The sequence below is a fragment of the Chenopodium album genome, chromosome 24 (assembly GCF_948465745.1).
Source record: "Chenopodium album chromosome 24, dcCheAlbu1.1, whole genome shotgun sequence".
Taxonomy (NCBI): Eukaryota; Viridiplantae; Streptophyta; class Magnoliopsida; order Caryophyllales; family Amaranthaceae; genus Chenopodium; species Chenopodium album.
In genome coordinates, this window is record NC_137857.1 from 35431444 (window position 1) to 35495415 (window position 63972).

General features: G+C 34.9%; 4 protein-coding genes, 1 long non-coding RNA gene, 1 other non-coding gene and 6 pseudogenes across 10 annotated transcripts; 10 read left to right on the top strand and 2 right to left on the bottom strand.

Annotated features, from left to right (window-relative positions):
• Positions 1–8696: 8696 nt before the first annotated feature.
• Positions 8697–10969, top strand: LOC145610975 (flavonol synthase/flavanone 3-hydroxylase pseudogene; annotated as a pseudogene).
• A 4462-nt stretch (positions 10970–15431) lies between these two features.
• Positions 15432–18058, top strand: LOC145611375 (flavonol synthase/flavanone 3-hydroxylase-like). The gene is made up of 3 exons (XM_081666701.1): positions 15432–15968; positions 16900–17227; positions 17514–18058. Exons 1-3 carry the CDS (start codon positions 15490–15492, stop codon positions 17724–17726), a joined length of 1020 nt encoding a protein of 339 aa, XP_081522827.1. The 5' UTR covers positions 15432–15489; the 3' UTR covers positions 17727–18058.
• A 7448-nt stretch (positions 18059–25506) lies between these two features.
• Positions 25507–29053, top strand: LOC145611382 (G-type lectin S-receptor-like serine/threonine-protein kinase At1g11300; annotated as a pseudogene). Its single transcript, XR_014106370.1, has 6 exons — positions 25507–26919; positions 27060–27379; positions 27467–27677; positions 27865–28102; positions 28185–28335; positions 28427–29053. The product of XR_014106370.1 is annotated as a G-type lectin S-receptor-like serine/threonine-protein kinase At1g11300 (transcript).
• A 1114-nt stretch (positions 29054–30167) lies between these two features.
• On the top strand, positions 30168–33321 carry LOC145611367 (G-type lectin S-receptor-like serine/threonine-protein kinase At1g11330; annotated as a pseudogene). The gene is made up of 6 exons (XR_014106368.1): positions 30168–31457; positions 31675–31973; positions 32058–32268; positions 32405–32642; positions 32729–32879; positions 33013–33321. The product of XR_014106368.1 is annotated as a G-type lectin S-receptor-like serine/threonine-protein kinase At1g11330 (transcript).
• LOC145611384 (uncharacterized) lies at positions 31373–40648 on the bottom strand. Its single transcript, XR_014106371.1, has 3 exons — positions 40331–40648; positions 35158–35449; positions 31373–31610 (listed from the first exon to the last, which is right to left on the bottom strand). It is a non-coding gene; the product is annotated as an uncharacterized LOC145611384 (long non-coding RNA).
• On the top strand, positions 35467–39000 carry LOC145611369 (G-type lectin S-receptor-like serine/threonine-protein kinase At1g11300). Its single transcript, XM_081666695.1, has 7 exons — positions 35467–36718; positions 36944–37048; positions 37436–37605; positions 37697–37907; positions 38079–38316; positions 38425–38575; positions 38692–39000. The coding sequence occupies exons 1-7, from the start codon at positions 35467–35469 to the stop codon at positions 38998–39000; spliced, it is 2436 nt and encodes an 811-aa protein (XP_081522821.1).
• A 1074-nt stretch (positions 40649–41722) lies between the features above and the next one.
• Positions 41723–45286, top strand: LOC145611082 (G-type lectin S-receptor-like serine/threonine-protein kinase SD1-13). Its single transcript, XM_081666316.1, has 7 exons — positions 41723–43253; positions 43455–43568; positions 43669–43838; positions 43927–44137; positions 44232–44469; positions 44566–44716; positions 44806–45286. The coding sequence occupies exons 1-7, from the start codon at positions 41975–41977 to the stop codon at positions 45124–45126; spliced, it is 2484 nt and encodes an 827-aa protein (XP_081522442.1). The 5' UTR covers positions 41723–41974; the 3' UTR covers positions 45127–45286.
• Positions 45287–47029: 1743 nt separating this feature from the next.
• On the top strand, positions 47030–52397 carry LOC145611565 (G-type lectin S-receptor-like serine/threonine-protein kinase At1g11300; annotated as a pseudogene). Its single transcript, XR_014106406.1, has 8 exons — positions 47030–48533; positions 48615–48725; positions 49459–49613; positions 49699–49909; positions 49998–50229; positions 50322–50472; positions 50555–50844; positions 52235–52397. The product of XR_014106406.1 is annotated as a G-type lectin S-receptor-like serine/threonine-protein kinase At1g11300 (transcript).
• LOC145611566 (G-type lectin S-receptor-like serine/threonine-protein kinase At1g11300) lies at positions 52060–54464 on the top strand (annotated as a pseudogene). Its single transcript, XR_014106407.1, has 5 exons — positions 52060–53333; positions 53427–53534; positions 53642–53818; positions 53908–54118; positions 54226–54464. The product of XR_014106407.1 is annotated as a G-type lectin S-receptor-like serine/threonine-protein kinase At1g11300 (transcript).
• A 119-nt stretch (positions 54465–54583) lies between these two features.
• Positions 54584–55143, top strand: LOC145610976 (G-type lectin S-receptor-like serine/threonine-protein kinase At1g11330 pseudogene; annotated as a pseudogene).
• Positions 55144–56208: 1065 nt separating this feature from the next.
• On the top strand, positions 56209–59850 carry LOC145611568 (G-type lectin S-receptor-like serine/threonine-protein kinase At1g11300). Its single transcript, XM_081666908.1, has 8 exons — positions 56209–57503; positions 57580–57693; positions 57959–58125; positions 58248–58458; positions 58550–58787; positions 58875–59020; positions 59272–59276; positions 59379–59850. Exons 1-8 carry the CDS (start codon positions 56246–56248, stop codon positions 59679–59681), a joined length of 2442 nt encoding a protein of 813 aa, XP_081523034.1. The 5' UTR covers positions 56209–56245; the 3' UTR covers positions 59682–59850.
• A 2875-nt stretch (positions 59851–62725) lies between these two features.
• Positions 62726–62832, bottom strand: LOC145612836 (small nucleolar RNA R71). The gene has a single exon (XR_014106753.1). It is a non-coding gene; the product is annotated as a small nucleolar RNA R71 (small nucleolar RNA).
• Positions 62833–63972: the final 1140 nt, after the last annotated feature.

The window sequence follows — 63972 nt, forward strand, 5'->3', positions numbered from 1 at the left end:
GTATTTCTGTAATTTTGACAATTTCGTATTTAGAACATAGAAAAAAATTTAGAACATAAGCTGAAAAAATTTAGAACATAAGCAGAAAATTTTAGAACATAAGAAAAATAATTTAAAAGATAGCAAAAATTTAGAACATAAACAACTAAAATGTTAGAACATAAGAAAAATAATTTAGAACATAAGTTGAAAAAATAATTTAGAATATATGTTGAAAAATAATTTAGAACATAAGTTGAAAAAATAATTAATAACATAATCTGAAAAAAAATAATTTAGAACATAGGAAATATTTAGAACATAAGCTGAAAAAATAATTTAGAACATAAGAACAAATTTAGAACATTATTAAAAATAATTTGGAACATAAGTAGAAAAAACTTTGAAAATAGGAAAAACTTTAAAACATAAGCTGAAAAAATAATTTAGAACATAGAAAGAAAATTTAGAACATAAGCTGAAAAAAATAATTTAGAACATAATCTTAAAAAAAAAAAAAGAACATTATTGAAAAAAATTTGAAACATAAGTAAGAAAATTTTTAGAATATAGGAAAAAGTTTAGAACATAAGTTGAAAAAAATTTAGAATATAGGAAAAAGTTTAGAACATAATTAGTGTTCTTACATAAGAAAGGGTTCTTATATAAGGTGGGGTTCTTACTGGATCCCTCCCATATATATATATATATATATATATATATATATATATTTCCCTTTCACTCCCTCTTACCCCCCTTATAATTTGTGAATCTCTCATGTTGTAACAAGCTTACCACCCTACATCGCATAAAAATTGCATAGTGACATTTGTCACAAAAATAGCACTAGAAATTTTTTGGGAAATTAGAGAAAATTAAACTGCAAATTTGCAAATTATACTCCTAGACATAGCTGCTAGCTACTGCTTGTCCTGCTATTTTTTGGTACTTTGTTCATTTGTTCAACAAATATGGACATGTTACTATGGAAGACCTACAATACTACAACAAAATGATGAAAGCAAGAAATCATGAGGGATGCTTAATTTCTGTACTTCTATGGTTCTACCACTGTTTTTGAAGAGGAAGCCCCCATTCCTCATGGTGAGAAACAATTTCGTTTCTTGGGATAGCATTTTGGAAATTTTTGCAGCTTCAATTGTTGAGGAAGAGAATCTGGAATCATGATCCCAGGAATTGTCCACCAACCCATCCTTTGGAAGTCCGACGCCACATAAACCTACTTGACAGAGTCGAGTACTGTTGAGACTACTGGATCTCAGCCCAAGATAGATGAGTCCAAGACTGAAGCCAAAGCTCACAGCACGAAATAAGTCAGCAAAGTTGTTATAACAACTTATGCTGAGTCAGCACTAAGTTTGTTATGCTTTTCTATTTGTTATGTTTTTACATAAATAAGGTAGTTAGCTTTCTTTAATTCATTCAATTAGATAAAAACACTTTCTCTCTCTTCTGAAATGAGAGCTTTCTCTCTCTACTGTAATAATGGAGGTTTTCTCCTCAAACATGGAGTATTAGTTTCTAGTTAAGGCAAGAGCTCGAAATCTAAGGATAGAGCAGTGAAGCCAACAAAATCTCTGTGTCCTGTTCTTCGATTTCTGTTTTTTGTCATGGTATCAGAGCAAAACAACGATCGATTTTGATTTTTCCGCAATTTTTCGAGGTATTCTCTTCTGTATTTTCCAGTTCTTCTTCTTCCAGAATTTTTTAGTTGTTTAGATCTTCTGCGATTCTTGCGATTGATGCTACAATTGTCTCTCTTGAGGAATTTTGTTGATTGCGATTGATTTTTATTGGAGATCTATTTTCTGTGGATTTTTTTTTTGGAGTTATCTTGAGTTTTTTGTGTGATTTTCAAATGGAATCACAAGGTAATAGAATTGTTGAACCTACTCAAGATCCGAGTACAATCTATTATATACATCCTGCTGATAGTGCTAGTCTTAAGGTTTTCAATGAGGTTTTTGATGGCGAACATTATAGTTCATGGAAGAGGTCTATGATTCTGCATTTGTCAACTAAGAATAAAATGTGTTTTGTTGATGGTAGTTTGCCTAAGCCTGCAAGTACAGATTCTAAGTATAAGGCTTGGATTCGTTGTAATGATTTGGTTATAGGTTGGATTCTAGGTACTCTAGGTCCACTGATAACTAAGAGTGTTTTCTTTTATAAGAATGCTTCTGAAATTTGGAGAGATCTTGAGGAGAGGTATGGTCAGACCTCGAATGCTCAGTTGTATGCTATTCAGGAGGAAATTTTTGGTACACATCAAGGAAATGACAGTATACCAGAATATTATGCCAAGATCAAGAATCTTTGGGATCAGTTTGATGATGTTTGTCCTATGCCAATGTGCACTTGCACTGGTTGCACTTGCAATTTAACTGCAAAATATTTGAAGATTCAGCAGGATCAAAGGTTATTACAGTTTTTGATGAGGCTTAAGCTTGGATATCAACAGATAAGGAGTAATGTGTTGATGATGATGCCTTTGCCACCTCTTAATCAGGCATATAATTTGCTTTTACAAGAGGAAAGGCACAAGCAACTTAGTGAGATGACAGGTTCCACTGAGGTTCTTGCTTTTGCTACAGATAGGAGGAAATTCTATGATAATAAGACATACAAGCCACCTCACTTGTATAATCAGCATAGTCAAAATTCTGGAAATTTTGCTAAACATGATTTCTCTGGGGGAAGATTCCTTTCTGGAAATAATTCTGGAAGTCAAGGCACAGGATACAAGAGAAGAGAATTGTTTTGTGAATACTGTAAGATGAACAATCATACTGTGGTCAAATGTTACAGACTACATGGTTTTCCTTCTGACAAACCACCACAGCAGAAGAAATTTGCTCATTATGCTCACTGTGATGAAAGTGAGGGGAAATCTGAAGACTTAGAGATGAGTTCAACTTTCACTAAGGAACAGATTAATGCTATTATGCATTACATGCAGAAACAGAAGGATGTTAAGCAAAACACTATTCCTGCTGCTGAATCTCATGAAGCTGGTAACAGTTCAGCTCTCTTTGCAGGTAAATTCTGTCTCCTATCTCATTTTAAATCTGGCTGGATAATAGATAGTGGAGCTACAGACCATATATGCTATGATTTGAAAATGTTTGCTAGTCTATCTGAGTTGAATAGAAAAGATAATACTATCACTATTCCAGATGGTAGGAAAATTCTGGTAACTCACATAAGAAGTGTGAGAATTAACAGTCATATAATTCTAAAAGATGTTTTATATGTCCCAGAATTTCAGTTCAACTTGATCTCAGTGCATAAGTTGTGCTTGGATAATAAATGTTCTGTTAAGTTCACTAGTAATGCTTGCTTAATACAGGAGCATTCCCAGACTCAAGAGATTGCTCTTGGTAAATTGTGCTCAGGACTGTATTTTGCAGATCAAGATTTTGGTGCTAGAGTAATTTCTCAAACTGGTGATTCTTCCTTGATTGTAAATAGCAATAATCACATAGCATCTACTGTTTCTAATGATAGAGTTTCTTTGAGTTGTAATGTTACCGAGGCCAAATTATGGCACCTTAGGTTTGGTCATATACCATTCAATAAGCTTCAGTCTGTTTTTCCTGACTACAGCTGTAAGAATGCTAGTGATGTTGTTTGTCAAATATGTCCTAAGGCAAGACAACATAGGTCTTCTTTTCCTGTCAGTGAGATAAAGACTAGTTTACCTTTTCAGTTGATTCATGTGGATCTTTGGGGTCCCCTTATTCATCAGACTCATACTGGTTGTAAGATGTTTGTTACTATTGTTGATGATTTTACTAGGATGACATGGGTCAAATTCATCAAATTTAAGTCTGATGTTGTTCCAATTCTTAAAGCTTTTGATGTTTTTGTTAAAAATCAATTTGGTTTGTCTATTAAGTGCATTAGGAGTGATAATGCTAAAGAACTGACAGAAGGTCCTATCCTTAGTTTCTTTGAGAAAAATGGTATTGACCATCATAGGAGTTGTAGTGACACTCCACAGAAAAATGGAGTGGTTGAGAGGAAACACAAGCATTTGCTAGAAACAGCTAGGGCTTTGTTCTTTCAGGCTAAATTACCAATCAGATATTGGGGTGAATGTATTCTTTGTGCTACTCATCTGATTAATAGGATGCCCTTGTTTGTCCTTAATAATGTGTCACCTTATCATAAACTTTTCAGTATTCCACCTGATTTAAGCCATCTAAGGGTTTTTGGATGTTTGTGTTATGTGTCCACAAGTAATACTCACAGAACAAAAATGGACCCAAGAGCTGATGCATGTGTATTCTTGGGATATCCTGTTGGACAGAAAGCTTATAAAGTTTTACATCTCACTTCTAATACAATTACCATCTCTAGGGACATTGTTTTTCATGAAAAACATTTTCCTTTTCACCTTAGAGATGCTGAACATTCAAACCAACCTATTTTTCAATTTTTCATGCCCAATCCCACTTTTTCTCATTTCTTTGATGATCCTTTTTCTTTCTCTTCTTCTACCCCCGTCTCTGAGTCTATTCCTGATCTCACACCTATTTCTTCACCTATCCCTACTCCAGAAATTACTTCTACAACCCAAGACCCTCTCATTGATATTTCACTTCATACCCCTGCTGCACCCCAGTCATCTGTCAGAGTGTCTGCTAGACCTAAGAAAACACCCAAACATTTTGATGATTTTGTGATGCTGTCCTCTACTTCTCATTGGTGTAATCTGGTGTCCTTTACCAGTATTCCAGATTCTCATCTGGCTTTTGCTGCTAAGTCCCTTGATCTTACTGAACCAAAGTCATATAAACAAGCTTCTACTCATCCTGGTTGGGTTGAAGCTATGGCAAAGGAATTGCATGCCCTTGAGGTAAACAACACTTGGGACATAGTGGATCTTCCCAAAGGTAAGAAGCCAATTGGGTGTAAATGGGTGTATAAGATCAAACTCAAGGCTGATAGTACTATTGAGAGGTTCAAAGCAAGGTTAGTTGCCAAGGGTTACACACAAAAATATGGCATAGACTATCAGGAAACTTTTTCTCCTGTTGTAAGAATGTCTACTGTTAGAGCTCTTATTGCTTTGGCAGCTTCTAAGGGTTGGTCATTGTTCCAACTTGATGTGAACAATGCCTTCCTTCATGGTGATTTACATGAGGAGGTGTATATGCAGCTGCCAGAAGGGGTTACAGGACATGGTGACAAAGTTTGTAAGTTGAAAAAGTCACTATATGGACTCAAACAGGCATCCAGGCAGTGGTATGCCAAGTTACATACAGAGTTACAGCTTCAAGGTTTTAAACAATGCAAGAATGATTACTCTGTCTTCCTTAAACAAGAGGGTGATAACATGACAATAGCTGCTGTTTATGTGGATGACATTATTCTCACAGGGAATGATCCTTCTTCCATTGATTCATTAAAGTCACACCTGGACAAAGTGTTTAGTATTAAGGACTTGGGTAAACTGAACTATTTCTTGGGTTTGGAGATCACTTATATGCCTGATGGAGTGGTTCTCGCTCAGAATAAATTTACCAGGGAACTTTTGGCTGAATGTGGTCTAGACTTATCAAAGAAGGCTGTTACTCCTCTTCCTGTTAATTTGAATCTCAGCCAAGATGATGGTGTTCTTCTCTCAGATTCTACATATTACAGAAGTCTTGTTGGTAAGCTCAATTTCTTAACCAACACAAGATCTGACTTGTGTTTTACAGTCCAGAAATTGAGTCAGTTCATGCAAGCTCCAAGAGATTCTTATCTGAAGGCTCTTCAACATACTCTCAGATACATTAATGGCACTTCTGGTCAAGGTATCTTATTGAAAGCTTCTGAAAAGATCACTCTTCAGGCTTTCTCAGACTCTGATTGGGCAGCCTGCCCTGATTCAAGGAGATCTATCACTGGATATGTTCTTCAACTTGGAAGTTCTCTTATTTGTTGGAAATCTAAGAAGCAATCTACAGTCTCTAAATCTTCTTCTGAGGCTGAATATAGAGCCATGGCTCATGCTGCTTCTGACATCACTTGGATGGTCAGTTTACTTGGTGAACTTGGTGTTACAGGTCTTCCTCCAGTTTTGTTACATTGTGATAATCAGTCTGCTCTACACATTGCAAAGAACCCTGTATTCCATGAGAGGACTAAGCATATTGACATAGACTGCCATTTCACCAGAGAAAAGGTCTTGGAGGGTCTGATTCAGCTCACTTATCTTCCTACTTCTTCCCAGCTTGCTGATGTACTGACCAAGGTGTTACCTTCTGAGCAGTTTAATTCTCTGCTTTCCAAACTTGGCATGTTTTTCCCCCAGCCAAGTTTGAGGGGGGGGGGTGTTGAGACTACTGGATCTCAGCCCAAGATAGATGAGTCCAAGACTGAAGCCAAAGCTCACAGCACGAAATAAGTCAGCAAAGTTGTTATAACAACTTATGCTGAGTCAACACTAAGTTTGTTATGCTTTTCTATTTGTTATGTTTTTACATAAATAAGGTAGTTAGCTTTCTTTAATTCATTCAATTAGATAAAAACACTTTCTCTCTCTTCTGAAATGAGAGCTTTCTCTCTCTACTGTAATAATGGAGGTTTTCTCCTCAAACATTGAGTATTAGTTTCTAGTTAAGGCAAGAGCTCGAAATCTAAGGATAGAGCAGTAAAGCCAACAAAATCTCTGTGTCCTGTTCTTCGATTTCTGTTTTTTGTCAAGTACCAACTCATCTTCACATCGGAGTTCTCCCAAGATCCTTTTCATTTCCTTTTCAACTTTATCAATCGGTATCACCAGAGCAGCAGCAGCAGCAGCAGCATGAGCCTTCTTCAAGTTGAACTTCTTTGAATTGCCACCGTATTTGTTCGCTGCAATTCCCCACTCACTCCTATGATTCCTCAAAGAAGCCCTATTGCCTTCCTCAATTATCTCTTTCATCCGATACATTTCCACGTACGTAGAAAAAATCTTTTTGGAATCGGCCATTGAAAAGTATGGAGTAGTGAGCAGGAGAGAGAAAATGGTTTTTTTTAAGGAGGGAGAAAAACTTTTCTTGGGTAAGAGGAAATAAAATTGTTTAGACTTGCTGAATTTAATCCAAGTGGGTTCTCAAGTGAAAATTTGGTAAGGCTTCTATTTGAGCTAGACTCTTTGTTGGAAGTTAAAACATCGTTCTAATTCGATGAATTTCATGTCTATTTCAAGTACATGTGGACATGTGGTCGGTACCCTAAAGGGATGATGAAGTAGTTGTGTTGGTGTTGCTGCACTTGAATTTTTTTTATTTAGTTCAGGCAACTGAGGTAATAATTCTCATGTGATAAAAGAATTTCTAGTGTAAAATACTTATTTGTCTTAGAAACAATATTGACCTATGATGTAGAGATGATGTTAATTTGTGAAATGTGTGTTTGTCTCTTGGAGTTTGCCCCATAATCCTATGTATGCTAAAAATGGTTTGATGAAGAATCATTAAGCCTTTTAGAATATCTAGGTCGGCCTCAAACTCTCACATAAATTTCATTATTGTAATCTTCATGATATTTATTACATTATGATTAATATCTATATATATTACATATTAATGTATGAATAATGAATAGACTAGGAAATTACCGAGTGCAGGTAATATTTTTCCATTTATTGATCCCAAAATTGTTGATGATCAAGGTTCAGTAGTAGAGATATCAAAATGCATACAAGTAGGGCTTTTTTGCGTTCAAGAAGATGCATAAGATAGGCCTAACATTTCCAATGTTATCTCAATGCTTGTTGGAGACACTACAAGTCTATCAAATCCAAAGTCGCTGGGTTTTACTAAGTGCCATGTTTCGACGCATATTAATAGAGCCTTTTTCATTTGTTGGAAAGACATCATTCCAATTCGATGAACTTCATGTGTATTTCTAATATAAGATAGGTGGTCGATAGGGTAGAGGTTTTAATTTGATCGATGTAATTTCAGACGACTATAAGTTAATTTACGCCCTCTACGAATTTCGCTATTTTACTTTGTTGATGGAAAAATTATCATAATAATGTTGATAGTAGATATGTTACTAGCTAGAAACCTACTTAATTAATTGTTCGATTCTTCAGTATCAGAGCTATCAAAATGCATGCAAAAGTAGGACTTCTTTAAGTTAAAGAAGATGCTTAAACTATGACACTTGAGAAAAGACAAACTAAATTAAAGTGTTATATTTTAACTGAAACAGTACGGTGAAAATATAGTTTAATTTTATATATTGATAGTACATGTATATATATCATCATTTTGGAAGTTAGTATACTTGTGCTTTTGAGTTGTAATTGACTTTTTTTTAAAATTTTATTTTCTAAAGAAATGTAACTCAACATTGTTTAGAATTGTTGAAATGCATAGTCGCATAAAACAAAACATAGTAGTTGTTAAATTACGTATAACCGTGTTGCATATGCAAATTAGTTAAAACACATGTATCATCACGTTGTAACATAGTTCCAATCTAGATTACTATAGCTAAATTGGAACATAGTTAAATTACATGTATAAATAAGTTGCAATTTGAAGTTTTATAGAATTGTTGGAAAGTATAATCGCAATTAAAAAATAAATAAATAAATCATCACTTCCATTATTTGTGGTACAAATTATAAAATAAACATAGTGGATTACACAGTTTACAAACTCGAACCATAAAAAACACAAAAAAAATTATAGCCATTAGCTAAAGTTATGGAGGTGAACAAAGAGCATTTCATAGGATCAGAAACTACAATTCCCTCAGATTTCATATGGCCAGAGAATGAACTACCAGGGATCACAACCGTCCACGAGACCGACTTTCAAGTCCCGGTGATCGATCTCGAGGACTCGGACAAGGAAAGGGTGGTGAAGCTGATTGCCAAGGCAAGTAGTGAAGTTGGTTTGTTTCAAATAATAAACCATGGAATACCAAGTGAAGTGATAGAAAAAGTGCAAAGAGTTGGAAAGGAGTTTTTTGAGCTGCCAAATAATAAAAAAGAGTGTTATGCTAAGCTTCCAGGGTCAGTAGAAGGATATGGAACTAGCCTTTATAAGGAAGATGAGGGTAAATTTGGGGTGAAAAAAGGTTGGACTTCTCATATTTTTCATAAAATTTGGCCTCCTTCAGCTATTAATCTCAGATTTTGGCCCAAAATTCCTGTATCCTATAGGTAAGTCTTATTTATTTATGAAAATTTTGTCAGAAAAAACCATTTATAACACCTATTTTGTTGGAAAAAACCTTATAAAAATTTTTTGGCAAGGAGAAACCAAATTATGAAATAATTTTGTTGAAGACAACCTGAGACCTCTAATCACTCAATTACCCACTAATTTTCTCTTAATTCTTCTAATTACTCATAACTCTAACTTAATATCTTTAATAATTAAGTTGATTTATAAAAATAAAAAAAAAATAAAAAACCATCCTCACCACCACCATCCACCCTCTCCTTCTCCCCCTCCCATGGCAGCAGCTCAGCAGCCCCCTCCCCCAGCCCCAACCGCCGCCTGGATCCCCTCACCCTCGCTAACCAACCTCCACCACCAAACCGACTCCCTCCCTTTTCCCTTTACCGTCGTCGAACACCCTCCTTCGAAGAGTCTTTTTTTTTAATGTATAAATCAACTTAATTATTAAAGATATTAAGTTAAAATTATGAGTAATTAGAAGAATTAAGGGAAAATTAGTGGTTAATTGAGTTATTAGATATCTTTGATTGTATTCAACAAAAATATTTTACAATTTGGTTTCTCCTTGCCAAAAAATTTTTATAAGGTTTTTTCCAACAAAATAGTTGTTATAAATGGTTTTTTCTGACAAAATTTCCTTTATTTATTTATTTTTAAAATTATTTATTTTGATTTGTTGTTGAATTTTTTTTTTTTTTTTTTTTTTTTTTTGAAGACGATTTGTTGTTGAATTTTGCTAGATGGTCATTTTAAGGATGAATAATAGTATAATACACATATATAATCACTATTAAATTTATTTGCATGTTATTATAACTTACATACAAATTGCTAATATTTTGAATATACTCATCAAAACAAACCACTAAGTATACTATGCGATCAATGTTAGGACTATGTTTTGGTACGAATGTAACTAAGATGATCAGATATTCAGATTTTTAATAGATAATAACAATAAGATGAAGAGGAAGCCTAACTTTAACTGCCAAACAACAAAAATATACTCGTATCAATTACTTAAGATAACAGGGCGTGGTTTTTCTAATGCAACTCTTTGGGCTTATATGTGTCCAAAACATTACTTGGACTTTGATGGATTTGTTTTTGGGCCCACCCATATAAACTAAATTGTGCAGGGAAGTTAACAAGGAATATTCCAAGTATTTAAGAAATGTAGGAGACAAACTCTTCAAATATATCTCACTAAGCTTAGGACTTGAAGAACATGAGCTAAAGGAGGGTTTGGGAGGTGATGATATAGAGTACTTGTTGAAGATCAATTACTATCCTCCTTGCCCTCGTCCGGATTTAGCCTTTGGTGTTCCGGCTCACACCGACATGAGCGCCATCACATTGCTTGTCCCCAACAACGTACCAGGCCTTCAAATTTGTAGGGGTGGTCGTTGGTATAACGTTCACTATGTTCCTAATGCCTTAATAATCCACATTGGTGATCAAATTGAGGTAACAATCGCGCCTTATTTGGATTTTCTTGTATATGTAACATTATAATAATCTAGTTGTAAATACGTGCATTGTATATGTAACGTTAATATTCTAATTGTCACGTATAGATCATGAGCAATGGAAAGTACAAGGCTGTGTTGCATAGAACAACAGTGAGCAAGGATAGAACAAGAATTTCGTGGCCGGTGTTCTTGTCGCCGTCATCGGAGCATATCGTTGGGCCGCTTTCTAAGTTCGTCAGTGAAGAAAATCCAGCCAAATATAAGACTAAGAAGTTTCGTGATTACGGCTATTGCAAGCTTAATAAGATACCCCAATAATGTACATGCAAAGATCAGATTTGTAATACACTAGCGAATTTGCTATACAATTTAATTTTTGAACTTGTATAATGACTATAATCTATGGTCAATTAAGTTGTATATTTAATTTGTACTTGTTTTGATATATTATAACATTCGTTAAAATTGCTTGGACTTGTTTTGAACTTGTTTTGATATATATTTGAACTTGTTTTGAACTTGTTAAAAAATTTTGAACTTGTTTTGATATATTTTTGAACTAGTAAGTGTTAATTATAACATTCGTTAAAAATGTTAATGTCTTATATACAATAATACAACAATACCTCTTGACCACAATATTATCAATAATGAAAATATGTATGTATTATCAAATTATTTAAATGATTCAAATTATATGTACACTAGGGGCCTGTTCACATTTACTGAAATGAGCTGAACTGAACTGAACTGATTGGAGCTGAACTGAACCGAACTGAAGTGAGCTGAAATGAATATTTTATGAGAAAAGGAAATTAGGAGCTGAACTGAATAGATTTGATTAGAGCTGAACTGAACTGAACTGAATTGATTGGAGCTAAACTAAACTAAACTGAAATTAAGTAAATGTGAAAATGCCCTAAGTCACTAAGAGAAAACGAAAAGTACGTAGTGGATGAGTGGATGGATAGATTATATATAAATAATATATATTACAATTCAGAAAGTTACATTCTCTTAAGAGTAATATCTAATCTAATCCACTAGATACCTTAAGATGGATGGATTCACTTGATTGTAAGCATATCAAGAAAATTATTTACGTCTCCATTCCACAAATGACTGCACTTTTGGTGAACACACACTTTTTTTTCCTTTTCTTTTTTTCTTTTTTTTTTCCGACAAAGGTGAACACACTATAGAGTATATGTATAATTTTCAAATTGTTAGGAAAATATTAAGGAGAATTAATTATGATTTTTTACGTAGTATATTCTTAATTCTAGATTTGGAAAGTATGAAAATATAAATTTGGAAAAAACAAGTATAATATTATGGGACTCATAGCTACTTTAATTCAATACATAATTTATGGCTTTATGCAATCTGCAGATGTACAATATTCAGGCACCCTGTTTAACCATATAAGTTAGTCAACATTAAACGTATATGTATATATGTCTTGCAAACCTAATTAAAGAATAAAAGGAAAATGTACTCTAAACATGAATTAGGCCTGTTCTCATTGACTGAACTCGGCTGAACTGAACTGAATTGAATAGAACTGAGCTGAACTGAACTGGACTGAACTGAACTGAACTAAAATGACTATTTTATAAGAGAAGGAAATTAGGATCTGAGCTGAACTGAACTGAACTGAACTGAGTTGAACTGAACTGAACTGAATTTCAACGTACGAAAACATGGCCTTAGAACATAGAGTATAAAAACATGTAATTCAAAATTTCAAACCTAAATACATGTTTAATCTATCTTCATAAGGAAAATAGATCATTGAGAAATAACAGTGTTTGAAAATAAAAAAATACATAATTTTCAAACTCAAATAATATAAAAGTATAATTCAATACAAAGAAACATAGCTAGGATACCACTTTTGAAAACGTGCATTGCACCATCCAATTTCCATACTCGTATTAATTAAGTTTGTCTCCTTCCACTTTGAATTGATTTATAGTACATACTCCTACATACACTTCTTGCAAGTTAAACCAATCATATTTATGTGTTAGACTAAGATTCAATTTCATCAAGAATATCTTGAAACCGAAAGTGAAACTGTAACCGATTGCTTGAACCATTCAATTTCCTACTTAAATAAGTTTTGATAAATAATTAAATACAATAGAATTCAATATATGTGTACTATAAAATAAGATGTACTCCACAATAAAATTACAAATACCAAGAATTCAATATAAGAATTGTTCAACGGTTATAATAATAAAACTTATATGAGCATTTTTTTTTTTCAAGGATAATGCTCAAAGAGCTTGGAATTTATTTTGTTTTAATTTTTTATTTTTTTTTTTTTTTTTATTTTTTTTTTTTTTTTTTTGTACAAAGGAGGTTGGAATTTTGACAGCGATTAAAAAATAATAATAATTGGCCACAAAGACTCATTCTTTGGTATATTAATTATAGTAATATATATTTATACTACACATTGCGTGCTACATAATTACTCAATTAGTCTAATAAAGTGGATTAATAGCTTGAAAAATACATAGGACATGCCAAATAATGTCAATAATTTTATCTAATTTTATACTACGTACATAATATATTTTCCTGCTAGTTGCCACTAATAGAGAAGACTTCCATGGCCTATAGTTGGTGAGTCTTTGACTCTAAAAAGATAGAGAGATTTTAAAGGGAGGAATGTTATGCATATAGAAATGCATAACAAGAGACATTTATGTAATTACACATATGTACAAACGAATGCAAATTCTGGTATTATTGGATGATCAAATACTACCACTAAACATACAATGATACTATATATGCACAACAAATCTTGCGTGGACCTGGTCCACAATAATATTACTCGTATCGTGGACCTAAGGTTTATACACACGTAACTAGTACTATATTCAACTTAGTGACCCCTAATTATATTATAGTAACCTTATTTTTAACATAGTAACCTTATTTTTTAACATAGTAACTTTTTTTAAACCATGTGTGACCCTTAATATTATTATGAACTTAAAATACGACATTATGTTGAATAGTGACCTAATTTTAATATCGTGATTTTTATTATTCATATTGACCATTATATTAAAAATTTCATTAAAAAAATTAAGCTCTTATAGCTTTTATAATGTCACACTAACTTTTATTTCAACATAATAACCTTTATGTTAATATAGTGACCTTTTTTTTTATTAATAAAACAATCATATTGTCTCTAATGTTAGTGGTTCACAATAAATTAGTGTGAACCAGGTCTATTTAAGAATTTGTAATATATGCATATAGTGGTATTATATATTCATTCAGTTGTACTAAATTTTTGTATAAATAGTACCACTAAAAATTCAATGGTATTATATAAGCTTTCAGTGGAACGATAACATGTGATCCCCTATCACGTGAGACAATCTGACAAAAAAATAAGTAGGTCCACATAAAGAGCTCTCTCTTCCTATCCCTCTCCTTTTTTCTCTCTCTCCTTTTAATCATTGTTACTCCCTCCAGGTTTTTTTAAGTACACAGTTTGACCACACAGAGTTTAGAGATTTTATTGACTTTAATAAAATAAGATGTTAGTGGGGTAGGTTGGAGGAATGAGAAATGATAAAGTAAAAGAATGTGAGAGGAAGTGGGGATCATGAAAGGAGTGAAAAATGATAAAGTAAGAGATAGTGGGGTGAAGATATATTATTAAAATGTAAGGAATTTCTAAAAGAGAAAATGTGTCACTTAAAAAAACACGGCCGGAAATAAAAAGTGTGTCACTTAAAAAACACGAAGGGAGTATGTATTTACAAATACTAGTACATAACATTTCTCCCTTACTACTTCCTACTGAACATAATACGAGTGTTGAATGGAAAAACCAATACTTGACTCTTGGCTGCATAATTTTCAAGGTCAAGCCAGTGGTGATCAGTCAACTTCTTCACGTTATCAATGCGTTGTCCTTTTCTTGGAAGGATAGGGCATTTAGGCGATTTAGCCGATATATCTATACTAAAGAGATCATACTCCCTCCGTGTTTTTAATAAGTGTTACACTTTTTTTTTTGGCAAAAAATTACATTAAAATATTATATTTCTCTCCACTCATGGTCCCAACCCAAACCCATTACAATTTTTTTTAATTATATTTTTCCTCTCACATTTATTACTTTTCAATAAACTATTAACCCTACTATCTTTCTTTTACAATTTTTTAATACTCCAACTACTCCACTTACCTCTTATTTTATTTAAATTGCCTAAAACTATGTGTCGGTCAAACTGTGACACTTAAAAAAAAACACGGAGGGAGTATATAAATAAAACAGTTATTCTGATTTCTGAACGCATAGTACCTACTTCGTATGTGTTTTGGAAACAAATAAGAAAACAATAAGTTACCTCATGTTATAGAAAGTAATTTATTAGGATTATTATAGTGATATATTTTGCATGTAGCAGCACGATTTTTTTAGTTATTATTTATGAGCCAACCACCTAAGAGTAGAAGGGAGGGTAAGGGCACCTCCAAATACCCTCACTTGGTTGGATTCGAACCCTAAACCTCTACAGTAGATCTGAAGTAAAAATTTTACCCAGTGAGTCAACACTTTATTTGCAAACAATAGTGTATATGGTAAAATGAAATTTTTTTTCTATTATCCACTTTATACTTCTTTGACTAGATGCTATATTTTAATCTACTCGTTGTGTAAGTGTAGTACACTCAACTACTATATATAAGCAGTTTATAACTGGCAACAACATTCAATAAATTTACAAAACTCCCTTCAAATTTCATTGAAACAAAAACATTGACTTTCCAATAGTATACTCTAAGTGAAAGTCATGGGTGAGGTAGGAAGAGTGCAATCCATGGCATCAAACACAATATCCAAAGACACCATCCCATCAAACTTCATATGGCCAGAAACAGATCAACCTTCTATGACAACCATTCAAGATACCAATTTCGAAATCCCGGTGATCGAGCTCGACGACACAGATGAGGATAGGCTAGTCAAGCTGATTGCGAAAGCGAGCACTGAAACCGGTTTATTCCAAATCATAAACCATGGCATACCAAGTGAAGTTATTGAGAAATTGCAGAAAGTTGGGAAGGAGTTTTTTGAGCTGCCACAACAAGAGAAGGAGAAATATGGGAAACTTCCAGGGTCAATTGAAGGATATGGGACTAGTCTTCAGAAGGAAGATGAAGGAAAAACAGGGGTGAAAAAACAGGGGTGGGTTGATCATATTTTTCATAGGATTTGGCCTCAATCTGCTATTAACCTCAGATTTTGGCCCAAGATTCCTGCATCTTATCAGTAAGCTTTCTAATTTTTTTATTTATTTATTTTTATTTTGTATTATTTTTTGTTAATATATGCTATTCGTTCTATTTCTAATTTAATTACTCTATTCGTTCCATAATAATTGACATATTTTCACTTTTTCGTTACTTTGAGTATCAAATTCTATAATTATGTATTGATAAATTTATAAAAATTTGATATTTCAATATATACATTGAGATGAATCCAAAATTATCTCACTTAACATTTTATTTTATACTTTGTACATTAGTTAAAAAATAATTAAAATATTTTTAAAAATTAAAATGTATGAATTATTATGAAGGGAGTATACGGTCCATTTTATAAATTTATCATTACTTTATAATTTTGTTTTGTTCTAGGCCATAGACCAAGCTCAAGTTGAATTTGGCAAAGTCAACAAATTAATCTGAATTGGATTGAGCCAAAAAAAAAAAAAAAAAAAAGAATTGGATCAAAAAGCAAACCAAATGTCTAATAAAACTAAATACGACCAAAATAAAGTCAATAAATATCAAAGTAAGGTTGAAATTATTGTAAACAATGTACACCTCGTGACCTTTAGCTTTAGGACACACGAAGTTTTAAAATAATATCATTAGACATCTTACATATCTTATTAGTAATGTTTTTTTTTTTTTTTTTTTGTGTGTTTTTTTAGAGAGCCACAAGGGCGGGTAATGAAAATCGATCCCAAGATCACTTGGAGTCGAAAGGGGAGCATTAACCATTTGAATTATCCCTCACTTTCAGTAATGTTGTAATGTTGATAGAAATGAAAATCACTCTATTTATTGAGTTATATTATCCTACAAAGAGGATTAGACAAAAAGTTCATGCATAACAGTCATAAATGGCCTTATTAACAGTCCAAATTGCTACCAACTAGACCATAATAAAATTAAACTATCTAAATGTGCAGGGAAGCTAATGAAGAGTATGCTAAGTACTTGAGAGTTGTAGGAGACAAGCTCTTCAAATATCTCTCACTAGGATTAGGACTTGAAGGCCATGAACTAAAACATGGTTTAGGAGGTGATGATTTAGAGTACTTGATGAAGATCAATTACTACCCTCCTTGTCCTCGTCCTGATTTAGCCCTTGGTGTTCCGGCTCACACGGACATGAGCGCCATCACATTGCTCATCCCTAACGGTGTTCCAGGCCTTCAAGTTCGTAGGGATGGTGGTTGGTGTGACGTGAAATATATTCCTAATGCCATTATTATCCACATTGGTGATCAAATTGAGGTTCGTCTTGACTTTCTTGCATACTTCCTCTGTTTCTATAAAATCTATTGTTTGACTTTTAATACGTATCAAATTGATCTTAGGTTAGTATTGACTTTCTTATATACTTCCACTGTTTCCATAAAATTTGTCGTTACAGTTTGACTTTTCATATATATCACATTGATCTTAGGCTAGCCTGGAATTTCTTGTATACTTCATATATATTAGTCCATAATATACCATTTTTTTTATATATATATATAATGCAATGTTGTGCTACATGAATTTATACTTTGGTTGGCAGATCATGAGCAATGGAAAATACAAGGCGGTTTTGCATAGAACAACTGTGACCAAAGACAGAACTAGAATGTCATGGCCAGTGTTCTTAGAGCCGCCGTTGGAGCATACAGTCGGACCGGTTCCTAAGCTCGTCAATGACGAAAATCCGGCCAAATATAAGACTAAGAAGTATCGTGACTATACTTATTGCAAGTTCAACAATAAACCACAGTAGTAAACTAATGTAATGTTATGACTTATGAGTCCATGAATAAATGTGCGATTTGTAGCACAAGGGATGTGGCTATGCAACTTTGTGTACTAGTTTGATGTATTGAAGATTTATGTATGTTGTATTTTCTCTTTTAGAATAAGTGTTTTTACAGAACAATTTATAAGTTCGTTTATGGTGATCAAATAGGATATTTGATATGAGTTTTATTGAGAAATGAGGTGCAAATTTACATTTCACGACATTATACGACATCGCCTCATTTTAGAAATTGCTTGTGTAACAAGAAGCCTAGTGGATTAAAATGTCTAATGTGTATGATTTTTTTATTTTAACTTTTTTATTTTTTATTTTTTATTTTTATCTACGCTTAACCAACATCGAATGACTCTCCATGATATCTTTCCAAAAAAAAAAAATGACTCTCCATAATATCATAATATATATAAACTTAATTTAACCAACATCGAATGACTCTCCATAATATCTTTCAAAAAAAAAAAAAAATGACTCTCCATAATATCATAATACATATAAACTTAATGACTCTCCACTCTAATTGCTAATTTACACTCCAACATAACATCATAATATATATAAACTTAATCAAATCAAGTTATAAACTTTTACGAGGTACAAAACAATGAGTAAATTAAAGATATGAAGTACAAGAAGACACATAACAATTACGAATATATATGTCAAAATCCAAATTAAAGAAACAAGACATTGATTGAAGACGATCAAGTGAAAATACACTTGTTTACGCTAATTAAGAGAAAATGAAAGCAATTTTTGTAAGATGATGCAACTCTTTAAGCAGCTTATTGGCTAGTAAGTAACATTTAGTTGGATCGAGTCGTGGGTATTGTTGATGCTAATGGTAATGCTCAGGTGCAGGTGCATCCATCTCCGCAACATACATCTCCACATCTGATTGTAGGCTTCCAGATAAAATAGCAACATCGACAACCTTGAAGGTTTAAAAAAAATTATAAAAAGAAAGTGCATATTAGTATCACATTTTTATTTAGAATAATGAATTTTCCTTTCAAAATTCACCATGTCCATTTCTGTATTACTTCCATGATATGACAAAATCTTTTTTTTTTTTTTTAAAAAAAAAAAAAAAATTATACCAAATGGTACAATGTGAATGGCTGAAATTTTACATGTGTGCATTTGTTTTTGATTTAATTTAAATGTCCTAATTATTTTTGTAAAAAATCATTTTTCTTAATTTCTAAAATTCACTTTTAAATTTCACAAACTACATATTATAATCACTGTAAATTAATTTCTATTTTTGAAATATAAAAATGGAAATTTTGTCAAAAAAAACCATTTATAGCAACCTTTTTGTTGGAAAAAACCTTATAAAAATTTTTTGGCACAAAGAAACCAGATTGTAAAATTTTTTTGTTGAAGACAACCTAAGCTCTCTAATCACTCAATTAACCTCTAATGTTCCCTTAATTCTTCAAATTATTCATAATTCTCACTAATCAATTTAATAATTAAGTTAATTTATAAAAAAAGAACAAAAAAACAAAACCCACTCCTCACCACCACCAAGCATCAGCCGAGCCACCTTTTCCTTCTCCCCCTCCTATGACAGCAACCCCCTCTCCCGTCCCCAGCCTCTGCGTAGATCCCCCACCCCGCCGACCAACCTCCACCGCCGAACCAACCGCCACCCTTTCCCATTTACCCTCGCCGCGACTACCCTCCTAAACTGTAACCCAAAAATTCTACCCAATAGAGTGGCCACCATCACCGCCGCAATAGAATTGCTTAAATCTCTTCCAAAATTGAAATGCAAAGGGTTTGATGTTTGTGCGATTTGTCTTGATAACTTGCCGGCAAAATTAGTGATTTGTTTGTGCGATTTCTTTTGGAAGGTGAAACTTCCCGGCGTACCGGGGTAGGGGCGGCATTGGCGCTGATACAGGCTAAGGGAAGGAGGAGGTAGACGGAAAGCGGTAAGGGTGGCGCTGATTCTGGCCGCCGCGGCAGCTGCAGGGGAGGGGGTGGCTGAGGTGGGGGTAGGTTGTTTTATGTTTTTTTAATTAATATAATTAATTAATTGAGAATCAAAGGGTAATTAGGGAAAATTAGAGGATAATTAGGGTAATTAGAGTTTTTGGTTGTCTTCAACAAAAAAAAAAATTATAATCTGGTTTCTTCGTGCCAAAAAAATTTTTTCCAGCAAAAAGATGGTTATAAATGGTTTTTTCTGACAAAATTTCCTATAAAAATTAAATGGTATTTAAAAATATATCAAAAATAAAGATGACACATGTAAAATTTCAGCCAATTACAATGCGATATTTAGTTTAGTGTATAGTAATTGAGATGACGGCTGCAAAATCATGTTGGTTTTATTTTTATTCGTTTTTTTGGTATTAAAAAAAAAAGAATTTAGCATTGAGCATAAAATAACGAAGTCACCTTGAGGATAATAAACCATCTCCTTGGTATCAAATTTTGGATTAAAGTTGAGGGTTGGGGTTCTTGGAATCCTTCTCGCTGCAACATACAGGAAAGACAGACATTAGTGTAAGTCGCCTTAATAATACAACTATACAAGTTGAGAATCAAGGCTGGCCTAATGGTTGGAGACCCTCCTTCCACCCCCGTAAGAGGGGTTTGATTCTCACCCCAAGCAAGTTGGATCCCTTATTTCCCCTCAACTTGCAAGGTAATTCTCCTTACCTTTATAAAAAAAAAAAAAAAAAAAAAAAAAAAAAAAAAAAAAATACAACTATACAAGTTATACACTAATACAAGTATACAACTATATTTCCAACTAGGGTATCCTTTCTTAGGCTACGTTCTATACTGATCGTACTAATCGCTCCAATCTTATTTCTACAAGCAGTTTAGTCTAAACTTTGACCTTAAATACATTCTAATTCATAAAATAAAATAATCAATAAGATGATGCCATAATTTGTACTATACAAAGTATATTTTATAATTTTATTAATTATGAAATTAAAGAAATTTAACAATAAATAATATAAGTAAAAAGATCTAATTTGGTTTGTTTGATATAGTTATTTCTAAAATAAGCAAATATGGGTTGAGCTATTTTTGTAGAGCCATACTCGGTTCGGACTGATTTAATTTTAAATAATATTAGGTCAAGTAATTTCGATTAAGATAAATATCGATCAATTTTGATCATTTCAATTGCAATTGAAATGAGTTTTATAAATGTGAATGAAATTTTATATTTTCCGACTATATATAAGATGTCATCTCATGCTAGAAATATTCTATATATATATGAGGTCGTCTAGTGGATTATAAATTGCCTATTTGCCTATTGTGAAATCACATGAAGATTAAATAAAGAAACAAAAAATTATTGAAGCATATGAATATATAGAAATAATGAAATATAAATATGGAGAAATTACCTTCAGGATAATAGACCATACCCTTGGTACGAGATTGTGGATTCAGTTCAGCGGTTGGGGTGTTTGGAACCCTTCTTGCTGCAACAGAAAAGACGGACAGTAGCATTAGTCACAAGACTCACAACTATATTTTCAACAAGGGTATCCTTCCTTAGTGTCACGGGTCATCTCCTAAGTCAACACGTGACATTAGGCTATGTTCTATACATATTACCGGTCCAATCTAGTTTCAATGAGTAGTTTCGACTAAACTTTGACCTTATTACATATTAATTCTTAAGATAAAAAAATATAGTATCAAATGGGATGTCATAACTTGGAATTTTCAAATATTATTATTTTATAATTTTATTAACTATTTTTTTTAATAGTAATTTAACTAAATATGAAATTATAGATATTTTTCCCTCAAAAAAAAAAAGAAGATATTTTAGCAATGCAAGTAAAAAAAAAAATTTTAAAAAAAAAACCCGCAAGTAAAAAGATCTGATCCAGCTGGTCTATTTGATCAAGTCATTTCTAAAATGAGCAAATATAGGTTGAGTTGTTTTTATAGAGCCAATTTCAATTCAAATTAGGGTATGTTTACTTCAGCTTCGGTTCAGTTCAGCTCCAATCAGTTCAGTATCTAATTTCCTTCTCACATAAAATATTCATTTCAGCTTAGTTCAGTTTAGTTCAGTTCAATTCAGCTCCAATCAGTTCAGTTTAGTTCAGTTCAGCAGCTCCAATCAATTCAGTTCAGTAAATGTGAACAGACCCTTAATTCAATTTTGAATGATATTCGGGTTAAGTTATAGAAGTTCAGCTAGATCTCGATCTAATCCTTTAGTTTTCAATTGAGATGAGTATTTTTAAAATGGAAAGGGGTGACAATTTACCTTTTATGACAGTATATAGGACATTCATCTCATGCTAGAAATATTCTACTACGTTTGCATCAAAAACAAAAAAAAAAAAAAAAAAAAAAAAAAAAAAAAAAAAAAAAAAAAAAAAATCTACTACGTATTTAAGAGGACGTGTAGTGAAATATAAAATGCCTATTGCAGCAACACTACATGAAAGTTGATTAAACAAACAAAAAATTATAAGCATATGAATATAAAAATATATTAATATAATAAAAGTTTTTTTTTTTTTTTTTGATACAAAAAATATAATAAAAGTTTAAAGGATCAATCACCTTGAGAATAATAGACCATCTCCTTGGTGCGAGATTGTGGATTAAGTTCAGCAATTGGGGCTCTTGGTTTCCTTTTTGCCGCAACAGGAAAGACGGACAGTAGCATAAGACAGCTTAGTACCATAACAATAGCTACAACAATATTTGCTTTCTTAGCCATTTTTTCTATTCAAGTTTTTAGTGAGGTGCTTTTCTCTAGCGTTCTATATTTAGTATGATATTATACATAATGCATGTCTTTCATTATATAGGAGACTGAAGGTAATACAAGTTGTAGTTTCTATTTTTGTATAATACAAGTTATATAATTTACTAATTCATGAATGAGGGAATCAAAACAATAATAACTATGTATTGTAAGATCAACTTGCCAATTGCCAACATTTTATTCTACAAGTATATATTACTCCAAATAGAGGAGCCATTATCTAGATACTTTCGATATAGTGCTCCAAATTAAATCTTCATCCTTTCAGTTCTAGATGGTACATTTCATCTTTAACACTTACAAACTCCCTCCGATCCGTATATGAATAAATTTATAACCTTGCTTGACTTTTAAGTGATTCACATTCTTAAAAATGTTATTACATAAATTTTTGTTGAATTAGTCACAGTGCATATTTTCATCACAACAAATTTTATAAAAGTTAAACTAATACAAAATTTAAGATAGGATGTTAATAGTTAAGGACTTAAGGTCATGCATCACACATTTACTAGTAAAAGTGATGCCCTTATTAAAGGGAGTCTCAATATAAAATATGTAGTGAGAACTTTTACTCCGTCCATCTGTTTCTAATGATCTTTCCTACTTTTACAACTTTGGTATAATAATAGTAGAAAAAATATTTAAATACGGAGTGAGTACCTTTTAACCATAATAACGTTATAAAACCTCAATACTCAAATTTTACGCTTGTTATTTCCACGACTCTCGTGCTCGGACAAGAACGTAGTAGGTGGCGAGCCGATTGCGGTCCCTCGTTCTCCGATAAGATGACATTGTTTTCACTTCCAAGTTGGCAAGTTGGGAACACTCTATTACTCCACTTGTGTAGAGTTCATGATAGTTGAGAGTAATTACAAATCGACATTACTAAAATCCAAATCGATCATGTTGTTAAATACCACGTGAGAGTAATTCCAAAATTACTAAGATCTAAACTCTCTTTGACTCGTTGGCCTGGGCTCCCACTTTAGTAGCAAATATCATGAAATAACGTGTTATAATAATACAAAAGTGGACATTTTACAAATTATTACAAGGCATATAACTTAAGAGTGTCCCTTTCAAAAAAAAAAAAAAACACCTTAAGAGTGTGAATGTGTGACGGAGTGTTGCGGATATGGAATTTTGTTTTTTTTTTTTTTTTTTGGGCAGGAGTAGACAAATGAAATGAAGCATATAACAATAATTCGACCGGTTTAAAGTGACCCTTATGTTATTACAAAAATTGAATAATTGAGTCAATTTTGTAATATTGAAGGATGCATGTTTTAACCAATTAGAAATGATGTATTGTTGCTTCAAAAGGAAATGATGTATTGTTATGAATGTTATCGTAGTTCTCTCCACTTAAATTTTACATAATCTTTAATGCACAACTTTAATCATTATTAAAAAAATTAATAAAAAATTATAATGAGTCAAATATTCAATTTCGAGAGAAGACTCCATTAGTGTATTCTTCTTTACAAAAAATTAATGCTATGACTAAGGATTAAGAAGTACAGTATTTCAAAAGCATTAGATATTTAGATCAACCTCAATTTCAAAGAGAACATATTTCAAAAGCTATACATATTATATATTCATGTCCAATCTTTGGATATCCAAATAAATAAATAAAATGATTGAAGTTCTTTATTATTTTTTTATTTTTTATTTTCCCACCCTTATCAATCAACAAACACGGATGTGAGATGAAAATTTTAAGGTACAAGCGACTATACCATGCTTACAAAAAACGCGGAATGAACATGTATATGTTTTGTAAAGAACACAAAACTGTTTTGTAAAGAACATATATTTGTTTTGTAAAGAACATCCTTTTTTTTTTTTTTAAATCTAAAGAACATCTGTAATATTAATAAAGAACATGATAATATTGTGTAATGAACATTATTTATATATAGTATTGTATACCCACCATAATTTGGAGATAAAATTCAAAGAACATTTAACAATAAGCAATGAGTATTATGTCACAAATAAAAGCACATTATTCAGATAATCATATAATATGAACATACGTTTTTTTCCACTTTTTTTTTAGTGTAAATATGTTTTTTTCACTGAAGGCTATATGTTCATTACATTTTAAAAGTATGTTCTTTTCATTATAGTTATATGTTCTTCACTTTTCTATATTATATTTTTTCATGCTAAACGGCTGTACAATGCAGCGTACCGACGCCTGTAGGAACCACTAATTGCTAGAAGTATTACAAATAGCTTTACTTTCTAGAAGTAAATAATACAGTGTAACAAAATAAATAAAATTCGTTGTGACTGCGCCATACATTTGCAAATTTTCAAAAGTAAACGTTGACTTTGAAACTTGGTGCTGGCAATTGCAAGATTAGCAGCGCATAAGTCAAATACTTGTATCAATTGTTGGAGTTGAGACCAATATGTAGATCTGATTGTGATTTTAAAGAGTAAGCTATAGATTACTTTAATTCCACTTAATTCCCTTTGTAATTTTCCCAGCAATTTCCTCGGTCATACACTACACTTTCTAAGTCATACACTCACCACCATAGTTCATATGTATTACAGGAGTTGTATCATGTGGATTTTTTAGTTTCCATTGAGGCATTGACGAACCTTTTTATTTAACTAGACAGTTCAAAATGAAAAGATTTGTAAGTATTTTATTTTATTTTATTTTATTTAAGGTAAGGAGAAATAGTTGGAATATCGGACAAGTCAATTTGACCCGTGTTGGCTGGCGGATTCCCTTAGGAGTGAGTGGGAGGAAGGGTAAAGGAATCCTCACCTGGCCACCCCTAAATAACCTTCTAGTAGAATTTGATCCCAAAAATGCAAGTTTTTCCACATTGAAAGGAAGAAATACTTGACTTTGTATATAATGCATTATCTAGTAAACCAATATAAAGTACAAACCTTAACAACTGCACCAAGACACTAGAACATCCATTAGTTTAAATCACTAATAAATTAATAATTCCATTGTTTCACTTGAAGAGCAAAAACCAAAGACCTACACCAACCCTTTTATTATCTCCAAATTGCCAAATGTAACATACGAAAAGATCAACTGAGAGAAGAATGATTCCTGTTTTTGCCTTAATTCTATACATTCATCTTTTCAGTTCTAAAATCTACTCTGCAATTGACAGTATTACACCAACCCAATTCCTAAAAGACTCAGAATCATACTTTCTAAAAATAGCATTTTCAAGCTAGGATTTTTCAGCCCTCAAAACTCTTCCAATCGTTATGTTGGAATCTGGTATAATCACCCTTCTAAATTGGAAGTTGTATGGGTAGCTAATAGGAACAGTCCCCTCACTGATACTTCTGGTGTACTAAAGATATCACTCGACGGAAATTTGCAAGTCTCTGATGCAAAAAATCAGACTGTTTGGTCATCCAATGTCACTCATCCTACAGCTGGTTTTGTAGCAGCTCAACTTCAAGATTCCGGGAACCTTGTTATCCAAGGATTTCCAAACAACACGAGTCGTGGCAATGGGACGATCATATGGCAGAGTTTTCAGCATCCGGCAGACTCAGTCTTACCAAATATGAGGTTCATTCTTAACAATAATTCTGAATTCAGGAAAGTCCTGCAGGCCTGGAAAAGTCCTTCAGACCCATCTGTTGGAAGGTACTCAGTTGGTACTAACTCTTTAGGTGTTTTTCAGATTATCATCTGGGATGGGGATCGCCCTTATTGGCGAAGTGGACCTTGGAATGGAAACATTTTCATGGGAACAAGATATCATAATACTGGTTATGGCAATATACTCATTAACACCGGGTCATTTGCACAGCAGGAAGTAGGAGGGATGCTTTCTCTAGTTTTTACAGGTGCGAATGAGACTTTGCTGCCTCGTTATGTAATAACTGATCAAGGGATATTAGCTGAAAGGTGGTGGGATGATAGCAAGAAGAACTGGGGAGTTGCGTGGCATGCCCCGGAAAATATTTGTGACACTTATGGTATGTGTGGAGAATTTGGAAACTGCAACCCTCAGACTAAACCTATTTGCAGCTGCTTGAAAGGGTTTGTGCCAAAGAACGCGGAGGAATGGAGGAGAGGAAATTGGAAAAATGGGTGTGTGAGAAGAAAGAAGCTGCAATGTGGGATTCAAGGGGGAAAACAAGATGGGTTTCTGAGGTTAAAGATGGTGAAAGTGCCAGATAATGCTGAATGGTTTGTGGGTCTGAATCCTGATCAGTGCAGAACAACCTGCCTGGCAAACTGCTCTTGTTTGGCTTATACACATGATACTGGTACTGGATGTATGAGATGGAGTGAGAACTTGATTGACATAGAAGACCTTTCGCCTGGAGGGGTGGACCTATTCATTCGGCTTGAACAATCAGAGCTAAGTAAGTTAATCATACCTCTTTGAAATTTTGAATGCTCGACTCTTTAGGAGATATTTTATGCTTCTGGATTCTCATCTTCCCACCTAGTAAAAAAGATCATGTTAGTATGCATATGTAAAATAATTTCCTCTGCTTTGCAGGTACTAGTAAGAGATGGATAGCAATCATAGTTGTGTGTGTGACTTTAGGAACAGCAGTGATTGCCACTGTCATATACTTCCTGTTCAAATGGAGAGCTCGGAAAAAGGGTAAACACACATCGGATAGATATAGAAAATCTAAATCAATACCAGAGAAGAAAGCTGGGAAGAAAGCAACAGATTCATATCTATTCAGAGACAAAACCCAAGTTATGATTGAAGACTTACAAGTCTCAAAACTTGAAGATCTGATAATAGCAACAGACGGCTTTAGTGAGAGTAACTTGCTCGGGAAGGGTGGTTTTGGCCAAGTATACAAGGTAAGAATGAGTTCAATTCAAACATGATCTTATGTAGTCTAAAATGCAACAAAACGTAGCAGGAGATAATATGATGTTTGTTTACAGGGTAAACTAGAAAATGGTCAAGAAATAGCTGTAAAAAGGCTTTCAAGAGCATCTGGCCAAGGTGTAGAAGAATTCATGAACGAAGTTGAATTGATCTCAAAACTTCAGCACCGCAATCTAGTCAAACTGCTGGGATGTTGCGTTGAAGGGGAAGAAAAAATGCTGATATATGAGTGCATGCCAAATAAAAGCTTGGATGCTTTTCTATTTGGTTAGTCTCAGAGCATAATATTTCCAGTCTAACATAGTTTTTAACACCTGAAACTCACAAACTGATTTCTAACAGTGATATCTATAATATAGCATACTGTCAGAAATTTGAAAACCACAATATAATTTTTATTTACTTCCTCCTTTTCTTTATTGTGTGGCTTGATGTTCTGGCATCATTTGAGCAGATCCACAAAAGCAGGAGCTTTCACAGTGGCAGAAACGCTTCAACATTATACAAGGAATTTGTCGCGGTCTACTTTACCTTCACAGAGATTCCAGATTAAAAATTATTCATAGAGATCTAAAACCAAGTAACATTTTACTTGATCAAGAGCTGAACCCAAAAATTTCAGACTTTGGCATGGCTAGGATTTTTGGTGGTAACCAGGATCAAGCTAGTACTCAGAGGGTAGTCGGAACATAGTAAGTACTCTGCATTTTGCTCAAGTCAGCTCAACTATTTATCAAGCCAAACACGTAGTCATGCTTTTTATCTACATGACAGCGGATACATGTCTCCAGAGTATGCAATGGAAGGACACTTTTCCGAAAAATCTGATGTATTCAGCTTTGGGGTGTTATTGCTGGAGATAGTAAGCGGAAAAAAGAACAGCAGTTTTTGGTATCAAGAAGATTTTTTAAGTCTCTTGGGATATGTAAGTAATCCTAAACACGTTCAAATTTATAGTTAATCTACTTCAAATCTCTACTTCTAAACTCTAATGACGATACACATGATGATATCAGACTTGGAAGCTGTGGAATGAGAACAAGATCGAATCACTGATCGATCCATCAATTTCTAGTCCAGACTTCCAAGAGGAAATTCTAAGGTGCATACATGTAGGGCTATTGTGTGTGCAAGAGATTGCCAGAGATAGACCAAACACTTCAGTGGTTATGTCCATGCTTGTCAGAGACATTATGGATCTTCCTAGTCCAAAAGCACCAGGATTTACACAACGTCAGACATCAGCTGATACCGGTTCATCTCAAATCACAGACGAAACTTCTTCTACAAATCATGTTACAATTACAACTTTGACTGCCCGATAGCACAATTATGTATGAAGAATGAAATGAACCCTCCACACACTTATTTTAGGGTGAGGAATTGAAAACATGGATCACTTACTTTGAGTTCAGTATGGTCAGCAAAATGAGATCAATATGTCTCTTAAACTTACGAGTCATATACTCCTGTTTGTAACTCTGTCAGTCACCCTGTAACATCATATTCCACTACAGAGCATAACTTTGACCTGTTTGGAGAAAGTAATATGTAAAAATATTGATTTGTGATAGCATTATAAACTGCAAAAAAGAAATTATTTAGAAGAATATGGTTCAAAGAATAATTATATAACACAGCTAATACTAACTCTAAAGATCTAAGCCACGTTGAAAAGCTTGGAAAATCATCCAAAATTCAAAAATCAATTACTGCCAACTAATTGGTTCTTATTCCCGGAATTTTTTTTTTCGTGAATGTGAGAGTAAAATAGTGATCCTAATAGCTATAGTTACTTGAATTATGAGACAAACTCAAATGGACAACCCTAGTATAAAATAAAGTGGACAAACTTTAACAGACAAACATAGTACTCCATATCTAAATTTTGAGGCTGCTCCACTAAAATAATTGATTTCATGGAATTTTTATTCCTACAAATCCGGGGTTGTAATCAAACCAACCAATTTAAATTAATTCCATTGTTGACTCTGTGGGATCATCATTGATGCTGAAATAATTCTTGTGACTTATTTTATGGTCAAATGATAGGCCCAAAGAATTGAGCATAATGGTGATTTTTATTACTTAGGTCGTAATCAAATACTAGCCACTTTTCCAAGTAGTTTCCCTTTCACATTTTACTAATTTGAGTCATATATACCAGCTACCAAGTTTTAGGATGTAGACTCATTCAAGACAAAAATAGTAATGCTACTAATGAGTAAAGTTCATATTCACTAATCAGCATAATTAGAGAGAATTACAAGAGAGCAATAGCTACTTAGCTTTTACACGTAAAAGACACCGAGAAAGTACTGTAGAGAAGCTAATAAGGCCACAGATAATTAGATAACATAGGTCTACAGACTAGAGTTGGCTAACCAAACCGACTACTCGGTGAGACCTTAAAACACTTCTTAAGCATTTCTTATTACTCATATTAATTATTATTATTATTCTAAAGCAACTTAAGTTCATCAGCTTCCTTCCAAACCTTAATCCATCCAAAGCACATGTCAAAGCTGACAACCAGGTCAATACTCCCAAATATGAAAATATGAACAAAATTACAACCATGTCGGCATGTCCATATGTTTTCAATGGCAAGTTCTAGACCTCACAGTACGAAGACTAGCAGACGTGGTGCTAATCAAAGAGAAGAATTGTGCTTCAACCTTTCAAGATATTTAAACAATTAGCCAAGATCAAACCATATGATTCCATGTAACTTTGAATTTTAATAATAATAAAAAAATGATTCAAATTTATGCATTTCTTCTTTACATATTACCACTTGGTTTAGTATTATGCTCAGCCATAAGCAGCATAACACCAACACAGTTCCTAAAAGACCAGAAACTATAGTCTCCAAAAATAGTTTATTTAGGCTGGGGTTTTTCAGCCCTGCTAATTCGACAAATCGCTATGTTGGTATCTGGTATAATCTCCCTTCTGTGAAGGAAGTCATATGGGTAGCTAACAGGAATAGTCCTCTCACTGATTCTAATGGAGTGGTTAGATTATCATTTAATGGGAATCTGAAAGTTGAGAGTTCAAGAAATGAGACACTTTGGTCTTCAAATGTCACTCATCCTGCCACAAAATTCTCGGTTGCTCAACTTTCGGATTCTGGGAGCCTTGTTGTCCAAGGATTTCCATCCAATGCAACCCCTGAAAATGGGACTATCATATGGCAGAGTTTTGAGCATCCTACAGATTCAGTTTTACCAAATATGAGGTTTATCCTTACCTCAAATTCTGATTTGAGGCGGGTCTTGCAAGCTTGGAAAAGCTCTTCAGACCCATCAGATGGAAGATTCTCAATTGGCACTAATTCCTTGGGCCTATTCCAGATCATCATCTGGGATGGAGATCGTCCACATTGGCGAAGTGGTCCTTGGAATGGCAACATTTTCATAGGGACAAGATACCGTAACACTGGCTATGGTAATATCTTGGTCAATACTGGGTCATTCACACAAGAAACAGTTGGTGGAATGCTTTCCCTGGTGTTTGCTGGTGCAAATGAGACTTTGATGTCACATTATGCAATAACTTATCAGGGAATAATAGCTCAACGATGGTGGGATGATAGCAATAAGAATTGGGGGATCTCATGGAAGGCCCCAGATAACGTGTGTGATATATATGGGAAATGTGGGGAATTTGGCAGCTGCAGGCCTTACAGTTCACCAATCTGCAGTTGCTTGAAAGGTTTTGAACCTAAAAACAAAGAGGAATGGAAGAGAGGAAATTGGTCGAGTGGGTGTGCAAGAAGAAAGCAACTGCAATGTGGTCTAGCAGGAAGCAAACAAGATGGGTTTCTGAGATTAAAGATGATGAAAGTGCCAGAAAATGCTGAGTTGATCACGGGATTGAACATAGATCAGTGCAGAAGTGCATGCCTTACAAATTGCTCTTGTTTGGCTTATGCATATGATACCCAGATAACATGTTTGACATGGAGTGAAAACTTGATCGATGTTGCAGACCTTTCCCCTGGCGGGGTTGATCTCTACCTTCGGCTTGCACAATCTGAGCTAAGTAAGCTGGCAACTCCATATACCTTTACTTTCTTCAATAAAAAAAGATGCATTTTGCAGGTCACTCTGACGCATTGTTTGCTACTAATTAACTTGATTAGAAGATGGAATCCATACCTGGTTGTCATAGTATAAAATTTGAATCACATTCTACCTAAAAAAAAAAAAAAAAAAAAAACAAAGACAGTTAGTAATAAAAAAAATGCTCTGATTTGCAGGTAATAATTTAAACATCAAAGCAGTAGTTGCAGTCAGTGTAATTTCAGGAACAGCAGCAGTTGCTGCCATCATATGGTTCCTGTGGAGAAGATCTCAATCGAAAGGTAAAGTGCCACCTTTACCAGTCAACAGAATTCAGAAGAGCAAAGCAACACCCAACCCATTTGTGTTCAGTGACAAAAGACAAGTTATGATTGATGACTTGCAAATATTGAAATTTGAAAAGTTGGCTGAAGAAACAGAAAGCTTCCATGAGTATAATTTGCTCGGAGCTGGTAGATTTGGCCAAGTATACAAAGTAAGAAGTTTTTCAGAGTATTAATAGTAGTCCTTAATTTAGAAAGCCAAAAGTTTTAAAATGGAGGTGTACTGTCTGTTACAGGGAAAACTAGAAGACGGACAGGAAATAGCAGTAAAAAGACTGTCAAGAGCATCTGGACAAGGTGCAGAAGAGTTTATGAATGAGGTCGCATTAATTTCAAAACTTCAACACCGCAATCTAGTCAAACTGCTGGGATGCTGTGTGGAAGGAGAAGAGAAGATGCTGATATATGAGTTCATGCCGAACAAAAGCTTGGATGCATTTCTATTTGGTTGGTTTCTATCACATTGACAGAAAACTCAATACGTAACTTAAAACATTCAAAGGCTAGTTCCTATAGAAATTTTTTTACCATAATAATATATCACTGCATATTTATTCTTTTCATTTTGGTTTCCCTTGGGCAGATCCAGAAAAGCGCAAGTCTTTGGACTGGCAGAAATGCTTCAACATTATAGAAGGGGTATGTCGAGGCCTACTTTACCTTCACAGAGATTCCAGATTAAAAATTATCCACAGAGACCTCAAAGCAAGCAATATTTTGCTGGATAAAGACCACAATCCAAAAATTTCAGACTTTGGCATGGCTAGAATTTTCGGGGGTAACCAGGATCAAGCTAGTACCCAAAGGGTTGTAGGAACATAGTAAGTACCCCGCTATTCGCTACTATTTCCAGCCAAATCAAAATTTAGGTTTGTTAATCTAACAGCAGTGTTTGTATTCAATACAGTGGTTACATGTCTCCAGAGTATGCAATGGAAGGACACTTCTCTGAAAAATCAGATGTATTCAGCCTCGGAGTGTTACTGATTGAAATAATAAGCGGAAAAAAGAATAACAACTTCTGGTATCAGGAAGATTCGCTGAGTCTCTTAGGATATGTAAGTTGCTTTTCACCTTGAAAAAAATAAGTCCCAGAGAAGGGCCAACAAGTTCAGAATCCAAGATATATTCAAACTTTTCATTTAACTTTAAGCATCTAGTTAGCTAAAATTGATAAAATGACAATTGCAGGCCTGGAAATTGTGGAGAGAGGACAATATCATTTTATTGATTGACCCGTCGATTAATGGTGCACCCTTCCAGGCTGAAACAGTAAGATGTATACATGTGGGGCTATTGTGTGTGCAAGAACTTGCCAAAGACAGGCCAAACATGTCAACCGTCATCTCCATGCTTGTAAGTGATATAACAGATCTTCCAAATCCAAAACCACCAGGGTTTGTTCAACGCCAGCTATTGTCTGATACAGGTTCATATCAGATCGCTGAACAAACTTCTTCCACAAATTATGTTACTGTAACATCTTTGGCTGCTCGATAGCATATCTATTTTTTCTCTTTATAAAATTGAATCAACTGTCCTTTTCTGAGATGCATAACTAGATATGTGAATGACCTTTTTTTTACTTTGACTGTTCTACTTATCATAGTAATCATACTAAGCATCAACTTTTTTACGTAGTATTCTGAATATCAACCTTTTTGTTATATTCAGCACCATGTAAAAGCACATGCTTAGTCCCATTACAAGGTTATCAGTATAAACTAGTGGTCAAAATTTTGATCTTTAAAGTGCAATATCTTTCCTAATTAGTAATTACTTGATTTGATTAACACTTATGACAAAAATGATGACTTCAATTTCACATTTTGGTCCGACTTTATTTTCGTCTAGACTTTGCAAGAGACCCTGGATATTGATCATGATTCATGAATCACACCTATTACTAGACTTTGGGAGTTGATTCTTATTTCAGTAAACTAAGGGTCTGTTCACATTTATTGAACTGGGCTGAGCTGAACTGAAGTGATTGGAGCTGAACTGAACTGAATAGAGCTGAAATGAATATTTTATGAGAGAAGAAAATTAGGAGCTGAACTGAACTGATTGGAGCTGAATTGAACTGAATTGAATTGAATTGAACTGAATTGAACTGATTGGAGCTGAACTCAACTGAACTAAAATTAAGCTGAAGGCCCTAAGAGTGAAAGGTAAAAATTAAAAGATCATATAACTCAGATGCTGATATGGGTCATATGACTATTATGATGGTTCCATCCAAGAAGGCTTCCCACTTTCTAGAATGTTGCTACTGAATTCAAGATTGCATCAAATGCCAGGAACCAAGCAAACAGAGCAACATTTCATCAAATTTCAAGTAGAAAAACAAATGATTCACATAAATCAACACGACAACAACAAATATAAAAAAAGAAAAGAGACATCCAAAAAGGTACATATGCGAAGATAAAGAAATAAATTGCAACTCCCTTTAATCAAAATTTATCAACTTGTATACTATTTTAGAATGTCTGAAAGAATTTGTCACCTTTCTTAAAAATAATAATGATTCACAATCAGATTTCAAAATATGCAACACCTTTAGTGACTAGGATAGATAGGAATGAGACTCAAGACGTAACTATTACTCCTTTTTTTTTGTTCTACCTATTGCAGACCTTTAAACCAAGGAATTTCAACTTTTTTTTACAGAGAGAGAGAGAGAGAGAGAGAGAGACATAGTAAAAACTGGATGTGGGTAAGAAAAAAGGTGATTAAATTCTAAGCCTCTAAGAGTCTAAGGTAAAGTGGGCAAATCAAACCCTAAAAAGTAGTGTATGAGAATCAGAATAAGGTAAAAATATAAATAGATAAATCAGTGACAAAGGAATAAAAGGTGCCGCATAAAAGTTCTTTGTATAAAATCAAGTCACATTCTTAATTATGAGAGGTTATGAGGCTTATGACATTGTAACTAATATTTCTGCATGGAGGTAAAATTTCTCAATCTAAAAAGGATGCAAAACTTGGCAAAGTCCATATAGAATTTGTCAGTCAACAAACACTCATAGATGTAGAAAACTAAACCTTCATTTGATATTAGTTATTCACATTGTCTTGACTTCACATAATTAAAGATATGACATGATTTCACATAAAGACTTTTAATCATATTTGATTTACTATTCAATTCTCCCATCCTTATTTGAGATAAACAATCCAATCATAAGTCATTGCTCATTACTATGATAAGAAATGCGACAACATTTTTCAAACATTCTAAAATAGAATATACATATATATATGACTATTATTTCTAGATGAGGCCATATGATTTACAACAAATAATGCACAAAATTAATTGTAGCCACATACCTTGTTTGATTTGTTTGGTTACTTTTTGGATTCTGGCAGGCTGCATCAGTTTTCAGTTCATTTACATCATCTTGAGGAATTCTCGCTTGATAATTCTTCATACCTTTATTAAAACAATAAGGCAGCCTACCACTTTATGTCACAAGAAAAGTCAAGAAGATCTTTAACCCTTTGTGTGTAAAGTTTCTGCACTGGTTATTAGCTCTTGGTTAATATAAATCTGCAACACGAGCTAGAGATATCATCAGCTCTTCTTTCCTCAGCACCAACAAGGAATCCAGAGTAAACCATCCTACACAAATAAAAACAATGTCATCTATTTATGTACTACTTCTCTTTTGTTACTTCAACATACAGATTTCCACAGCTAATGACAGCATTACAATGAAAAAGTTCATTCATGATGGAGAAACCATAATATCCGGTAATGGTACTTTTAAGCTGGCCTTTTTCAGCCCACCAAACTCTACAAATCGCTATGTCGGCATCTGGTACAACAAAGTTTCAGTGATGAATGCTGTTTGGGTGGCAAACAGAAACAACCCGCTAGATGACTCCTCAGGTGTATTCAAGATCACAGAGGACGGCGATCTAAAGGTGTTGAATGGTCAGAAAGAGATCCTATGGCAGTCAAATATCACATATAGGGCCACTAATTTGTTAAAAGCTCAGCTTTTAGAATCTGGAAACTTAGTATTACTCAGTTCTAATAGTACAATATTATGGCAAAGTTTTGATCACCCCACCAACACTATGTTTCCAAAAATGAGTACGACTTTCAACAGAGAAAACTATAAAAATCCTCTTTTACAATCTTGGAGAAGCCCATCAAATCCTTCTGTAGGAAGGTTCTCTCTTCGCCTTGATTCTGTTGTTCTCCCAGAGTTTATTATAGAGAACAATGATCGCCCATATTGGAGAAGCGGGCCTTGGAATGGTAACATGTTTATTGGAATTCAGGTTAATTACCCTGACTTCCATAGTCATGGATTGAGTGTTCAAAATGATGACCAGGGAACCATTACAGTGGTGTATTCAAACCCTGATAATTCGTTGTCAAACATGGAATTAGACTACCAAGGAAATTTTATCCAACAGTACTGGGATAATACTAATGGCAAGTGGAAAGCTTGGTGGCAGGCCCCAGAAAACGAGTGTGGCTTTTACGGGAAGTGTGGAGAGTTTGGAAGCTGCAATTATCTCCAATTTCCAGTTTGTAAATGTTTGAAGGGCTTTCACCCAAAGAACAAAAAAGAGTGGGACAAAGGAAACTGGAGCAGTGGGTGTAGACGAAGGACGCAGCTTCAATGTGGAGTAAAAGGTGCAAAAGATGATGTGTTTTTTAGGCTAAAGATGATGAAAGTACCAGCAAATATTGAGTGGTCACCAGGATTAGATGAAGGCAGGTGCAGAAGCCACTGCTTGAGAGATTGTTCATGCTTGGCTTATGCGTATGACATTGGTGTGGGGTGTATGTCTTGGGGCAGAAACTTGATAGACACACAAGAGTTTTCCACTAGTGGGACGGATCTTTACCTTCGTCTGGCATCCTCAGAGCTAGGTAGTAATACTTTTTCTATTACGTCCAGTTCTTTTGACAAAAAAAAACTCACTGATCAAGTTAAAGTTTGCTAATTTAAAAAAGTTTCTAAACTTTCAGAAATAACCTGCTTTTTAAAATTTGTAACTGATGAAAAGTTACAGTTCTTCTAGCTTTTTACTTCTTTCATGCAATAGGAATTGAAGCTAATTTTACTCATGCAGACACATTCATTCTTGTTTTCAGGTAATAACAGTAAAATAAAAATAATTGTAGCATTAACAGGAGCTTCAGTGACTGCCACCCTTGTAGCTATTGTATACTTCTTGTGTAAGAGGAAGTCTAAACAAGGTAACATTCATTATAAAGCTAAATTATACCATTGACAGAAACCATCGTTCCACGAAGAACAGAGTTAAATATGTTCCAGATTGATATCATACTTAGCCAATTACCAACATATGAGATGCAATCAATTATTTTTACATGGCTCAGCTGTGCAGCTGATGGAAAAATGAGAGAAAAATAAAGAACACGACATATAATAAATAAAATGTCAATAAGCAAGGATTTCAAATTTCTCATTCATAATTTGTATAGAATATGGAGTATCTATGTCATAAAAATTTATACATAATTATATGACTAGGAAGGCTTAAGGCAAATGACACATTGACACCTCTTTTCTTCTGTTTTTTCTGTTCTGAACTACAAGTTGTGAAATTTAACATGCATCAGGAAAGAAAACTGAAAACGATCAAGCATTGTTGAATATGCTTGGCAACAATAAAGCTCTAGTCAACCTCGAAGAGCTATCATTCTTTGAGTTTAAAAAGCTGGCTACAGCAACAGACAACTTTCAGGAAAGCAACAAGCTAAGAGAAGGTGGTTTTGGCCAAGTGTTTAGGGTAATATATGCTTGGAAGATTAATTCTTTTGTTCTGTACTACTTATACAGAGGTATGAAAGAGGAATTTAAAAGTAAAAATCCATTTACAGGGAAAATTGGATGATGGTCAAGAAATAGCAGTAAAAAGACTATCACAAAGTTCTCGTCAGGGTCTGGAAGAATTTCTGAACGAAGCAGCAGTTATTTTTAAGCTCCAGCATCGGAATCTCATCAAACTTCTAGGTTTCTGTGTTGAAGAAGAGGAAAAAATATTGATATATGAATACATGCCAAACAAAAGCTTGGACTCATTTCTGTTTGGTCAGTTACAAACAAAGTTTTACAGTAGCTGTTAATTTCCCCAATAAGATTTTTATTTTTTTTTAGCTCCAATAAAGCAATCAGTTTTTCTTACAAAAAAATTATTTTAAAGGCAACAGAAGCACATATTAATCTAAAACATGTAATTTTTGTTTGGGTAAAACTATGCAGATCCACGAAAACAAGAACTTCTAGACTGGAAGACACGCTTCAAAATCATTGGAGGAGTATGCCGAGGGCTCCTTTACCTTCACCGGGACTCCATACTAAAGATTATTCATCGAGATATAAAAGTCAGCAATATATTGCTTGATGAAGACTTAATTCCAAAAATTGCAGACTTTGGAATGGCAAGGATCTTTGGAAGCAACCAAGATCAAGCCAATACTAGAAGAATAGTAGGAACATAGTAAGTACTGTGATTTTTATTATTTTTTTATATTTTACTAAGAGCATTTATATTGGTAGAACTAATAAATGACTACTCATGTTGATTTTATTTTTGTAAATCAAGCAGTGGTTATATGTCTCCTGAATACGCAATGGAGGGTCATTTTTCTGAAAAGTCGGATGTTTTTAGCCTTGGAGTATTGCTATTGGAAATTGTGAGTGGAAAAAGGAATAGCAGCTTTTGGGATGAGGAGAAGTCCTTGACCCTCTTAGGCTATGTAAGTTACAGTAAACTAAATGCAAGTGTAAAGTGTTCTTGTTTTTTTTTTTTTTTTTTCAGTTGTATCTACTGATTTTTTAAATGCCATTGTCCTGATTGCTTCAATGTCATTAGGTGTGGAAACTATGGAACCAGGGACAAATCATATTGCTGATTGACACAGCAATAATTGGTGACCTGTGCTTTCATGAAGAAATCTTAAGGTGCATACATGTAGCCCTTTTGTGTGTACAAGAGTTTCCAAAAGACAGGCCAGATATTACTACAGTTATCTCCATGATTCAAAGTGAAATACCAAATCTACCAAGTCCAAAACAGCCTGGTTTCACTCTCAGCCAATTTCATACAGATCAAGGGTCCTCTCAACAAGGTAAGGGAAATGGCTCTAATAATGTTTCCATCACGACTGTGAGTGCTCGATAATCCACATATGCCAACAAGAACACCAAATTTACTGGCGTGGATACAAGATATAGTGTGTTGTCATGAATGGTTAAGGGTTAGACTCTTTAGCATACACATCTTGACGCTTAGCTTTGTTGATGATGATTCAATCATTGATTATGGATTTAGAAAGAGCAACCTCTTTCGAACTGTAAGGGCAAGCCAGCAAGTCAGGAATGCATACATCAAACCCTCCCCCGACCCCCACCATAAACTGAAGCCCATGAGAAATACTAGGTTCATGGCATCACCAAAAATTAGGATGTGTCGTGTGTATTTAACCCCTTCTTTGTTTATTAAGATGTTTTAAGATAAATCTTGCTTACGTACAAATGATGTTTTGGGTTGTCAATAAAATTACCATGGAAGGTTCTTATAAACTCTTAACAATCCTTATCATCAAAATCTCCCTTTTGGTAGCTTTTCCATCTTACAGAATATTTTTAAGGCACTTTGTCTTTTTTCTATATTACAACGTTTATTTCATTACTAAATACGTCATAATCTTCCAACTAAATAACTCCCATCACGGATACCCCAATCCAACCTTATTGGCCTAGCCCTTTGGTAGGGGGAGGGGAAAGGGACAAAAGAATCCCCACCCCTAAAGTGGACAAATTGCTTACAGCTAAACCTAGTACTACTTGGATTTCAATTTTCGCTACACATCATTAAAAAAATTTATTAAGCACTTACTAAGCCTGTTGTATACAAAACATCATTGTATCCAAAAATTTTACTGAATACAATATATCATCATATTCAAGTCTAAGTCTCAAGATATCATCACTTCATAAAAACCGAAATATGTAAAATAAAAGAGTGCAGAAATATGTAATTGTACACTAAAATCAATTTGATTATATACAATACCTTTAGTCCACATATTATATGCAACTTTGGAATTTTTTATATCTCACAAATAATACATCAGAGTTGCATATAATACGAACCGGAGGTAGTATTATTTTTTCAATAGTTTCAATCGCTGATATCAACCAGCAGTTTCTTCAATTGGTGTACAATTATATGAAAGGAGCTCAATTAAGAGAAATTTTAAACAAACGTACTAAAATTCTTCACCGATATGATATTAAATTATAGCAATCGTTAAAGATAAGCCAAAAATTAATTGCAAAAGCAATTAAACAAAGTACTAATTGTAGAAAAATAGAACAAAAACAGCATAAAATCAAAGGTAATAGGACTAAATTATTCAGAATTTCACATTAAACATACGATTAAACAATCAATTGAAATTAAAAAGGCAAAATTTAACAGAAAATGAGAAGAGAAATTAGAGAAGAACCTGATACGAAGAGGCATTTGTCTCAAAGTAAAGCGGAATTGCCGGAAAGAATGAAATTAGGTTTCCGGTGAGTTATACGGCGGCGTTTTTAGGTTTTCCGATTTCTGATTAATCGCAGAGAATGAGAAAGATGGGTGTTTGAGCTACTGTTTGAGTGAAAAGAAAGTAGGAATATTAACGAACTTAAAACGGCTCATCACAATTTGCGGGAAAATTGATTTTAATTTTGTTGGACAACATTATTGCAAATGGAAATGGTGCTAAAATTAGTTTTTTGCCACTAGTAATGGGAGCAAACCCTGTTTAGTCTTTTTTGCCAAAAGCCCCATTTATCTTTTGTGAACGAATTGTTTATTATTAATTGCAACTTTTTTCCATACATTTTTAATCCTTATTTTGGTTGACCTTGTTTATTTCATTTATTATATGTGGCAATCCTAGTATTGCAAGTAATCTGAAACGAAAGGGATATGTACATCAAATAACAAAATTGTACGGAGTAATATTTTGGAAAAAATCGTTACCAACATTAGCAATTTCAAAACAATGTCACATTACACAATTTAATTAAAAGTTGACCACTTGATTTACTTAGTACATTCCAAGTTTATGATTTATAATCCATGCTTCCAAGATGAGGTCTTACGGTGCATACTAGTAAGCTAGTTGCCCTATTGTGTGTACAAGAATACTGAAGATAAGCCAGATGTTACCACGATTATCTCCATGATTCAATGTGATCGAGTCCAAAGCAGCCTCTGGCTAAACTTAACTAAATTTTATACAAATCAAGGGTTCTCTCAGCAAGGACAAGAAGGTGGTTCTTCAAATATTAGTGCTTGATAATTCATATATGTCAGCATAACACTATGATAGGCGCCAATAAAGCTGATGTGTAGATCAAGTTTAGCGTGCAACAAATTTCCAACTTCTTCAAAAACATGCCTTTGTTGTCTTTAACAAGTTGAGGGTTGCCTATAAATCATGATTACTCTGAAATTCACCGACAATGTTTCAATCAACATTCACAAATTACACAAAGTAACAACTTTAAAAACGTGCTCCCTACATTGTTTGATAGATGTTCAGCTTTGACTTTTACATTATTAGATTAAAATTTTGTTGGATTTAAGTTCATGTATTTTCTCCATTTCATAATACTTTCTACGTAGTGGATTGACATTAATATTTATAAAAACTAGAAATGAAAAGTAAGATAATGTCTTTTAGGATATTTTTTCCACCCTTAACCCCTAAAATTCTTGTCCCCGCCTATAATGAGGACAATAGGCACATAAAAAATAAAAAATAATAAAAAAAAATTCCAACAGTAATAATTATTGCGGCATGTGTTACCCAACACACACACACAAAAAAAATGGTTAGCTTTTTTTGAAGTGCATCCCATCCTCAGGTTACATCATTTATAATAAGTATCATAACTAGTACTTCGTACATTTCTCCAACTTTTTCCTAGGTATGTTCCAACCCAAACTCCATCACCTACAATAGAATATACAATCAGCTAAATTATCCTTAAATTTTAGTAACACAATATTAAACCCCATTTGTATTTCCTACTCAGTTCACCAGCAAAATTGAAGTCCATTTGTTATTTCTATTCAAATTTATCTGTTAAATACCATGAATTATCTGTATTCAATTATTTTCTTCTCTTTTTTTCTATTGCAACAAACTTCAGCTTTAGACAAAATCACAGCTAGCAAGTTCCTTACAGACCCTGAAACTATAGTCTCTAGTAATGGTGCATTTAAACTGGGGTTCTTTAGCCCCCCTAACTCGACACACCGTTATGTAGGAATTTGGTACAGTAAACTCACCACGAATAGTGTTGTATGGGTGGCTAACAGGAACAAACCTCTGAATGATTCTTCTGGTGGAGCAATCAGAATATCTAAGGATGGCAATCTTCGAGTCCTGAATGCTCAAAACCAGACACTTTGGTCCTCAGATATTAATGTTTCTGTCTCCAGCCAAACTAACAGAAGTATAGTATCAAAAGCGCAGCTCTTAGACTCCGGCAACCTAGTTTTGATGGGTCTAGAGGGCGTGATCTTGTGGCAGAGCTTTAAGCACCCAACTGATACAGCTTTGCCAAATATGAAGCTTACTGTCAACAAGAATTCTGACATGAGGAAAATGTTACAGGCCTGGAATGGCCCTTCAGACCCGTCTTCTGGAAGGTTCTCGGTTGGCATCGATTCTTTTGCCTTTCCTCAGCTTGTCATTTACAATGATGATCTGACTTATTGGAGGAGTGGTCCATGGAATGGCCACATCTTTACTGCAATACAGAATAACGAGACTGATGAGTTCAATGATGCCGGTTTCATTCTTGAGAATGACAGGCAAGGTACCATTTCTAAAACATATTCTTACACTAATCAGTCAGTGTTATCTAACTATGGGTTGAGCTATCAAGGAACTTTGACACAGCGATGGTGGGATGAGAGCGAAAGAAAATGGAAGGTGGCCTGGGAAGCACCACACACAAAGTGTGACATCTATGGCAAGTGTGGAGCATTTGGAAGCTGTAATTTGATGAATTCTCCAATTTGCCGGTGCTTGAAAGGATTCAAACCAAAAAATAAGTTAGAATGGAGTAAAGGATATTGGGCAAACGGGTGCATGAGAAAAACATCATTGCAATGTGAGAGAGGAAGTGGAAAAGAAGCCGGGTTTTTCAGGGTGAAGTCAGTAAAGGTGCCAGACAACCCTGCATGGTTAATTGGATTGGATGAAAATGAATGCAGAAACCAGTGCTTAAAGAATTGTTCTTGTATAGCTTATGTATTTGATACAAGTATTGGATGTATGTCATGGGATAGAGACTTGATTGACACAGAAAAGTTGGCTGCAGGTGGGGTGGATCTTCACCTAAAACTGGCAAATTCTGAACTAGGTACAGTATCTTTTCTTGTCCGACATATCTTGATGTATGCTTAGAGGTAGCAAAACAGTTTTTAAAACCATTAGATTCAGTTCATATTTGGATGGTAAGTCATTTGGTGCTTTTTGGGTTAGGTCATATTTGGATGGTAAGTCATTCGGTGTTTTTTGGAAATATTATGGTCGTATGGAGCTAATTAATTATGGTTTGCAGGGAACAGCAGTGGAGCAGTAGCAATTATTGCAGCAACAGGGAGCTTACTAGGAGCAGCTATAGTTGTTACTCTTATACTTGTTCTGTGGAGAAGCAAAGCCCATATGAAGCAAGGTAATACATTCATAGTTGTAGTCAAAATAGCTTCAATTCATTAGAACTTTTGAAGAGCATAACCTAATGTTTCTGCGGTTTCTGAATTTAACATCTCAAGGAAAGAAACTTCAGAGGAGAAAAACAGTTTCAGATATTCTTGGAATAGATGGAAACCAAGATCAAGTTGAAGAGGTTCCATTGTTTGAATTTGAAGAGGTGGTAACAGCAACAAACAACTTCCAGGACACTAACAAGCTTGGAAAAGGTGGATTCGGTCCAGTTTACAAGGTAATTAATTTTCTGATTACTGTCCTATCAACTGAAAAATGTTTCAAATGTAAAGGTGTAAAACTCACTTTGAAATTTGGTTTTGAAGGGAATATTAGAAGATGGACAAGAAATTGCAATCAAGAAACTTTCAAAAGCCTCAGGACAAGGTGTACAAGAGTTTATGAATGAGGTGCTGGTGATATCTAAACTTCAGCACCGAAATCTTGTCAGACTACTGGGCTGCTGTGTGGGAGGAGATGAGAAAATGTTGATATATGAGTACATGCCAAACAAAAGCTTGGACTCACTCCTTTTTGGTTTGTATCACATTTTCTGACACAACCTTGCATTCATTATTAGTAGGCAAAAATACAAGTTTAATCCATTCATTATTTCTCTAATTAATCCCAGATCCGATAAAGAAGGAGCTACTACCCTGGAAAATTCGCTACAACATCACTCATGGAATATGTCAGGGACTCCTTTACCTTCACAGAGATTCTAGAATAAAGATTATTCATAGAGACCTTAAAGCAAGCAACATTTTGTTGGACAAAAACCTGAATCCAAAAATCTCAGACTTTGGCATGGCTAGGATTTTTGGGGAGAAACAAGACCAAGATGACACTAGAAGGATTGTTGGTACATAGTAAGTACAAAAATATTAGCAAAAAACATGCATGTTCATTCTAGTTTTCATTCATCTTTGAACTCAGAAAGTCATGTTTCGATTGAGATAATGCAGTGGATATATGTCTCCTGAGTATGCAATGGAAGGGCGATTCTCAGAAAAGTCAGACGTATTCAGCTTTGGAGTCTTGTTGTTGGAGATTGTAAGTGGTAAAAGGAATAGCATTTTCTGGTACGAGGAGGACTCCCTAAGCTTACTAGGATATGTAAGTCTTTATAACATTGTATTTATTCAATTAAGAAATACTTCGTATATTAACTGTCCTCGAGACTAAATCACCTGTTTTTTTCTCAGGCATATAAATTGTGGGAGGAGAACAATGTTACATCATTCATTGATCCAGCCATTGCTGATACATACTTCTCCGGACAGTTCGAAGAGATTCAGAATTGCATACAGGTCGGCCTATTATGTGTGGAAGAATCTGCTCAAGATAGACCAAATATCTCTACTGTTATCTCAATGCTTCGAAGTGAGTTAGCAAATGTCCCACATCCAAAACCACCTGGCTTCAGTCACAGTCAGAAAACTAAGGATGTTGGTTCATCTTTCGGACAGAGCCAACAGAGTTCATCTACGAATCATGAAGCTGTTACACTTGTAAGCGCCCGATAACACAGGGAATGTAACTAGCTAACATGGTTTCCTAGGCCAATGTATTGTAATCTAGTACTATTGCTTATAAATTACATAATTAGCTCGAGTGATGCCTTGAGTTCTTAAAGTTAGAGAAGAACAATGCCTAAAAATTTAACAAGTATATCTTGAAGTTACTATTGACCACTAAATTTCAGTTGCATATACAATTGAATTCTATAATCCATCTTACTGAAACTTTACCTTGTATTCAGACTATATAAACACCAATTTTGATACAGTACAATTCAAATAGGCCACAGTTTTTTTTATAAACAAAAAATCATAACATGATTATGTAATTTGCAATAAATTAACCCAAACTATCAACAAAAATGCATAAACATCCATCTAATTTAACATATTAATCAGGAAATCAAAAATCTGTTTTCTAAATCGTATTAAGTTAAACGTGCTGTATCTTGCCACTTCAGTACAAATGTACAATAGAAATCAGACAAATCAAACCCGGACCTCTGTTAACATTTCTAAATCGTTTTTGTCTTGCAGCTGGACAGCGACAACCACTTTGTAACTTGCCGCTTTTAGTACGGGGTAGCAATAACTCAATGGTCTCACTTCTCGGATAGTGAATTAGACTAAAAATAACCAGTACAGTATTGATACACACACTAATTAAAGTCTGCTCCCTAGATATTCGACCTCCTAGCTGCACATTGTAACCTTCCAGCACCAAAGTTTGACATCAATTTTTATCCTAGAATCGCCACTACCAGCCTTGAGAAATCATAAGCCACATTTCTAGTTTAGGTCGTCCCAAAATGATGGACTCGACTTGTTGCAGCTGGTAGGGATGGAATTATTGAAATAGTATGCTGCTTAGTCAAAGATTAGCAATTTTTGGGTAACATATTCCCATTAAATGTTTTTGGATGACTTATTATGCTTTAGGGATACATTTTTGCTTCCTTTTTGCCAAAATGTACTTCAAACAATGTCATGTAATGATTTTCCACTTTAATTTAAAACCACAAATAGATGTCCCAAGATAAAAGTAGTACTACTTTGTTTCTAATCATCCTCAGATTTTTTACAGCTTTCATGGTGGGTGAAGTCCTCCCTTTGATGATGGTTACTGTACTACATAAAGTGAGATTCACCCATGAATATCACAGATTTAGTGCATCCTACAAGGACCCCCCCTTGTCTAGGAATGATAGATGCATATCGAGTAAAAGACTACTCACCCAATATCGAGGACTTGGTCATTTTAGGGTGATAGCCATCAGATTAGAGTACAATTTTGGAAAGATCGTTACAAAGATGAAAAGTCAAGTACATTAGTACATTATTCTTTTTAGAGCAAAATTGATAAAATGAGCAAATAAACTACCTTACTAGATTCTCCTGACACCCACCCTAGTCCCTAATCAAGAGGTGGATTAAGATACTACAAATGAAAAGCTCCGGTCTCACACAAACAAGTAACACCAATAAATACCTAATTCTATCATAAACTAAAAACTAAATCAAAGCTTAGTTATATTGAATTGATCAAATATACACTATTACTTCTTTCCCCTGTTAACCAAGGCGTTCATCTCATACAGATAAGGCAAACATTATGATGATCTTGACCTCCCATTAAAAAATCAAATCAACAGAAAAGTAGTCACTGAATAGTGGTAGTGCAACATGATGAATCATACTCTCAGAAAGTCAGAAACGAAAGGTAAGTTAAATTATATTGTCGTCATCTTCACCACTTACTAAGGTTAGAAAGTTATGGTCATAATCAGCCACAAATTTAACAGAAAATTATTCAGCTTACACATATCTTCTTTCTGGAAATTATAAAGATAGTAAAACAACGAGTTTTTTTTTTTTTTTAACTTCAGTTGTGTAGTCAAAATCATGATCATTGATGAACATTACTAGATGGACTAAGTATTCCACTAAGGTCAGTACCTCTTCCAGTAAAATCGCAGACAAAGACTATTCTGTGTAATGCACTACAAATGAGGCATCTTATAACCCTCACAACTTGTCTATACATCGTAAATTTGGGGTTACTGTATCCACCTAAAAATATGAACTTGGAAAAAAAAAACTGTACTATAGATTCAGAAATTCTAAAAAGGACCCTGAAACTATAGTCTCTGAAAACTCAAGCAATGACTGCTCTTCATACACTATTTCTTCTTTTTGCTGTATTCAAAGATCTGTCTCCGCAACAAACACCCTAAATGGAACGGAATTCCTGAAGGACCCTAAAACTATAGTCTCTGAAAACAAGATTTTCACTCTGGGATTTTTCAGTCCTCCTAATTCTGCCAAACGATATTTGGGCATCTGGTACAGCAAGCCCTCTGTAAGAGATGTTATCTGGGTAGCAAACAGGAATAACCCACTCAATGATTCTTCTGGGGTTCTGAAGCTATCAAAGGATGGCAATCTCCAAGTGCAGAACAATAGAAATGAAGTCCTTTGGTCCTCAAATGTCTCGAGTTTTTCAGCTGACTTCTTAGCTGCCCAGCTTCTGGATTCAGGTAACCTAGTTCTGCAAAGCAGTGAGGAGATAGTATGGCAGAGTTTTGATCACCCTACAGACTCTTTCTTACCAAACATGAAACTTACTGTCACCAAAAATGGGACCGGAAAAAAACCTTTACAGTCCTGGAAAAGCCCATCAGACCCATCTGATGGACGATTCACAGCAGGAATTGATACTTTTACCCTTCCCCAACTTGTAGTCTGGGATGGGAATCACACACGCTGGCGAAGTGGTCCATGGAACGGGAATATCCTTATTGGGGTACATTTTGATTTTGAGGACTTCATTAATGCTCAGCTTGTGATTTCTAGTGATAAAGAGGGGACAGTCACTGCAATATATTTTTATCCGAATCAGTCTCTACTATCAACCTATATGTTAAGCATAGATGGAAATTTGTCACAAATATGGTGGAATGAAATAAAAAGGAAATGGGAGATTGAGTGGCAAGTTCCTACAACAGAGTGTGATGTTTTTGGGACTTGTGGAGAATTTGGAACCTGCAACCCACGAAGACCAACAATGTGTCAGTGTTTGAAGGGGTTTCAGCCGAAGAATATAACAGAATGGAGCAAAGGGAACTGGAGTGATGGATGCTTGAGGACAACAAGGTTGCAGAGTGAGATGGGAAAAGGTAAAGACGATGGATTCTTAAGGATGAAGATGATGAAAGTACCGGAAAATGCTGAATGGAGGTTAGGGTTGAATCAAGATGCGTGCAGAAAACAATGCTTCAAGAATTGTTCTTGTCTAGCTTATGCATATGATGCAGGAGTTGGTTGCATGACATGGAGTACAAGTTTGATTGACATACAAGAATTTTCAGTAGGCGGAGTGGATCTCTACCTCCGTCTAGCACATTCAGAGTTCGGTAAAATCAGTGCTTCTTTTACATAAACTCTCATTAGTTCGATATATGATTGTGACAGTCAAGTTCCAATTTGAACTGCAGGTACTAATAACAAGAAGAAAGTAATTGCAGCAGTGATAGGAAGCTTAATAGGAATGGCAGTAAGTGCTGTCCTATTCTACTTTTTGTGGAGGCAAAAGGCACATCAACAAGGTATGATGCATTTACCTCATAACACATTCCCTGCTGTTTTAGAAATAAGAAATCAACAAGGCAGTACAGGGTAGATTTTTTGATAATCATAGTCACTAAACTGAACAATACTCTATCATGCGAAAACTGATTCAGTGTAAGCAGTTGATTTGCATGTAAACCCAATTATTATTGACGTTAAAAGAACTGGTAAAGCTACTACATTGGTGGAAGAATTGGAAGAACAAAAAATTTTAAGTTAAATAAAGATTATTTTTGGGGGTGAATCTAGTTCATTAGGTGGAACTTGTGATTTACAGGGCAATAATTCTTCTTCCATCCTTCGATTATCATCTACGAAAGCTAAATTTAGTCCAAAAAATGTTACTCGATTTTTCAAAATAAATCTTTTTCTCCTTGATAGTCCACAAACAGTTTAATTTACTCCATTTTTTTGTTAAGATGAGTGATTGTTGGGAGTAAATTTTGTATTTTTGTTTGATGGGGTATGGTTAGCTCTATTTGCGTAAAATAGAGCTAACCTTAAGCATAAGTAAATCCTCAATTTTTTATTTTTTTTTCATGATGTTCAAAGAGGATGCATGACCTTAGTTGCTAATGTGTATATAATTCTTACAACCCATATAAGAAGGTTAAAGAATTGAAAACAAATTTCTAGCGTCGAAATTGTACTTATCTCAGTCCCTAAAGTCTTGGTAACTATTGAAGAATTAGTACCTATTATGGAGTACAGATGCCAAGAAGAAAATGAGGGTAGACAGTTACAAGAAGAACAATTTGAACTTTGAAGAGATTCCCTTGTTCAAATTTGAAACGCTTGCAGCAGCTACAAACAATTTCAATGAAAGCAACAAGCTAGGACAAGGTGGTTTTGGTTCAGTCTACAAGGTCATATATTCTACAAAACTAAGATAAGTAATTATTTAGTTACAAATAATGCAAAACTCAAAATGTGAACAATTTTACTAACCAGGGAAAGCTACAAGATGGACAAGAAATCGCCGTGAAACGTCTTTCAGGGTTCTCTACACAAGGTCTAGAAGAGTTCATGAATGAGGTGAAGCTTATTTCTAAACTGCAGCATCGTAACCTGGTCAGACTTCTGGGCTGTTCTGTTGAAGGAAAAGAGAAAATGTTGGTTTATGAATACATGCCAAACAAAAGCTTGGATGCGCTTCTATTTGGTTAGTTCTGTTAACTCACAAATCACCATTTAATTTTCAATTTCATACAGCACTGTTTCGCATAACCATGATCAGTCACCAATTGCAGGAAAGCAAAAGTATTTAGACTGGGACACAAGACTCAACATTATTGAAGGGATATGCAGAGGACTCCAGTACCTCCACAAAGATTCTAGATTAAGGATCATTCATAGAGATCTGAAGGCGAGTAATATTTTGTTGGACAAAGGGCTCAATCCAAAAATTTCAGACTTTGGAATGGCAAGAATTTTTGGGGGTGACCAAGATGAAGCTGACACTCGACGAGTTGTTGGGACATAGTAAGTTTTCCATACTTTAGACTTCAGTCATCTAAACTCAGAATGAATTAAGTAGTACATTCATTACTGAAATACAAGTTCTGAAACTACAGCGGCTACATGTCTCCTGAATACGCAATGGAAGGGCTATTCTCAGAAAAATCTGATGTATTTAGCTTTGGAGTTTTATTGCTGGAGATTCTGAGTGGAAAAAGAAACAGTGGCTTCTCGGATGATGAGGATTCCCTCAGCCTTATAGAAAATGTAAGTTATCATACAACTACAGGCGTGCTGCTTTGTATAATCTATCTCCTGCGTAAACTTTGATTCCATTGTTACATCTCAGGCATGGAAGTTATGGGAAGAAAAGAACATCATGTCATTGATTGATCCAACAATTTCGGAACCTCCACATGAACAGGTTATTATAAGGTGTGTACAAATTGGACTATTGTGCGTGCAAGAATTTGCAAAGGACAGACCAGATGTACCTACTGTCATCTCTATGCTAGACGGGGAGATTTTAGATCTTCCAAATCCAAAGAGACCAGGATACGTCCATATCAATCGGAACATCTCCTACTCTCAACAGAAATCTTCCATCAATCATATATCTATTACAGAGATAAGAGGACGGTAAGTGAGAATTGAGCAAGACATTGAGGCATTGTTAGAAAGTGAACTGTCAAAATTGCGGTCGCTGAGTTTCACATCTAGCTTAATAAAAGAGCATGTAATAAAGTTTTAAAGAAATAAGAAAATCTATATAAAAATTAATAATAATAACAGTATGTTATTGATCTTGAGTTTTTTTTGGTAGATCAGGTTTGTAAGAGTCAGATAACTCAGACTTGGCTTTGAATGAATAATATCTACGTACTTGTATTCAAGATAGAAGAAGTGTCAAATGTCCACACCTATCTAAGAATGCCGAGGTGATATTAAGAGTCTATGTATTATAGAGCAAAATGAATATATAAAACGAACATTAATTCTATCTATAGTTTGAAGATGATACTGGGGTTGATAAATGTTGGTTTGATCTTAAACTTACGACTTCCTAAACTGTCAACCAAGCTAGCTACACCATCTTCATTTACACCAATATGCAAATATGGTAGTCTAAAGAACAATCAACACTGTTTCCAATCTACATTATCCTAAATGGCTGTACTCTAAGATACTTTAACTAACCTAACCTTCCAGAAAATCAAATTCAACATAATGCTTAGCTTAATTACGTAGTAAAATCCGACATAAAATTTGACATAAAATCCTTTATACAATCTACATCTATAGTATACAGTATAATCTCATATCAACATATTGAATGTCACTTAATAATTGTCCTTTTCTAATATTTTCGTTTCCTATTGTCGACACTCTCAATTTCCATCCCTTCTCTTTTCTACTGTATTACATAGACAAAATACCAAGTATTAAAATTAAGACCGAAGCATTGCACTAAAAGAAATATTAGTTAACTAAAGGCAATAGTTATCAGACTTTTTTCCTAGTATTGTGTACAAGCTATTAACCCAAAACAAAAGTTCCAAGAAATTTCAACTTAATTTTTGATTTTTACCCAAAAATCAGCTGACTTTGTCACTTCAAGTAAACATCAAAGCATACAACCAAATTATTTTCTAGCAAAAATTTCAGCCCACATGCTCTGTTCTGGGCCCATGTGTAATCTTTTCATCCAAAGTTTCCATGGAATTTAAGGCAAAAAATCTACTTAAGTTGAAGTCACAAAAAAATTACTAATATTCTTAAGTTCAACAAAATTGCTTCCTAAGTACAAAGTATGTAATTAGTTTTACTCACCGAAATCAAATGAAATTAAATCCCATGTACAGTATCTATTCAACTCTGCTGTTTTCTTTCTTTCTACTGCAACAAAGTACAGCTCTTGATAAAATCACCACGGCCAAGTTTCTTAATTATCCAGAAACTATTGTTTCCAGTAATGGAGCTTTTAAACTGGGGTTCTTTAGCACCCCTAACTCGACACACCGTTATGTAGGGATCTGGTACAGCAAACTCCCTATGAATAACGTTGTGTGGGTGGCCAATCGGAACAACCCTCTGATTGATTCTTCTGGTGGAACAATCAGAATTTCTGAGGATGGTAATCTTCAAGTCCTGAATGCTCAAAATCAGACACTTTGGTCCTCAAATGTCACCATTTCGAGCCAAACTAATAGAAGTATAGTCGCCGAAGCACATCTCTTAGACACCGGCAACCTAGTTCTGGTGGAACTTGAGGGCAAGAACTTATGGCAGAGTTTTAATCACCCAACTGATACAGCTTTGCCAAATATGAAAATTACTGTCACCAAGAGTTCTGACAGAAGGAAGATGTTACAGGCGTGGAATGGCCCTTCAGACCCCTCTTATGGGAGGTTCTCAGTTGGCATTGATTCCTTTGCCTTCCCTCAACTTGTAATATTTGATGGTGATCAACCCTATTGGAGAAGTGGTCCATGGAATGGACACATCTTTACTGGTATAACAAATAACGAGACTGACAATTTCAATGATGCTGGATTCAACCTAGAGAATGACAGGCAAGGTACCATTTCTTTGACATATTCTTATACTAATCAATCAGTGCTATCTAACTATGGGTTGAGCTACCAAGGGACTTTGACTCAACGATGGTGGAATGAAAATGAGAAAAGATGGAAGGTTGCGTGGGAAAGCTCCACAAACAGAGTGTGATCTTTATGGCAAGTGTGGAGCATTTGGAAGTTGTAATTCGCAGAATTCACCAATTTGCCGGTGTTAGAAAGGATTCAAACCAAAGAATAAGTTTGAATGGAATAAAGGTAAGTGGTCAAGTGGGTGCACAAGAAGAAAACCATTGCAATGTGTGAGAGGAAGTGGAAAAGAGGATGGTTTTTTCCGGGTTAAGGCAATTAAGGTTCCAGACAACTCTGACTGGTTAATTGGATTAGATGAAGATGAATGCAGAAACCAGTGCTTGAAGAATTGTTCATGTCTAGCTTATGTTTATGTTTCAGGTGCTGGGTGTATGTCATGGAACAGAGATTTGATTGACACAGAAGAGTTGTCTGCAGGTGGGGTGGATCTTTACCTGAGGCTGGCGCATTCTGAGCTAGGTACTGGGCTTTTTATTGTCAAGTTGTCAGTGTTTTCTATACTTATCTTTTAGCAGGAATCATACTGAAGCTCCGATGCATTATGGTTTGCAGGGAACAACAGGAAAACGGTAGCAGCTATTGCAGCAACAGGGAGCTTAGCAACAATTGTAGTTGTTTCCCTTATTTTAATTCTGAGGAAGTGCCAGACCCTAAAACAAGGTAATTTTTCATAGTACTCAATAGTAATATTGCTTCAAAGATTCAATGATTCAGCAGAAGAGCATAACCTAATTTTTTGTATTTACTGAAAATTTAACATCTCAAAGGAAAGAAACTTCAGAAAAAACAGAGTGTCAGATGCTCTCAGAATAGACAATATTCACAATAACCATGATCAGATCGAAGAGGTTCCGCTATTTGATTTTAAAAGGGTGGTAATGGCTACAAACAACTTCCAGGACACTAACAAGCTAGGAAAAGGTGGATTTGGTCCAGTTTACAAGGTAATCAATTTTCAAATGGCTGTCCTCTTGGCCGAGAAAAGTAGGAACGTAAAAGTGTAAAGAAATCACTTTAAGATTTGGTTTTGTAGGGAAAATTAGAAGATGGACAAGAAATTGCTATCAAGAAACTTTCAAAAGCCTCAGGACAAGGAGTAGAAGAGTTTATGAATGAAGTGTTGGTAATCTCTAAACTTCAGCATCGAAATCTTGTCAGACTTCTTGGTTGCTGTGTGGAAGGAAAAGAGAAGATGTTAATATACGAGTATATGCCAAACAAAAGCTTGGATTACCTGCTTTTTGGTTAGTATTATATTTTATCTGACATCACTTTGCATTCATTAACTAATCATATACAAGTCTAATTGATCCACAATAAATCCTTAAATAACATCATGATTCATCTTCAGATCCGATGAAGCAAGACCTACTACCCTGGAAGAAACGCTACAACATCATTCAAGGAATATGTCAAGGACTCCTATACCTACACAGAGACTCTAGATTAAAGATCATTCATAGAGACCTCAAAGCAAGCAACATTTTGTTGGACAAAAACCTAAATCCAAAAATTTCAGACTTTGGCATGGCCAGGATTTTTGGAGGAAAACAAGAGCAAGATGACACAAGAAGGATTGTTGGAACATAGTAAGTATTTACCTCCCGCCCCCACCCCACCCCCTACCACCTCCAAATAAGAAGCAGAAAAATGCATGCTCATCTAGTTCTGAACACTAAAAGCCACGTCTTGACTGATGTAGCGGATATATGTCTCCTGAGTATGCAATGGAAGGGCGATTCTCTGAAAAGTCAGATGTATTCAGCTTTGGAGTCTTATTATTGGAGATTGTGAGTGGCAAAAGGAACAGTCTCTTCTGGTACGAGGAGTCGTCCCTGAGCCTGCTAGGATATGTAAGTTTTTATGACACTGTATGGTCTATATCCACTCCCATCATATATACAATCTATTGAATGACCTCATGTCTAGCTCCTCAATTTTTTTTCTCGTCTATCAGGCATATAAATTATGGAAGGAGAACCATGTTTTATCATTCATTGATCCAAAGATTGCAGAAACATGCTTCTTGGGAGAAGTTCAAAAGTGCATACAAGTGGGATTATTGTGTGTGCAAGAATCTGCTAAAGATAGGCCAAACATGTCTACCGTAATCTCATTGCTACACAAGGAAGATGCAAATCTACCACAACCTAATCAACCTGGCTTCACTCACAGTCAAAAATCTAAAAATGTTGGTTCCTCCTCCGAACAGAGCCAACAGACTTCATCTACAAACTATGTCTCAGTAACAGCTTTGAGTGCTCGATAACAAATGAATTCTGTAGACCACATTCAATGGATAGACATGTAATTAGTTAACATACTCTTATTCATTAGGGTTTTGTCTTACAAGAAGACTGCCCTAATCTGTGTACTTTTCCATACCAAAATAAGAAAAAGGTAGGCCTGTATCTGGTAGCAAAATGTTACTGCTTTTACAGTTTTACTTTGTAATGAGCCAGAACTAGATTTACATAGATAATCCTTCCTTGTAAGCTGCAATATAAACTTACCCATCAAGTGTTTGCTCCCATAGCTTAATTATTAATTATATAAGCCTTCTAATTATAAAACCAGATAAGACAATGATGATGAATTCTGAATCCTAGAAGTTCAGAAAGAACTCCCAAAAAATTTACCCCTTAACTAGTTGATCTTCAATAATTCAATATAGACTAATTGGGTTTTGCCCACCAGAAATTCAAATTCACAATCGTGCAGTGACCATCCACTCATCCAGTATCAATTTTTTCTCCATCAACGTATCATTTACGGTATAGGACTATAAGGCAAGCTCAAAGAGAAAACCACGCATTCCATAAATCAACATTATATCCACACCTATCTGCCCCACAGGTCGACATTGTTTCAGAGACAAATTAAGCAATCATCACAAAAAAACAAATAATAAAAATATTTCACAAAAACTTCATGTCAAAGTAATGGACCAGCCCAATCAGAAATAGAAGGGAAAAAATGTAAAATCAATTGGATTTTGCCTAATTGTGTCTGCAGCTTCCTGTAATTTTCTAATTCTATACTCGTCGACTACACACAGACAATTAGTTCAATTAACTTCCATTTTGGTGTGTAGGTCAAAGTCAAGAGCTCAAGATCATCCAAGCAAGTCTTCCAACACACCAGAAATATCAAGGACAGCGACTTAATCTGTGTAGTGCACCACAAAAGAAGCATCTGGAAATGGTTAACATGTTTTCTACACATCGTAAAATTGGGGTTATGTAAATAACTTAACTTTATAAACTTTATATAAATGTGTTACGAACAATTCAAAATTCATGGAAAGAGATTAAAACCCCAATTCCACTTTTTACCAAGAATTAAAATATACATAAACTAAAAACGAGCAAATGACTGCTCTCTGTGCACTAATACTCCTTTCTTGCTTTATACTAAAATCTTCTTGCACAACAGACACCATAAATACCACAATATTTCTCAAAGATCCTGATACTATAATCTCCAAAAACAACAATTTTGCACTTGGATTTTTCAGTCCCGAAAATTCCACCAAGCGTTATCTGGGAATCTGGTACCATAAGCCCTCTGTAAGAGATGTCATCTGGGTAGCAAACAAGAACAAACCACTCAATGATTCTCCTGGAATTTTGAGGATATCTAAGGATGGAAATCTCGAAGTGCAGAATAATAAAAACAAAATCCTTTGGTCCTCAAATGTCTCAGGTTTATTAGAAGGTTTTGACTCCCCAACTGCCCAGATTCAAGATTCTGGCAACCTTGTTCTGCAAAGTGGAGGAGAGATCCTATGGCAGAGTTTTGATCATCCAACAGACTCTTTCTTACCAAACATGAAACTCTCCGTCACCAAAAACAAGAATCAAAAGAGAGCATTACAGTCCTGGAAAAGCCCATCAGATCCATCAGATGGAAGATTCACGGCCGGCATTGACACTTTTAGCCTACCCCAGCTCGTGATCTGGGATGGGGATTATCCACGCTGGCGAAGTGGTCCATGGAATGGAAACATCCTTATTGGAGTACAGTTTAATGTCGCGGACTTCATCAATGCTCAGCTTGTGGTTTCTAATGATAAAGAGGGAACAATCACTGCAACATACTTTTATCCAAACAAATCTCTACTATCAACTTATATGTTGAATGCAGAAGGGAAATTTACACAAATATGGTGGGATGACAGAACGCAGAAATGGGAGGTAGAGTGGCAGGTTCCTACAACAGAGTGTGATATATACGGGAAGTGTGGAGCATTCGGGACCTGCAACTCACAACAGCCAAAAATTTGCCAGTGTTTGAAGGGGTTTCAGCCGAAGAATATATCAGAATGGAGCAATGGAAATTGGAGCAATGGATGCATAAGGACAACTAATTTGCAGTGTGAGAAAGGAAAAGGTACAGACGACGGATTTTTAAGGCTGAAGATGATGAAAGTGCCAGATAATGCTGAGTGGAGGTTAGGGTTGAATCAAGATGCATGCAGAAGCCAGTGCTTGAACAACTGTTCCTGTTTAGCATATGCATATGATAATGGTGTTGGTTGTATGACATGGAGTACAAGCTTGATTGATGTACAAGAGTTTTCAGTGGGTGGAGTGGATCTCTACCTTCGTCTAGCACATTCAGAGCTAGGTACATTTTATTTATGTGAATTCTCGTTAGTGATTGATCTAGTATTTATGAGTGTCGCAATGGTTTTGAATTACAGGTAATAATTATAAGAAGAAGAAAGTACTTGCAGCAGTGATGGGAAGCATCACAGGAACGATGTTAATTGCTGTTTTATTATTCTTTCTGTGGAGACATAGGGCATATCAACAAGGTAAAATGCCTTGCTTTTTATACCAATCATTTTTAGCAGGGTGTGTGCCTCCTACCAGGTTACCACCCTTAATGATAAAACTTGATCAAAGTAGTTCATTAATGATGTCTTTTATAAAAAGATTTTCTCCTTCAGAGCATATATAAAAATATTGGTAAATTCATTATTTTTAAATAAATTAAACTAAGATATTGGCCAATTATTCCATAGCTAATGTGTACTATGAACCATCTTTCAAAAAAAAAATGTTTACTATGAACCACAGATGACAAGATAAGGAAGGAAGACAATTTCATGGCTAGTGATGATAAGAAAAGCAATGTGAAATTTGAAGAGATTCCACGGTTTAAGTTCGAAACACTCGCAGCTGCTACAAACAATTTCCATGAAAGTAACAAGCTGGGACGAGGTGGTTTTGGTTCAGTATACAAGGTAATATTTGCATGCAAATAACAAAGATACTTTTTTTTTTTTTGGTGAACAACAAAGATACAATGTAGTCAATAGCTTATGATGAAGAAGCATAAAGCTCGATGTTAATGTTATAAAACTAGGGAAAGCTGGAAGATGGGCATGAAATAGCTGTGAAACGACTTTCAAGGGCCTCTACACAAGGTCAAGAAGAGTTTATGAATGAGGTGAAGCTTATTTCTAAGCTGCAGCATCGTAATCTGGTCAGACTTCTGGGATGTTTTGTTGATGAGCAAGAGAAAATATTGGTATATGAATACATGCCAAACAAAAGTTTGGATGCTATTCTATTTGGTAAGTATCCTCACTCATCGCTGTTTTGTTCAGTTTTCCAAGTAATAGATAAGCACTTGTAGCATTTCACGTAACCATGATCAATCATCAGTGACAAAAAAGCAAAAGAATTTGGACTGGAAAACAAGATTCAACATTATAGAAGGGATATGCAGAGGCCCCCAGTATCTCCACAGAGACTCTAGATTAAGAATCATCCATCGAGATCTGAAGGCAAGTAACATTTTGCTTGATGAAGAGCTTAGTCCCAAAATATTAGACTTTGGAATGGCAAGAATTTTTGGGGGTGACCAAGACGAAGCCAACGCTCGAAGAGTAGTTAGGACATAGTAAGCTTCCCAAATTTCAGAATTCGGTCATTCTTTAATCAGATTGGGTTTTTTTTCAATATTGAAATATAAGTTTTGACACTGCAGTGGTTACATGTCCCCTGAGTATGCGATGGAAGGGCTATTTTCAGAGAAATCTGATGTATTTAGCTTTGGAGTTTTATTGCTGGAGATTCTAAGTGGAAAAAGAAACAGTATCTTCTCAGATGAAGAGCATTCCTGGAGCCTTATCAGTGTGTTTGGATAACATTAGAGGGAGGAGAAGAGGAGGGGAGGGAAAGGGAGGGGAGAGAAGAATGGTGAGTTTTCCTTCCAAATCTCTCTATTGTTGGAGGGATCATTTTCCTACAATTTAATCCCTCCATTTCTCTCCCCTCCAATTCCCTCCCTTCCTCATTTGTTATCCAAATGAAAGATATCACATCTCTCCATTTCCCTCCCCTTCTTTTCCTTCCATTTCCTTCTATCCAAACACACCGTATAGGATATGTGAGTTCCTGAATATCTTTTAAAAATGTACTCGTACATCTTTCCTCTACCTCAAGCAATCTCCTCATTAAACCTTAACATTGTTTTAATGCTTAATCTCAGGCATGGAAGTTATGGAACGAGAAGAACATCATGTCATTGATTGATCCAGAACTTTCTGAAGAATCTGAACCTGGTCGTGAAGAGAATATTATAAGGTGTGCACATGTTGGACTGTTGTGCATGCAAGAATTTGCAACAGACAGACCAAACGTACCTACTGTCATATCAATGCTAAATGGAGAAATTTCAGATCTTCCATACCCAAAGAAACCAGGATTTGCTCATATCACTCAGGACATCACCTCCTCTCAACATAACTTTTCCACAAATTATGTATCTATTACAGATATAAGTGGCCGATAAGTGAGAAATGAGTAAGATGATTAAGACGTTCCAAAAGAAGGGTAGCACATTTGCTCTGGCTAAGTTAATATTACATTTTCAAAAAAAATAAAATAAAAACTATACTCCGTATCATAATTTATAAATGCTGGTTGCATCTTAAACATGTGAATTTTTAAATGACATGGTTTTCCAGACCGAATTTCAAGACTTACAACCTAGTCCATAATATCTCTATATCACAAGTGAAGTCTACCACACTATTTGTGCTTTCTAGGCCTCATTTCACATTAAACCTCATTCTTGAAAATCACACGACAAAGAAAATAAAAATAAGAAACTTTGTGTTGGGTATGGCCCAAATTTTATAAGCCCATTATTTTGGTGGAGTATTGTGCATATTCTAAAGGCTTCCAAAATAATCAAGCAAGGCCATTACTTGCTCTTGATTTCTCTAGAATAATATCCTACTTGAATGTTCTGGAGCATTATTGACATTAGAAGCTATGAGAATATAATACATGGCTCGTGAATTTTCTAGAACATTATGGATACAAGAACGATGGAGGAATTTCTAGAATATTCCGGTCATTTTCTTAAAGCAAGTCTATTGTACAAGATAAGTATTTCTAAAAGACAATGATCTGCTCTACCTATACTAAGATTCATCACGGATGCATGCTCTCTTTAAACAATATGAATGAACACAGTCAAGACCTCAATCACCTTATTGTGAGCAATATAAATGAACACACTCGAGACCTCAATCACCTCATTGAACCAACATGTATCATCTAGCTACTGCAAAGCATATCCTAAACTCATCACTTTGTTTACCTATTGGCTACTATAAAGCATAATCATTTCTTTAAATATAACACAAAAACCTCTTTCATATTTTCCATGTCCACAAAAAATCCATAAGGTTGCAGATGACTCATGACTGCTCTATATGATATAGGTATTGATATGTCTAGTTTATGTAGTATTTTACCCCCGTCCCTTGGTCATTATTAGTAGTGTTTTTGGCTCTTTAGAGCCACTTTTATTACTAATATGTGTTTTCTAGTGTTTTCGTAGTTTTGGTTGAATTTTGTAGGGAATTGCACCTTTGGAGTACTTTCCCGGGATTTTATGGAGCAACTACGAGCATTGGAGGAGCACGACCATCTTTCGTAGCCCAAGATCGGTTAGAGTAATCAAACCGGTGAATAAGGGCTCGACTTGTGTGAAGACGAGGCATTTGGACCGAATGATTAAAGCCCCAAAGAGGATATTTGGTTTGGGCCAAGTTACGAGCCTAAACGAGGAGTCCAAGCGGCCCAAGGGTGTCCGCCCAATGGTCTGCCCGATGGTCCGCCCGATCGGGCAAAGAAGACTTATATCGCAACAGCCCTTCGCCCGATCAAAAAGGCGCGCCCGGTCGGGCGCGTGTCTCTGATAGATCTTTTAAGCATCGTTTAGTTTGTTTTAGTTTAGGATTCTTGCTTATTATAAATATGTTTTTGTTAAGCAAGTTTAGCATTCTTTTTTACACTTCGTTATTCTTTCTTTACTTTTGTAATTCTTTCTCTTAGATTTTCTCTCTCTACTTAAGCTTATTTTCTCTCTCTACACTATATACTTTGTTCTTTACTCAACTCTTTATTCTGATTATTTTGGTAACGATTTCTTTTCTCTTAATCTCAGTTATTTATTTTATTCCTTCTATCATGTTTTATTTTGTTGCTTTGATTAGTTTAGATTTAATTATGTGTGAGTAGTTCTTTTTCTAGGGTTTATGGGGATCCATAAATAATATAAAGGGGTAATTTATTGTTGTTAATTATCAATGCTATATTAATTTCCTATTGATTGATTTAATGCTCTGTGACTAGATTAGGCCTGATCTTTTATGCATGAGTTTGACAATATTGATTCGAGATTCGAGAGATGAGAATTGATGTTTAGGTCTAGTTTCAATAGGCAGGTTAATCTATAAATGGTTAAGTCGAGATTCGAGAGATGAGATTTAATACCGGTAGATTAATTATGTGATTGTAATACGTAGCGAAAGCCCTTTATTATCTGGTTAATTGATGCATTAATGATTGGTTATTATGTTTTACCCTGAAATATTATTTATTGGTGAACCTATGCCCTAGGTCTTTAATTCATTGATTCCTCTTATTTTATTTTCCCCACTTATATTCTTCGTAGTATAATCTTTAAATCACAACAAATTGTTACTAATAATTTAGATTGCTATTAATTAATTAGGAATAGAAAGACTAGTTTCCCTGTGGATTCGACCCTACTTCCCTATCTACTTTAGTTAGAGGACTTAGGTAATTACTTTTGATTAGGTGATACGACTGTAGCCTGTCAAAATTTGGCGTCGTTGCCGGGGAAACGGTTATATTTTTTATTTCTAATTGTTTTTGTAGTCTAGATTATTTTCCTTCGTCCCGGAGAACATAAGTTCTTTGGGACAGTTCTCATATTTGTTGTTTAGTTCTTTGTTTATGCCCAGGTGTTCCAGATCAGGCTACATTCCATTCGATCCTGAGATCGAGCGCTCTTTCCATAGGCAAAAGAATTTATACAAGCAAATACTGGCGAGTTCTGGTGGTGAAATTCCTAGAGACCCTTCATCTGATACTAGTGATCCAGACACTTCTTCAGAATCAGAATTAGAGATGGGAGAAAATCCATCTGAAAAGCTCAGCGACTATTCTCAGCCATCTTTGGCGCATTTTCCCCACCTTTCTCCTATGCCAGATCTCGAGGGAGTTCAATTCGAGATCAAGCCCCGGTTCATCACGATGATAGAAAGGAAGCAATTTAGTGGAGCTAAGGGTGAAGACCCAAATCTACACATTGCTGACTACTGTCAATATTGTAACACTATAAGGCAAGCTGGGGTCACGCAAGACCAAATAAGGGAGATTCTCTTCCCTTTCTCTTTATGTGGAAAAGCTAAACTGTGGTTTAATGGTTTAAATAGAACTGCACTTGGCATTACTAATTGGGAGACTCTTGTTTTGAATTTTTATAACAAGTATTACCCTGCCGAGAAAACAGCTCTATTGAGAAGCGCAATTCAAAATTTCGCCCAAGAGCCAGATGAGTCACTATATGAAGCTTGGGAGAAATTCAAAGACCTGCAGAGAGAGTGCCCTCATCATAACTTAGCACAGTGGCAGTTGATACAAGCTTTCTACAATGGGATCGGAAATTCTTCTAGAGCAATTTTGGATTCTGCAGCTAATGGGAGGTTTATGAACCTCAATGTTGATGATGCAGGTCAGGTTATTGAAGATATGGCGATCCATAATTCCCAATATGGGAATCCTAGAGGTTTTGCAAACAAGGGAAAACACCACGTCGATTCTGTATCCTTTTTGCAATCTCAATTAACCTCTATTTGTCAGAAATTGGATAACCTTACTACTGCTAATTCTAAAATAACTAATGTTTCTGCAATTGATAATAATGCTAATAATGCTTTCTGTGAAAATTGTGGAATTGTAGGTCATTGGGAACATGAGTGTAGGAGTTCTATGGAGCAGGTTAACGCTTTTCAGTCCATCAAGCAAAATAACCCATACTCCAACACCTATAATCCCGGGTATCAGAACCATCCTTACCTTTCCTATAGAAGCAGTAATGTGCAAAATCCCACACCTCCACCTCCACAACAACCAGCACCACCACCTCAGCAGAAATATTACCATCCCAATGCTGGCTTGAAAAACCAACCGCAAACTCCTCCACCACCTTCTGACTAGCTTTATCAGAAATTAGAGCGATGTTAACTAGTATGCAAAAGCATATGGAGAGTAGAGACTCACAAATTGACTCGATTGTAGCCCACAATAAAGTCATAGATACTCAAATTGCACAGTTAGCCGCTGCTCTTCAGGTTCGCCCACAAGGAGCCCTACCATCGCAACCAGTACAACCCACAGATCAGGCGTTTGCAATTACCCTCAGGAGTGGTTCACACTATGATGGGCCTCCTATGCCCAAAGAAGATGAACCTGTTTCAACAGAAATTGCTAATCCTGATTCCTTTATACCAAGGGATATTAATCCTAGCCCTGCAGGGCTAAAGGGTAGTACTAATATTTCTGATGTTATATTGCAGGGTAAAACTCCAGGGAAGGTTGTAACTCAAGACAGGAGTAATGATGTGCAACAACCAATTATCAAACTACCATTCCCAAATCGAAATTTGAAAACCAAGGTGGATAAGCAGTTTGGTAAGTTCCTTAACATGGTGAAGGATTTGCAGGTAACAGTTCCCTTTACAGAATTAATCACGCAAATA

What these genes read in the sequence shown, in the direction of transcription:
- LOC145611375 (XM_081666701.1), top strand. Translation starts at nt 15,490, where the DNA reads ATGGGTGAGGTAGGAAGAGTGCAATCCATGGCATCAAACACAATATCC. An exon ending in AAGATTCCTGCATCTTATCA is followed by an intron (nt 15,969 to 16,899) that starts GTAAGCTTTCTA and finishes CTAAATGTGCAG; the next exon opens with GGAAGCTAATGAAGAGTATG. An exon ending in ACATTGGTGATCAAATTGAG is followed by an intron (nt 17,228 to 17,513) that starts GTTCGTCTTGAC and finishes TTTGGTTGGCAG; the next exon opens with ATCATGAGCAATGGAAAATA.
- LOC145611369 (XM_081666695.1), top strand. Translation starts at nt 35,467, where the DNA reads ATGTCATCTATTTATGTACTACTTCTCTTTTGTTACTTCAACATACAG. An exon ending in TAAGAGGAAGTCTAAACAAG is followed by an intron (nt 37,049 to 37,435) that starts GTAACATTCATT and finishes AACATGCATCAG; the next exon opens with GAAAGAAAACTGAAAACGAT. An exon ending in CTTGGACTCATTTCTGTTTG is followed by an intron (nt 37,908 to 38,078) that starts GTCAGTTACAAA and finishes AAAACTATGCAG; the next exon opens with ATCCACGAAAACAAGAACTT.
- LOC145611082 (XM_081666316.1), top strand. Translation starts at nt 41,975, where the DNA reads ATGAATTATCTGTATTCAATTATTTTCTTCTCTTTTTTTCTATTGCAA. An exon ending in ACTGGCAAATTCTGAACTAG is followed by an intron (nt 43,254 to 43,454) that starts GTACAGTATCTT and finishes TATGGTTTGCAG; the next exon opens with GGAACAGCAGTGGAGCAGTA. An exon ending in CAAAGCCCATATGAAGCAAG is followed by an intron (nt 43,569 to 43,668) that starts GTAATACATTCA and finishes TAACATCTCAAG; the next exon opens with GAAAGAAACTTCAGAGGAGA.
- LOC145611568 (XM_081666908.1), top strand. Translation starts at nt 56,246, where the DNA reads ATGACTGCTCTCTGTGCACTAATACTCCTTTCTTGCTTTATACTAAAA. An exon ending in TCTAGCACATTCAGAGCTAG is followed by an intron (nt 57,504 to 57,579) that starts GTACATTTTATT and finishes TTTGAATTACAG; the next exon opens with GTAATAATTATAAGAAGAAG. An exon ending in GTTTTGGTTCAGTATACAAG is followed by an intron (nt 58,126 to 58,247) that starts GTAATATTTGCA and finishes TTATAAAACTAG; the next exon opens with GGAAAGCTGGAAGATGGGCA.